The sequence below is a fragment of the Lepisma saccharinum genome, chromosome 1 (genome assembly GCF_977018435.1).
Source record: "Lepisma saccharinum chromosome 1, izLepSacc3.1, whole genome shotgun sequence".
In the NCBI taxonomy this organism is placed as follows: domain Eukaryota; kingdom Metazoa; phylum Arthropoda; class Insecta; order Zygentoma; family Lepismatidae; genus Lepisma; species Lepisma saccharinum.
This window is the reverse complement of record NC_139229.1, coordinates 170725201-170797289: the sequence shown is the minus strand read 5'-3', so window position 1 is coordinate 170797289 and position 72089 is coordinate 170725201. Positions and strand designations below refer to the sequence as shown.

Genomic DNA, 72089 nt, shown 5'->3' with positions numbered 1-72089 from the left:
ATCACTGTTGGAAATATTAAACAGCATTACTATGTAGGGAGGAGCTTTACTTCTGTTTTAATTTGGTTGTTAGTATCTCTTGCAGTTGTTTGTGTACAGGACAGTGGCATGCCCAAGGTGGGGTTGGTGGGTATAATAAACTCCCCCTTTGACCCAGCATTAGTTTAAAAAAAGTTAAGTGTGGGAAAATATGCCAAAATATAGGATTGACTTTAAAAAAGAGAGAGAAAAATGTACCCACACTTCTAGCCATATGAAAATCCTGGACATGCCACTGGTACAGGAGGTGCATTGATTCTGCTTCTCCCCTGTAGCTCCTATGTATGGAATTTTCAACTATTTTCAGAGGATATGAAGATGATATCATACAAAAAGGAGTGTAGATGTCCTGACAACGAAGAAAAGATCAAAATATGATTACTACTAGCACAAATGATTCTCCGCTTTTATTTGCTTATAATATCCATCTAATCATTTTGTAGAGAAGAGAATTTTTCTTAAGCACATGGAACATAGGTGAGGAAGTACATGAACCACATGAAGGGTAAGTAAATATTCTATATTACTTTTGTATTTTATTTTTATTATTTGGATACAAATTTATGCATCTGCATTTTGCAGACTAATGAGGCTCTAATATTTGAATTCTCGGCCAGTAAAATCCTATGTGGGGGCTTGTGTTGGGTGCTGTCCTTATGTATTTGTGATTGTCCTTTCATCCATTTCATCATATCACCATTCATCTTCATCTTTACAATTAGCTAAAAGTGGCATAGATCAAACTAGATCAAAGTAAACTAGATCAAATCAATCAATCAATATTAATTAATGACAACTCACCTCACTGCAATCTTCATGGCTTTACCTTGTTCAAGCAAATTTGGAAGGGTGGGACTTGGACGCCCACATGTTACAATGTTCTTTCTTTCACTGAAACAGAAGCTCCCGAAAGGTTTTTGAAAAATGTGTTCAATTACACAGTCACAAGTATCACTTGTACTAGCAATTTAACTTCTCAAGTAAAAACACTGGACACAATACACAAACTTCTACAAAAATTAGATTGACATCTCTGCAAGAGATGTATTCCAGAAATTTCCCTTTTCGATCTTAAAATTCCCTCTTTTGCAAACAATAATTACAAAAAAAACTATTAAGAGTTAATCCATAGACTTCATCTAAAGGGTGTAGGAACTTTTTAAGGGGTTTGGGAGCAAATTTAGCTTCAAATTAGGCCTCTGTGGATACTTTTATGGTCACGTGTCACAAAAAAATGATTAGGATGATAATTGGGGTAGATAAATCCTGTACTATGTATTTAATCTTTTCTATTTTATTAGAGGTTAAATTTCCAAAATTTGCTATATCTTAATATTAATTAAACTTACGTACAACTTGTAAGTTCTTACACTTCTTATCACAATTAATCAGCTGAGCTCAGATTGATTCATATTCAGCAGGCGCTTTACTGCACTAAATGAGACAAAAGAGAGTCTGAAACAAGCAATTGTTAAGTGCATTAATGCATGATGCCTGATTTCCCTGTTTCTTGCACTTTTTGGGTGTTAATCGTGAATATGATTGAGTTATATTTATGAAGTTGATGAAGGGACACTCATAAAGAACACCCGTGCTAACGCCGGGATTCGAACTAGGGACCTTTGTCGTCTTGGCACGCTGTGCAACACACACTGACACGGAGGTGGGTGGATGATCCAACTATCATACACTCTACTGACGTAACAGTGCCGATTAGTAATTCAGACCACTGTTTATTGCATCTTGGAATGGTGATAAACATTTTAAAATAATTTTGTCCACAGACCATTCGATGTTAAGAGTTTTCAAATGAATGCTAAATATTTCCATTGACACAATATTAAGCAGTTAGATAGTAACGAAAAAATAATAATAATAAAAAAATAATAGTTTTGCGGTTTAAGTGGTAGAGCAGCCACATGCTGAACTTCTACCACGAGGACTTCACCAACTTATTTGACAAAAACTATGTTGATCTTTTAGTTTTTAATACACATCGCTGTTCATGCGATAAATTATACAATGCAATGGTCATTAAGAAATGGTGTATTTGAGTTTGGTAAAGTTACATCAGTCAATATTGTGTATTGTTGCATCACATAGCACGAGTGGCACAAGCACGAAGAACTGGGTAGGAATTCTACGGTTGTCGTCTGCTTCAGAAGGCAGGAAGGGTCACATGAACCAATCACGTAGACCTCTGCTCCATACGCTGGCGTATAAGAGAGCATTTGCACGCGTGCTGTAGAGATCCAAGCTTTTCCTCCAGAAAGGCAGCAAGGAATATAGAGTTCTTTACGCCGGACCTACCCAGCGTCCAGGCAGGAAAGGCATTGAAAAAATGCTGGAACAAGTGTTGTTAGTGGAGCGTTGCAAGTGGATCGCAAAAAAATAGCTATTATAATGCCATGAAGGTCAAACATATATGAAATTAGTCAAGATTTACTTTATATTAACAGCATTTACGTATTTTTTAAATTTAGATCAGGGAACGCCGGGCGTATGGGCGCACTATAACGCTACGCCACTGATGTATACATTCATTTTATATCATTAAATTTAAGTTGTAATGATTAATAGTTAAATATGAAGCAAATTACTTTGCAGGCACTTTGTTATTTGTCTACTCGTTGGATTGATAATATCCTTCTTTCCGTGTGGCAGTGTACTCTGCTCCTGCAACTTCAAGGAGGTATTAGAGTTCTTCCTATCCTCTTGCACATTTCCCCTTATCTCATATCACAGGCCTGTTGTTGATTGCTGGTTGGTTCATGTTGATAAATGACTGACATTCAAGGGACCTATTGTGTACTGTTGCCTTGGATGTGGGGTTGTCTGCTGCGCATTTTGCACTGTGTTGTGAAGACATGAAGGAAAAAGGGAATAGGGCTCCATATATTCTCGACTTCTGTTATAGTAGTGGTGTGATCAACACCATGTTCTGCAGTGGCGTAGCAACATTTCACGGGGCCCTGAGCAAGATTAGAATATGAGCCCCCCCCCCCCTTCCATTCTTTAAATTTTAAATCTCCATGCGAATCAATACAAAATCTTCAGGGATACAACAGCAATTTATCATATTTTAATAATAAATTACTGTCTAAAATTATAATAATTTCAGATGCCCTAAAACTGTCTTTCTCTGTTTTCCGGGAGTTGAAATTTGAAGTTGTAGGATAGGCCCATACCCAGAGGATGGGCCATGGTGCACCCCCCCCCCCGAACTATGAAATATTATAATGTGAAGATATAAGAACCTATGAAAATAACATACGATTTATCAGATTTTGCAAGAATTTCGATTTCGTCCTTGCATATATGATTGATTGATTGAGTTGCTGTTTTAGGTTTACTTTATGTACAGAAAGGCTAATTGGGACTGAACCTACAGTTTAAAATGGGATCCGAACCACTGTGTGCATCCACAGGGTATCGAACCCTTGGACCCCTTGGTTACAAGACCACAATGTTACATCGGGGGAGATCTTTGCATTGTATGAATGGGTTATTTGGAGAGAGATGCAGGTTCCAGAAGTTTGCAGTCTGCAACATTGAATATTTTTTTTTTTTTTTTAGCCATTGATGCAAGTCTACAAGACATCCCCATTTAGTCTGGACAGTCCATTCTTTTTAATCCTTGTCCAAACTCTTTTCAAACTGCAGTTGTTCGGTGAACAATGCATATAATTAGTGTTTTTTATCTTGTTTTCCATTTTTGTGTATATGTGTGAGTTATTCATGTGAAGTGTGTGGGAGTAAGAAACTGCGGAACCTCCCGCATACTTGATTTCGGGAACTTACACACCCACAAGTAAATTCGGGAACGTCCCGAGAGGTGAGCCAGGCTCTTAGCTTGGGCGTTGCCACGAGAAAAGAACAGTCGTCATCAGAGAGTCATCGTGAGAAGAACCGTGTCACACGCGCGCGGTCACAAGTGCGCTGTAGAGACATCCTACAGCAAAACAGACAGTCCTTCGTGTATATTGTTTAGTTATTGTATAGTCCTTCGTATATGTGTATTATAGACATTAAATGTATGTATATATCGTCTTTGTGCGTCTGTTACTTAACCAGACACCGTGCGGGAACCGACGCATTTAGGATAATTCGGGCCAGGGTGGAGTTCAGCCAGTTAGCCAATGTAGTGCGGGGCTTTCTGGAAACTGACACTCAACAAATGGTCCTCCGGGCCGGATGCGTCGCAATTGTAGTATTCGTGCCGTATTCCGGTAGTTTGTCGTCGGGAAATCAACGAGCCAGAAGAAGAGTCAACGTGCCACACCCTCGGTCCGCCATATGCGTTTAGCGTCTCTTGTACGACGAGTCAACATGGAGCAGTTACAGGCGTCAAAGACAGTCCTCAAGCGGGAAGTTACTCGGATTGAAAACAAGTCAGCTTCACCAACGCTGGAAAGTGCGACAATTCAAGTCTACATAGACAAGGTCCTTCAACTAAGTGCAGATTGTAGTGCATTACTTGTGAATCTCGCTAAACAGTGCGAAGAAACATTGTTCTCTGAGTACTACGATGAACTGAGTGCGGTGCAAGACCGATTAGAGTTCTTGTTGGGCTCCCTGTACCAAAAACAGAAGGAAGCCGTTTCTCCCGTTGTCGCGGTCGCGGTGAACAGTGATGCGAAAAGTGACGTTCGGTTACCAAAACTAACATTACCAGAATTCAGTGGTGACATTCATCAATGGTTGTCATTTCGGGACTTATTTGTGGCATCGGTTCATGACAACAAACACCTCAGTGGCGCTCAGAAGTTGCAGTACTTGAATTCGGCATTAAAGGGTGAACCGTCATTATTAATCCAGTCCATCGCAATAACGGATGCAAACTACGAGGAGGCGTGGAATCTGCTAGTTTCGCGGTACCAAAACAAAAGAGAGATAGTGAACAGCACGATTAATCGCTTGGTTAATCAACCTTGTGTGCCATCACGCTCGGCTACAGGGTTACGCAAGCTCATTGACGTCACTTCTGAGTGTGTGCGTGTGCTGAAGGTTTTGGACATCCCTGTAGAGGCTTGGGATGCAATTTTAGTCTTTCACACCACCGACAAGTTGGATGCAGAATCTAGGCAACAGTGGGAACTTTCCCTGAAGAATGCAGAAGTGCCCAAGTTCGAGGACCTGACTACGTTCCTAGATGTGCGTGCCAGAGCTCTTGCAGCGTCTACGGTGACCTCCAGCCTCCCAATGTCTAGCAAACCCCCTCCCAGGGCCACTGATCGTCAAGTAAAGAAGAATGTGAATTCGTATCACACAGGTGCTGAAACTGTGTGTCCTAAATGCCGCGGACACCACAGGTTGCATACTTGTCAGAAGTATCAACAAATGTCGGTGAAAGAACGGTACTATTTTGTGAAAAGCAACAATCTGTGCTACAACTGTTTGCAATTGAATTGTAACGTCGGAAAATGTACTTCGCGCACGTGTATGGTGTGCTTTAGAAAGCACCACACATCCCTTCACTTCTCTCGTGAAAATCCCAGTTCTACGCGGCAAGTAACGTCCCACATCGCCAGCAAGAAGAAAGCCATTCCGTTGCAGGAAGTTCTCTTGTCTACAGCCACCGTGGGCGTGAGGGATAGACATAACAACGTTCGGCATTTTCGTGCACTCTTAGATACGGGCTCTGAGTGTACATTTGTCACGGAAGACTGTAGTCAGCAATTAGGCCTTCGAAAGAAACACATCAGTGTTGCCATATCCGGTATTTCGGCAACCGGTATCGGTACTTCTCGTTCCATGGTGGACCTACAGTTTAGGTCAAAAACGGGCAACGAAACGTACACCACCAAAGCCATCGTTGTGAAGAAGATTACAAATAATTTGCCCAAGCAGCAATTCACTTTTGATCAACAGTGGACACACCTACATAACCTCGATCTTGCCGACCCGTCCTTCAACAAACCAGGGAAAATAGACATTTTATTTGGTGCGGACATTGTTCCCTTGCTTCTAAGACCTGAGAAAGTCGCAGGTCCAGTAGGTACACCGACAGCCATAAGTACTTCACTTGGGTGGATTCTTATGGGCAGAATTAACGTTCCGCGCAATAAACGCGCAGTGTCATCACATCATGCGTCATGTAGTGATCTGGACGCTACCCTACAGCGCTTCTGGGAAATAGAGACTGTGCCATCGGTAAAACTGTACAACGAAGAAGAAAACTTTTGTGAACAACATTTTCGGAAAACACACGCACGTGACATCGACGGTCGTTATGTTGTGAGATTGCCCTTCCGAGAACAAAGCGGTGTTCTGGGTGCTTCACGTTCCCTAGCGGTGCAGCGTCTCAAACAAATGGAGAGACAACTCGTCAAGAATCCACAACGTCAACAAAAGTATGCTGAGTGTATGCAGGAATACATAGACTTGGGTCATATGAGCGTCATTTCGAATTCAGAATTACCTGTGTCCCAAGAAAGCAGTTGCTACCTCCCACACCATAGTGTCATCAAAATGGACAGTTCCACAACGGCTTTACGGATCGTGTACGACGCCAGTGCGAAGACGACGACAGGAGTTTCCCTCAACGATAAGTTGCTTGTAGGCCCCAAGATGCAAGACGACATAATGCCTTTGTTGCTACGTTTTCGTACGTATCAAATTGCCCTTACTTCGGACGTTGTCAAAATGTTTCGACAGGTGAAATTACACCCAGATGATGCAGAATATCATCGCATTGTGTGGAGGAAGTCACCGAAAGAAGAGATACGAGACTTCAGATTAGAGAGACTGACGTTTGGTACGGCTAGTGCTCCTTTCTTAGCCACCAGGTGTTTACAACAGCTGGCCCGCGACGAAGAGGCAGACTTTCCTGAAGCAGCGGCGATTACATTGAGAGACTTCTTTGTAGACAATCTAGTGACTGGCAGTGATACAGTAACGCAAGCTATCGCGTTACAAAAACAAATAAGTGAACTTCTACAAAGAGGTGGTTTCGAATTGCGGAAATGGTGCTCGAACAATACACGAGTACTGAATGAAATCCCGGTACATTTGCGAGAAACGAACTTTGCATTGGATGTGAGCATAAATGAACATATAAAAGCACTCGGGATCGAATGGCATCCAGCGAGTGACGAATTCGCGATATCAGTGACGCAACCCGCAATTCGTGAGCAGTTGACCAAGCGGATTTTGTTATCAGACATCGCGAAAATATTTGACCCCCTAGGGTGGATATCTCCAGTAACTGTCAAAGCAAAGATATTCATGCAAACACTTTGGCAAGTTAAACTTGACTGGGACGATGTACTTCCACCAGAACTAGAAATTGCATGGCGAAGTTTTCGGGCGGAGTTGCATACGTTGCAGGATGTTAAGGTGCCTAGGCGCATCGTGTCTTCAAAACCGCTAACGTGCGAACTGATAGGCTTTTGTGACAGTTCCGAGCGGGCCTATGCGGCCACTGCCTATTTACGTTCTACATACAGCGACGGCAGTATTGAAGTGCATCTTGTAGCAAGCAAAACAAGAGTCGCGCCTCTGAAGAAAGTGACTCTCCCGAGACTCGAACTCTGTGCTGCAGTGTTACTCATACGTTTGCTGCAGACAATAAAGGAAGCTCTTCATTTGAACATTACAGAGATGCGTGCATTTACTGACTCTACAATAGTGTTGTGTTGGATAAACTCTTCTCCTTCTAATTGGGGTACATTTATTGCCAACAGAGTTGCTAAAATACACGACGTTCTCCCTGCAGAGAATTGGTTCCACGTGTGCAGTGAAGAGAATCCAGCTGATTTGGCGACAAGAGGAATTTCTCCCTCAACCCTGTTCGAACGTGATATTTGGTTCTTCGGCCCACAGTGGTTACGTAATCAGTCCTTCAATCCTACACGCACGGTCAACGCAGCAGCAACAGCTGAGGTTGAGAGAGAGAGAAAAAAGGGTCTTCTCGTATTACAGTCTTCGGTCGAGGTGGAGGAGTTATTAGTAAACAAGTATTCAAACTTATCAAAGCTCCAACGAGTAGCGGCTTGGTGCTTCAGATTTATGCATAACACCAAGCGAAGTGCTAATGAACGTCAGTTTGGACCCCTATCAGCACGCGAACTTAATCACACGTTGCTTGTGTTAGTGAAACAAGCACAAATTACAGCATTCCCTACAGAAATAAAGCATTTGAAAAAAGGGAATCCTTTGCCTTCAAACAACCCATTACTCAATTTGACTCCTTTCCTGGACCAGGAGGGAATTCTGAGAGTAGGTGGACGTTTACACAATGCACAAATGACAATTGATAAGAAACATCCCATTCTGTTACCTCGTGAACATAAACTTACAGAGCTCATCGTGAAACATGAACATTTGAAACATTTGCATGCGGGACCACAATTACTTCTCGCTGTCCTACAGCAAGGTTTTTGGATTATACGAGGGAGGGACTTAATTCGAAAAATTGTGTTTAAGTGCAAAGAATGTTTTAAGGAAAATCTACGGACAGGAGATCTGGTGTTGTTGAAAGAAGCTACCCCTCCACAGCAATGGAAGCTAGGAAGAGTAGTGAAAGTTCATCCAGGACCAGACAAGTTAGTACGATCAGTGACAGTGCGAACAGCTGATGGGCAATACAGACGTCCAATTGTGAAACTTGCTCCTCTCCCCTATTCTAAGGAGACATAAGTGTACTACATTGAAATTATTGATTGTGGTTGAAATTAATATTTCAACGGGGGGGAGTGTGTTCGGTGAACAATGCATATAATTAGTGTTTTTTATCTTGTTTTCCATTTTTGTGTATATGTGTGAGTTATTCATGTGAAGTGTGTGGGAGTAAGAAACTGCGGAACCTCCCGCATACTTGATTTCGGGAACTTACACACCCACAAGTAAATTCGGGAACGTCCCGAGAGGTGAGCCAGGCTCTTAGCTTGGGCGTTGCCACGAGAAAAGAACAGTCGTCATCAGAGAGTCATCGTGAGAAGAACCGTGTCACACGCGCGCGGTCACAAGTGCGCTGTAGAGACATCCTACAGCAAAACAGACAGTCCTTCGTGTATATTGTTTAGTTATTGTATAGTCCTTCGTATATGTGTATTATAGACATTAAATGTATGTATATATCGTCTTTGTGCGTCTGTTACTTAACCAGACACCGTGCGGGAACCGACGCATTTAGGATAATTCGGGCCAGGGTGGAGTTCAGCCAGTTAGCCAATGTAGTGCGGGGCTTTCTGGAAACTGACACTCAACAGCAGTCGTGTTGCGAAAATGCTTTGGGGGGGGGGTTAACTCACATTTAGACATGTTCTTCATTTTATTAATCATTGCTAATACGTATCGTTTAATTTATAAATATATTATTTTCTAATCATAGGAATATGGCTGTTCAATGATACTGGTATAAGAAAATGAAAACAATGTTAATTTACAAAACACAGTACAATTCAAATACTTCAGAGAATTGCCCAAGCTGTACATCATGTGACAACCTTTGTCTGTAAGTGACTGTGTTGCTGATTGTCAGATCAGGGGGAGGGGGTCTATCGGTGGGTTGATTTTCTTCCGTTACTTTGGACCATAACATTGAAACTCTACAATTGTACAGCCAAGAGCAAAGAAAATAGTAGACAAATTGTAAATCACTATTTTAATTCTGTTTTTACCTACATCCAGGGACGTCGTTAGAGGGGGGCACGGGGGGCACTGGCCCCCTGAAACGTTCACGTGGCCCCAGCAAACTGTTCTACATTTGCTGAAAATTTTACTTTCATGACAAATATTGCAAAATAGTTTTTCAGTATATTTTTCTTTCAGTTAGAAACACTGTACTTAATTTGAGTGGCATGAACCCAAAACCACATTTCTTTCTAGTTTTCCTGGTTCTAGCTATAGTGGATGTCAGTGTAGGAACCTAGAACTTCGTTGTTTCTCGAAATTTTGAGGGAGCTGTCTTTCCTCCCCTAGCAGTCGCAGGTCAACAACAGGCAGGGGTGGGCGTTGAGAGTGTTGCCGTTGCGTCCAAACAAAGTTTTGAGCTTGAGTAGATTGAAGAACGACCGCTTGTGCAGCGGTAAACCACATATACAAACAGTTACAACTGGTCCCGAATCAGAGCGCAATACACGCTAAATAAGTATAATGGTGGCAGGATGCCGCATATCTCCGGGTAAGTAGTATTATTCGCACCAAATAACTATTCTACTATTGAAACAGTCTAAAACACGCAACGTGTTAAAAGTAATTATCTTCACAAACTGTACGATTTCTCGAGTCGCATATTTTTCTCGATATCGTGAAGACCGATTTTGAGAATCCTCCTTAACCTCCCGGATTCCGCAGTGATAGCGTTGTTGCCTTGTAATCGAGGTGTCCCAGGTTCGATACATGAGTGGAGATACACAGTGGTCCGGATCTTACTTTAAACTGTAGGTCCAGTCCCGATTAGCATTACTGTGCATAAAGTGGACTAAAAACACCAACTCAACTCAACTCCTTAACAAACTTTTCGAAGAATAGTAAATACATTTTTGTAATTTTGAAGTATATTATTGTTATTATTTTGGGTATTTTTGGTTCGTATGAATCTGTCTCACACAGAAGGCTTATTTTGTTGAGTCAAGTACAATAAAAACCCTTGCAATAAGTCACTGGAAAGACATGTGAGGTTGCACATATATTTAAGCATATATAAATATATAATTTCCCGTGGTTCGACAGCCCTGGTAGGGCCTTGGTCTATCTCCCGACTGCCAGTCCCTCCCACAATCCTACCTAAAATTTTAGAGGTGTGGAGATATTTAACCAGTAATGGGGTGACGTGGGGTCAGCACGTCGAACCCCCAACCGTTATAGGGGATATCCATAAAGAATAATTATATTCTTGTGGTAAGGAGTCGTTGTCATTTAACAAACTTTATTGATTTATTCCATCAGCATTATTTAAAATGTAGTGCCATACTGAACTTACCAACTTAACAAAGGCATATTGATTGCTAAATGAGGCATTTTCCTTGTGTTGCAGAGCAGGTTCAGTTTTTGGAGTATTGCAATGTTTTACACAGTCCGTTCGAAGAATTTTGAGAATATTGATGTTTTGTCAAAGGGACCCCCCACGAATAAATATCTGTGGATGTTTTACAGGTTTCATCGTATTTAAGAAGGTAATTTTTCCGGTGCAACTTTCCTCCGTACAACATGTATTTTGCCACTCAAGCTGAAGAGCCGATTAATAGGTGCAACGACCTTGGCAGAAAGAAACTCTGATTGGCACCATGTTGACAAAAGACTCAAGAAGTCCCGCAACTGACAGAACTCGAAGCGCTCGGATCCTACGGTGACATACACTTTGATTGAACACAAACGGATGCATTGCTAGGAAATACAGTGATTTTATGGGCCGTCCCTTTCTGGGAAGTCGGGGAACTTTTGAAAACACACTTTCCCTTCATGCACACCAGGGGGCCTAAGCCAGATGCCACACCCCTTCCCACAAAATCTTCTCTTCATCTGGCTCTGGTTATCGGCAGCGCCGAAACGCACTGCAGGTAGCTAGGACTTTCTGGGTTAATTACTTTATGGTTCAGCATGGACATATGCTTTTCAAATTGCAAGAGACAAAATTCTACTGTTTGTCCTTTTTCTGGCGGGAGATGAATGACAAAGATGTCGCGGTTCCTTCAGGTTTCCACACTCAACCCTTGTGCTCATAACCTGCAATGAAAGGAAAGGCCATAATAAGCCTTTGTAATGGACTTTATATCCTTCCTTGCTAACTTTCCACTCATTTTCAAGAAACGTCTGCTTCTTTTTGCCCTACTGTGTTGATTGGTCGACAATTGATGACTGCCAGCTAGTTCGAAGAACAGTTTGATCCAAGAAGTGGTTTCATAGTTAGCTTCTGTACTGTAAACGTGAGATTCCGGTAGGATCACGGAGTGCTTGAGATCTCATTTTCATGTTTTGCGAGTGAAATTTCGATTGATTTGGTTCATTTTACTTTGCTCTTCTGCCACATTTGGCTAATTGCGAAGATGGGGATGAGTGACGATATGATTAAATTGATCAATGGACACAACAAACACCCATGCTCAGTCCGGAATTCTAACCCGGCACACCTGGCATCGTAGCACGATGTGCTAACCACTCCGCCACGGGGGTAGGCGAAGTGAAATTTCGAGTGTGAAGCTGCCAGCTTGTTTTCGTCTCGAAAAAGTTGAAGTAGGATCGACTGATCAACCAAATGTCCAACACATTGACTTTCTAAATTGGTGTCCGACTACCACACAGGAGACCGGGCTTGACTCCCAGGGCGGTTGATCTCCCATGTGATGAAGAATAAGTCACATTTCAATTAAGGAAGGAAACGAGGTATGTAGTCAACTTTATAAAGTAGTGTGCATGCTCTAGAAATAATACGTTTCAAAATTCTGCTTATCTTGTGATTTTTCTTCATTTAGCTTCCACCATGGTTGTCAAAGGTCCATCTACCCATAAGTTCTATGGGTTTTATTGAGTTCCGTTTCAGGACCGGAACCTTTCTACTCGCACAATTTAAATTCGGTCCTAGTAGTGTATTGTTCCATTAAAAAAAGGTTACTGGATCGTATTTAAATTGATCCTGAAAATATTCCTGCACCGAATTTTAATTGATCCTGGAAAAAAAGATTGTTGGACAGTGTTTAAATTCAGCCGCAAAACAAGGTTCCTGAAGCGTATTTAAATTTTACCGAAAAAATAGTTCCTGCACCGTATTTAAATGCATACGGAAAAATGGTTCCTGGACCGAATTGAGGCCTAGAACTCATTTACACTTGCTGATTTTCTCTCCCGGATGTGAAGTGAATTTATTTACAATACCTGGACCATTAACAACCCTAGGATTGTTAAAGATTAGGGAACGCATACATTCTAATCCCATTATAGGACCGGAACCCTTTCTCTCGCACAATCTAAATTCGTACCAAATTGCGAATTGTTTCATTTTAATACGGAACTTTGACCCAATTTAAACTAATCCGGAAAAAAATTTTCGTTGACCGTATTTAAATTCTTCAGGAAATTAGGTTCCTGGACCGAAATTAAATTCATCTGGGAAGAATATTCCTGGGCCGAATTGAAAACTTTACAAATGAAAAGGTTCATTACGGTCCAGAAGCCATTTACGCTTGCTGATTTTCTCTCCTGGACCGGAATTGGATTTATTTAAAATTCCTGGACCTTTAACAACCCTGGCCTCCACCCGCAAATGCAGACGCTGTGGCTGCTGCTTAGGCGGAAAAGTTGACTAGACATACAAATAAAATTTATCCAAAGATATATAGCGAATAATAGTTGCTTACATAATAATATCATGAAATACGGAGAGCCAAATTACTTATCAAACATTTTCTGTTATTTGCCTATCCTAGTGGGAGCGAAAATCATTTGCCCTTGCTGGTGAACTCGGTTCCTGCAAATTCAAGACGGCATTTTCTAATTTACATTTCTATTTGGGCCGACAACTCCGTGTTGAATGTCCCGTGTTCGAATCCCGGCCTGAGAATGTGTCTTCTTTGTCATGGTCCTTTCATCAAGTTAATCTTAACTCATTCTCATCTCCACGATTAGCCAAAAAGTGTCAGAAAAGTGAAGTAAAATGAACCAAGTCAATCAATAATTTCTATTTCGTTATTTTACGCCGCTTTCTCCCTCTTGTGTTAAATGCGACGATGAGACTGAATGATGATCCGAAGGAATGGCGATGCGAGACATGATGCAACCACACCTGTCCAAGGTCCGAATCTTGGACCTCTGGTTTCGTAGTGCGTCATGCTTATGCTTCGGGAGTGGAATCCTTTGAATTAAAAACTATAAAAGTAGGGTGAAAGAAAACAACATTGTACTGTGCAAACAAGCCATGTTTAGGTCCTCTAAAGAAAAGTACAGTTATTCAGTACTATTAATTTTGAAGGACAAAGCCTCCGAAGTGTTTTTCCATTCGGTGACGCGTGGTCATCACATCGAGTCCCATCTAGCTTTGAGAGTGGAATTCGCTTACATATTGATTTCAAGTAGCTTCCCAATTGTCCTCACGATGTTTGGCCATCACAGAAATTTTGGAGTTCCTACCAGGGATCGAACCTTGAAAGACTAGAGCGCAATAATTTGAGCGCGCGGGAATTTTGTTGTTTCTATTGCCATCATATATTCAGTTTTGCACGCGCAAAGAAGATTACTTTTAAGAAACTAGATGCGTGCATAAAATTTCATATATATCGTCATCATTCTCCAATGTGAACAGTACGACGCCACAAAAGACTCGTGCATGTCCCATAGAATAAAGGCCGCCGGACTCGATTCTGGTATAAGCAATATAGATGGGATGCCTATCTTGAACTCATTACACAAACATTTCATTTTCGCACCGTTGTCATACTTGTACGTACATCTGATACCAGCACCCTTTTATATCTAAACCCACGGAAGATAGTTTTCTCTACTTCTCAATTTTCTTCGAGCAAATTTACAAATCTAAGGAGTAAGGACTAATGACATTGTTCTTGGTGTCTCAAAAATCTAACATAAGAGAAAATACATGGAATTTTAAAGACTGTCTAGATGCCATTAAGTTAATAAGTTCATTCTGCATTTAGATTCCCGAATAATGGCCGTGGATTTTGCGAGTCTATATCCGTAAATTTTTGGGGGCTACAGGAGAAAATAATGTTCTCTTCCAACAAGATTATATATATATATATATATATATATATATATATATATATATATATATATATATGTGTGTGTGTGTGTGGTCTGTTAGGAAAGTAATGAGACTGATTTTCTGTAAACGATGAATTTTATTATTTTTACAAATCAAGGTTATCCCCTTCAAAATAGTTCCTTTGGGCAGCTACACAGGTGTTGTTTCCACTGTTCGTAGCAGTGCTGGAAGGCTTCTGCTGGAATATCTTTTAGCTCGTCGGTTACGCTCTTCTGGATATTATCCAAAGTATCAAAATGGCGTCCTTTCAAGTGGTTTTTCAGCAAGGGGAATAAAAAAAGTCACAGGGACTGAGATCCGGCGAATAAGGGGGCTGAGGAACCACAGGAATGTTTTTTTTTTTTCCCAAAAAAACATTGATGGAGATTGTCGTGTGACATGCTGCATTGTCGTGGTGCAGCATCCAAGTGCGTGCAATGTCTGGTCACCCTTTCCTAGGTCTTGCAAGGACTTCATTCGGTACACACGTTCAAATTTAACTCACTACTGATCATTCTCACCGTCAATCGACGATCTGACCTCACATCCACCTCCACATCGTCATCCGTTTTTGAGGTTGAAGGTCTTCCCGCCCGAGGTTCGTCTTCCACTTGTTCTCGGCCTTCTAAAAAGGACTTCTGCCATCTGAACACTTGTGTCCTAGATAGTTCATGTTCTCCATAAGCCCTTTGTAACTTTTCATAAGTCACAGTAGCGAATTCGCCAAGCTTAACACAAAATTTGATGGCACAACGTTGTTCAAACTTTTGCCAGTCCATTTTCGTAACGCACCTCACAAACACAACTTCGCGTCAGACGCTCTCAACAATCGTGTAGCAACTGTAGCAAGTTGAAACTTGTACTGAGTCAACGGCAAATATTTACCTACCTGCCGTGTGGTGGGGCAGCAGCGTTGCCGGTTCGTGCACAGTGTTGCCAGTCTCATTACTTTCTTAACAAACCACGTGTGTGTGTGTGTGTGTGTGTGTGTGTGTATGTGTGTGTGTGTGTGTGTGTATACACACACATACTGTACATATACTTATGTAGGCCTATATGGTATATTAATAGTTTGTTAGTTTTTAATGGTTTGATAGAAAAAAAATCTTAAGTTTTTGGACCCCCCGAACTGATCAACCTAGCTACGTCCCTACATCTTGTGTTTTTCTGGATGGAATTCTGTTGATGCAAAGTTGATGTTACCATCTGCTTAGTGGAGTTTTTATTTCAACCCATTATCATCACCTTGTAGAAAAGAGACTGAATGAAAATAATAATGGACATATTACTTTTACCTTGGGTGTACACTTAGCACTAGCTGCAATACTACCACAACATTGGTGGTCACATCTATTTGGTCTAGGAATTAATTCGTGCGGTTGTTACGCACACATTGAAGGTTTAGTTCAAACACAAAATACATAAATACCTTAAGAAAAATATTGTCCATCGCGAGCCACTACTTTCGCCCATCTGTCAGGCAAGTTACGGATTCCGTGGAATCGTCCAGTCAGAGACCCATTTTTCGATATCTTCTGAAGAAGTGAACCACTGTCCAATCAAATCGTTATTCATGCAATCGAACAAGTAGTAGTCCGAAGGAGCAACGTCTGGTGAATACGGCAGGTGGGGTAAAACTTCCCATCCGACATTTTCTAAATAGGTTTTGACTGGTTTTGCAACATGTGGGCGAGCGTTATCATGTTGAAAAATAAGTTTATCATGTCTGTTCTCCCATTCTGGTCGTTTCCTGGCCAGAGCTTGCTTCAAACGCATTAATTGTCGTCGATAACGTTCTCCATTAATAGTTTCACCCGGTTGCAGCAGCTCATAGTACACCACACCTTTCATATCCCACCATATGCACAGCATAACCTTTGCACAGTGAATATCTCGTTTCGGTTGTGATGGACCTGGTTCACCTGGCTTCACCCAGGCCTTTTTTCATTTCGGGTTCTCGTAATGGATCCACTTCTCATGGCCAGTAACAATGCGATGCAAAAAACCCTTTCTTTTCTGTCTTTGAAGCAGCAATTCGCAAATGGTTTTTCATCTTTCAACGTCTCTGTCTTTCAATTCATGTGGAACCCAATGTGACATCTTTTGAATCATTCCCATGGCTTTGAGGCGTTTGGAAACTGTTGTTTGATCAACGCCTAATGCTTCTGCAAGTTCTTCCTGCGTTTGACACGAATCCTGATCGAGCAATGCTCTCAATTCTTCGTCTTCAAATTTTTTTGGCTGTCCAGGTCGCTCTTGGTCTTCCAGGCCGAAATCACCACTTCTAAACCGTGCAAACCAGTTCTGACACGTTCGCTCAGCTAGCGCATGGTCACCATACACTTCCACCAAAATACGATGACTTTCGGTAGCACTTTTCTGCATGTTAAAGTAATGAAGCAGAACACCCCGCAAAAACACTTTATCTGGCACGAACTGCGCCATGTTCAGTTGACTACAAAATGCTGTTGTTGACGCGTCAATCAACTGCCCTATACTACGAACGATGCACGCTGACAGGAGTTTTCAACGCATATGTGGATACACGGAACTGTGGGACGATACGCTCGTTACGCCATCTCTTGTCCACGCGCACGAATTAATTCCTAGACCAAATAATTCTCCTTCAACAGCTTTTCGCCAACCACCGTGACGAAGTGGTTAGCACAGCGCACTACGATGGCATAGGTACCAGGTTTTGAATCCCTTGCTGGGCATGCGTGTCCCTTGTGAGTGTTCCATTATCAATTTCATCATATCATCACTCATCCTCATCGTCGCGATTAGCCAAAAGTGTCAGAAAATTGATGTAAAATAATCTAAATCAATCCAGCAGCATTTCGGATCTTCCCTTTGTTCCACATTTTCGGATCTGCCCCCCCTTAAAAAAATCCTGGGTAAGGGCCTACTGTAGGAATGATGGAAAGAACGCAAGCCTTTAAATGCCTTACGTCATATTTTCTTCGTGGCAGTTGGAGATGCTTCATTGTTAACTTATTAAAATCGGGAGTGCAAGGTCAAGATAAAGAAGAAAATACCTCGTACAAAACAAAGTGCTTTTTATTTTTAAAAAAATGATAAAATGGGTAAAACTGTCCAAGCATTTTTTGCGTAAATGTTTCACATAAGATGTACGACAACATTTTTTACTTTTTTCGGGCACCCTTAGGCTTAGGGCCCGCCTGCCTGTATGTTACGCCCCCGATTTAATGTATTCATTCAAATTATAATGTTATAACGTTTAACTAGAATTTAAAAGAGATAAAAAGAGAATGATTTAATTATATTGCCCACTAAATTAGCCCTTTTCATCTCTTTTCTCACTTCTATTTATTACATTTTTCGTATCAACCCCATGGGACGCGAGGCCCTTCCAAGCGCAAGGCCCCGGGCAGTCGTCCACTCTGCCCACCCCTTGCTATGCCACTGATGTTCTGACACCTCTTGATCTGCCTTCGGTGTTGTCTCTTGGCACCTATCAATAAGAGGCTTTAATGCATGTGTTGATGGTGTAAGCATGTTTCTGTTAGAGTAGGTTAGGCCATTAAAATTGGGTTGCCTAATATTTCTGCCAAATTTCTGTTCTGCAAACCACATTTTTTAACACACAAAAATGTTTCAAACAAGTTACAAGTTATGGGCACAATTACCTTGATAAGTTACTCTTCAGGTTAGATTAAATTGCCTTCACAATTTATGGTTTCCATTATGAATTATGTTCTCAATTATGATGATTAGATGCTCAATTTAAAATTGTAAACACTTTCCTCCTCCTCCTGTACAACAAGTGACAATCACATACACACACACACACACAGAGAAGTCATTCTTCAAAATGTCTTACAAGAAAACAAACAAATGTAAAAATCAACAATTTATTTACATGATACATAAAAACGAGTGTAAAAAATTTGTATTAACTCACAAGAATGATAAAATTTGCGATGAGTGTTTCTTAGGCAGTGTAGTCACTTATCAAAATACAGAATTTTGTACTATCCAGTCAAGGTATTTATTTACACGTGTATAAACTCCAGGGTAACCTGGTTCAGCACACCTAATGCCCCATGACACAACACCAATCACCACCCATCTTTCATTGGGCAACTGGTACAACAATGGTCCACCGGAATCTCCCTGTAATAAGAAATACAGTGTAAATTTGTGTTTTGGTCCTTAAAAATCTGCTGTTGTGAAATTCTCTTCAAATAGGAGGTATTTTTCAGTTCAATGGTGGAACTTAAAGGCTGTAATCTGGCCAATGTTTTGAGACGACTAGTAACAAAAATAATTGTACTTAAGTGCACTTGACCTATTTTTGATTTTATGTAAAGTAAAGTAAAGTGCTCCCCTGTACTTTGCACCATGCCATGAAGGCGTATAGGGGGTATGGAGTTAGGGCCCCACACTTTCTTGATCACAGCCGAAGGTGGGAGTGATGTGATCAGCACCATGCTCCTGGCTGCCTTTACCCCCCAGAGTTTCCTCCAGGTACCCACTTTATATGACTCTAGGTGGGCGCCGGAGCTGGTTGAACAGGTGGAAAAAATCCTGGTTCTCTCCCATCAGGGATAAAACCTGAGTCTCTCGCATGGTAGTTGGATGCCCTAACGAATGAGTTCCCACAGCTCTTACTTTTGTTTTCATGTAACAATATAAATAATGAAGTCTTATTAATTGTTGACATGTGACTTCAAATACAGGCATACACATAAAATTTGCACAGACTGCAGATAGAAACATAAAAAGCTCTAAGAATTTATCAGATCCTTACCTGACAAGAGTCTTGGCCTCCAGCTTTGTTGCCAGCACATAAATTTGTATCCATAATAGGCTGTGTATAGGCCTTCACGCATTCTTCTTGTTTCCATACAGGAACCACTACTTCCATCAAAACTTGACTACTAGGGCCTCCATAATAAATAGTACCCCAACCTTAAAGAAAAAAAAATATATTGTTTGCTATTGCTGTTAATACATTTCATAGCACATTTCACATTTGTGCACAGAGTGATATTTGAAGTGGAATAAGGGAGAATAATTTCCTTTCTTTCCTTCCTCCCTCCCTCTCTCTCTCTACTAGAATTTACTCCTTCCATTACTACTATGTTCCATTACTACGTACCCCACAATTGCATAAAAATGATTGCCTTAGAAAATGTAATATTTTCAAATTCCATATGAACATTATTACAATAGTATTCACATGTATTTCACTGTAGGTTTTGTTTCAAAACATCTGTGCTCTCAATACACAAATACATTAGGCTCTACACAATCCCAAGGAAAAAGTTGCATCTAATGCAATCAAACTAATTATTTATAAAGCTGTATAAAAAGCTATGAATGGAAAAGGCAGTGACATATACAGTACATGCATATACAGGAAAATACAGGTTTGAAAGATTCAACATGCTTTTTATTCCAACTGCCAGTGTTAATTATGATGTAAGTGACATAAGAAGTTCAGGACAAAATAAACAGAGCAACTCTTCCTCTCAGCCCCCTCTCCCAACTCCAGCCACAGAGGCATTCCAAACAACCTGATGCAAATTTTAATCAAAATGTATTTTTCTCAGGACTATCACAAGTATTATCTGGGTAAGACAATCCTCAACCTCTCTTGTATGTATACTCACCTGTCACAATAGCAGTCTCATTTTCATAGTTCTCGCCTGCCGGTGGAAGGCACACAGGCCAGATGTAATTATTAAAAGATGTAGGCCTTTCCAATTTGAGAATTGCAATATCATTCTCATATGTATGTCGATTGTAATTTTCGTGTTTCCTAATCTCTGCCACCTTGAAGTCACGAGTGGCTGTCTCATCGAATGAACTGAAGTCATATTCTCCCAACCTCACATTAACAGCTGAAGGTTCAAATCTACAACCAGAAAGCAGTAAATGTCAACTGGAATCATGAGCATCACTGAAACAGTTACAACAATTAGCTGGTAAAGAGCTTCGTTGAGAATAACTAAAGTGATGTAATAAAATAAGTAAATTAGTCAATGTAAACAGACCATGAATTAAACTTTTTGATTTGTGGTGACTAAGAGTGAACAACAAGCAAGTGTGAGATTTACATGTAAAAGTTTTAATTGTAATTACCTAGGTGGCAAAACAGCCTATGTTGTCGAGGCTGTAGCTCAATCAAAGTTTTGTGAAGGAATAAAAATACTAGGAATAATGGAAAACTCAAATTTCCCCCACCCCAACTAGAATGTTTCAAATACCACATTATTCTACAACCAGATTTAAGTTTTTTTTATGAATCCTTGTTCTTTGCTTTAAAGAGAATGGATAGTTTAATGGTGAAACTAGACACAAATTCACAATTCTAAGTTGAAATAGTATGGGAAAAGCTGGAAATATAAGCATTTTTGCTCAATATTAAATATTCTAGAAATATTAACTTATCTTATTTTTCAATCTAAGTTTCAAGGTTAAAAATTGGATTTACAATTACAGTTATGCTTGCAACATGAACAGAAATACATCACCCAGTGTACCTTAGATACTTACTCAAGAACATATTTGTTTGTATGATGATAGTTTTTAAAAAAATTTACACCTTACATGCAAATGCATATTTTCCTCCCTTGCAAGAGAAATGTCATAAATTATGTAATACATAGAATATAGGAAAATGCAATATTTCGAGTTCAGGAAAGAGCTCTGATTTTTAACATTTGCTAAAAGTAAAGGTGTATATTGCATCTTGCCATAAAGGCACATAGAGGATATGAATGTTGGGCCCCACATACTCAATCTTTGCTATACTGGAGAGGATTTGATCATTACCATGCACCATTGCCCCACAAGGTTGCCCCCATATACCAATTGATTGGAGGCTGGGGCGGGGCATTTTATGCAGGGACTGGGTCAGAAAAATTTCCACCTGAGATGACCCATTCTGAAATCAAACCTAGTCTTCTGCAAGACACCAACCACTGTGGTTCATTTTTAAAAGTTCTTCTTTGGAGAAATACGTAATATTTTCCTACTTGTCAATGCAATGTGCTGCAGTAAGGATGTGTCTGTCAGTGAAAAGAACTCCACCACAATACTGCCTGTTTCCACTTCTCAGTAATGCAGCCATCCAGGGCCACTGCTTTGGATCTGCAGGCCTCCCTCCGACAATACGTGTGCCTGATTTTGAATTCACCCCACAACCTGAAAGTAATATACGAGTCATGTACTCAAAATGCCATTTCTGAAAAGAGTTTATTACTTATAAGAAGGAATGTAGTGGGTTTAGAGAAAAAAATATTTTGAGCTATTGAATGGCAAAAACGATCAAGCATGATATTCCAAGAAATAATGTATTACTGTAATAAAATAAATTACATTTTTTTTTCATTATGTATGACGCTACCTCTGTTAGTTGGGTCCGCTGTAATATCTGGTCTCGTAGTGCTTAAGAGAGCCCCAGGTTGTGATGTGTCTGGCTTTCCAGGTGATGGACCTGATGGTTGGCCTGTACCAAAAATACTTCCTCCACTTGCAAAATTGTCAGGACAGCAAACACCTACGTACCTACAGTTTAAAATAAATTTGGAAAAATTAATTTTCCTTTTTAATATTGAAATAATTTACTTGGAAAATAAATTTACATGAAACATACCATGCAAATATATGTTAAGTTGAACTTCATAAATATATACCCAGCTGCTAAATAATTCAAACTTCACCAAATATTATAAACCCCAATAATTAAAGCAATATGCCGGCCCCCGTGGCAGATTTGTTAGCACATCACACTACAATGCCAGGGGTCCCGGGTTTGAATCCCAGCCTGGGCATGGATGTTTCTGTGTCCATTCATCATATCATCACTCATCCCCAATTTGCAAATTAGCCAAAAGTGGCACAAAAAGGGAAGTAAAAGCAAATCAATCAATCAATGAAAGCAATATGTTGAAGTTGAATAAGTAACCAAATAATAATAATAATAATAAGTTGAAAGAGTAACCAAACTCATAGAAGTTAATAAATATTCTAATCATGTTTAGGGTTACCAGACATCCGGTTTTTCCTGGACATATCCTAAATTTTAGCCTTATATCCGGTGTCCGGGAGGAATTTGAAAAATATCATAAATGTTTTTTGTATGTACGCATTGCTTGCATGATAGAATTATTTTCCTGTAGTTTACGGTTATTACAAGCATAAGAAAACAGTTTTTTCTTTGTGACGTTTCAGGAGAACACACGCTCCTTTCATCAGACATTTATTTTCATTTTGACAGTCAAAATGAAAATAAATGTCTGATGAAAGGAGCGTGTGTTCTCCTGAAACGTCACAAAGAAAAAACTGTTTTCTTATGCTTGTAATAACCGTAAACTACAGGAAAATAATATCATAAATGTCCTACATTTTGAGCATCGCATAATATTAATTAGGAAAATATGTAATAAGAAAAAATCATGCAAGTTCCAAGTCAATTACTGTGCTTCCAAACTCAATAGTGACATTTATTTTGATTCAGTCATTCATCAGTTGCTGTATGTGCATCTTGGTGTAGCTTGAAAATGTTCTAGGAAACCAGGACAAAACATCGCAGATAAAATAAAATAAAAACCACTAAAAATAACTGTGTTAGATTGTTTTGCATCCACAAAAAGTGGTTATGTAAACCTTTAAGAAGAACATAGATATTCAGTCATTGCCCAAAAAGAAAATAAATGTTTGTCCCACTAGAAAACAAATGGGAAAAAAGGAAGCAATTAATGAACAAAGTTTTGGGACCACTTACTGCTGATGTCACTGTTCAATGCCTGAGTGGAATTTTTTGCCTTAGGGTTTATACTGATTCAATATTTTGATTGTAAAGCAGGGATATAGAGAACAAAGTAATTCAGGGTATTTGCAAGTCAAGAAAGTCATGGAAGTCAAGAAAAATCAAAGGAATCAAGAAGTAGTTCAAGAAGTCAATAAAGAGGCAATAAATTATTCTTCTGGTCAAGAATTTTTGCTATCACAATGACTGATTGGTTGATTTAGTTTATTTTACTTCACTTTTCTGCCCCTTTGGCTAAGCACGAAGATGAGGATAAATGGTGGTAAGATAAGATGGATGAAGGGACAGTCACAAACATATAGGGACAACTGACACAAAGCCCCACATAATATTATACTGGCTGCTAGTCTGCCAAATGCAGTCCTGGATGCATTAATAGATAAAGCAGGTTTAATTTTCTTCTTAAATACAGCTTCAGTTTTTATCTTAACTGGCTCTTTGGTGGTGATTTTTCATTAAATAAATATTTATTTTCTTTGGCAAAGTTGGAAATTTGCAATTAAGTTGGGGTCGATTAAATAAACATTAAGAAAAACGAAAGAAAAGATCAAGAAAAGTCCAGAAAAAGTCAAGAATTCTGGATTTGTTACTTTCGTAGAAACCCTGTAATTGAACTATAAACTACTCAAGATGAAACTCGGGAACCACTTCAAATTATGGTAATTGCTGAATATTTGTTTGCCATTACAGGTCATAATGCAAATGTTGAGAGAGTACTTTTGTTACCATCAAACAGACTCATGAGACAGATGATTTTTTTCATAAAGTCTGTAAAGTCATAAAGACTGCCCACTCTAACATAAATATAGTTTGACTAAACCTGAAATTTTTGAGAAAAATTGGCTCCTCTGAGAAGTGCCACTTAAATCATGTAGTAAGAGGTGCATTGATTAGTATGATTGCAAGTTTTGAAATTTTGCATTTAAAAATTCATTGAGATTTGTTCTTTTAAACTGAAAAGTGTCATTTTTAAATTACTTTCTAATGTGTTCTATAGAAATATGTATTATTTATTGAGAATGTTTTGTGTCTTACATTTTGACTTAATGTCCTACATTTTGGGACAGCATGTCCTACATTTCCCTTATAGCGATCTGGTAACCCTAATCATGTAAGTTAATAAAAGAATTACTAGAACTCCTCTGAAGTCAAATTTATACTCAAGTCAATAATTTGTTATTGAGCATCTCCAGTAAATTAAGTTTTGAATACAGAGTTGCTGAGAAGTCCGTTTACACCTGGTTATGCTTCTTATTTTTCATCTTATTGCTATTATTATTATGAATTAAGACCATCCTTTTGGTCTACTCCATGTTCGTAACATAGCCTTATGCACTTCTATGTTTCATTGTTCATCTGTAGCAACATTTGTGGGGTGACAGTTTGGAATGCTTCACTAAGAGCATTTTTTAGATCATCATCTGTTGAGTATGGCCATTTTCACATTTCTTCTTACACAAGACCCCATAGTCGGGGTTTCAAATGGACCAGATTGGACCGAAACTGCATTCTGGTTCATGAATATCTGGAACGTTCTTGTTCCATCTTGTGAGAAATGGCAACAGACCATTCCGGTTCATTTATTTTTTTTAGATATTTTATTACAATTTACTTTTCATTGTGAACTAAATTCTTAATACTCTTTTGGTACATATTATAGCATTCATATAAGCTTCTCTGCCATGTGGAGATGGTTTTTGCTGCGAGGTGACTTTTAGCAGAGTATGATTGTGCAACGTCCTCACCCTCTTCTTCACACAATTACCACACTCTAAGCACTTCAAATTAGGAGGATGGCAAAAATCTACCCATACGTGCTAACTTCTTATCAGTCGTAGAACATGAACTCAGAATTATCTCATGGCTTGCTGGGTGTAAAGAAAGGTTATACCAGTTTTATATATATCTATAATGTTTATTACAATTACAACACAAGGATGTCCATTAGCACACTTACACACGTGTCTTTACCTGTAACCCTTACGTGCATTTACCTGTACCATGCACCTGTATTTACGTGCACCACTTTTGGTCTCAAAGAGATAAAGGGGGGCAGGGAACATCCAATTTATTCCTCGCAGTGAGGCGTCAGGGGTAGTATGGGGACCTAATTTTATTTAGGGCCTTGGTCGCCACAGACATCACGGGTTCCCCTGTAAGAGAGAGTAGATTGCACGTAGTACCCTCAACCATAGCCGAGAATTGGCCAAAACCAATCGGTACCCCGAAATAGCGGGTGCTGGGTAAAAGGATCAAAGGATGCCGCGACACCCCCCTGCGTTAGCGGGGAATTGGCGAGCCAACCGGTGTCTCCTATGCAGGGGCGGCAGGTTAGGAAGGAAAGGTCCTGGTACTCCCAGACAAGCCGGGCAGGTAGAACCTGAGTACCTATCAGACGAAGCGATCAGACCAGGTAGGTAGGTTGCTGCTAGGCTCTTCTTCTTCTTCCTCCTTCCTTCTGGGATGGCTTCTAGTCTTCAGCCTGGGAGGCCGATTAACCCTGGATGTTTGCCCGTTGACATCAGGGAGCCAACTGAGCTCTGGACCTCGCTGCGCTGGCTTTATACATGCGGTGGCGCATGGGCGGTGAAAATTCTAACTACAAGTATGCGTTACCAACTCATTTTTTACATATTGCAAACTCCGTACTGAGAATTATCGTGATTTGACATTGAGAAAACACTAGTGGAAAAATCACTAGATGCACATGCTACCATAACTAAAACTGTGTGCATCCAGACAATACAATTAATAATGAGTCACACAGGACTCTGCAATACTAAACAAAGAGTTGAACAGTGTAAATGACAATAATTGATAACGTTTACAGAATACAGCGACCATGCAGGGTCTAATAATAAGTGAAGCTAATAAACTTAGAGGTGGATCCGTTAAAGTTTACAGAATACATTTAAACTAAAAGCGTACGCCTTGCAGGGACATTCCGCTTAACTCTTTCATCTGATATTAAAAAGAATATAATGACCATGCAGGGTCTAATAATAAGTGAATGGCGACCATGCAGGGTCATTACAATTGATGGCGCCTATGTTGTTTTCATCTTTTGTGCCTTGTGATTCTGTTATTACTTTTTATTTGTTAATTGTTATTATTTGGTGTGTATTGTGGATTTCATTGTTCTGACAGAGCAGGCCCATACCCAGGATTTTTTTAGGGAGGGGCAAGATCCGAAAATGTATGTGTGTGTATATAAACAGCGGTTCCTTTAGTAAATGTGTTCAGTTGCTACTGTCTGTCATGGAGAACAGCAAGAGGAAAAGTTGCACAACAAATACATTCATTTATGCAAGGACAAAATCAATTTTTTTTACAAATTTGAAAAGTTGTCGATGTTATTTTCATAATTTCTTATAGGATCAAATTTGAATATTTCATAGTTCTAGGGAAGTCCATGGCCCCCATGTCCTCTCCCTGGCTATGGGCCTGTGACAGAGATATCCTCTTGCACAAGAGTTTTACACAAATTCAGGTTCTCTTTTAATGGTTACTCATTGCTCTTAAGCTGAGCAGATATGTTGTTGACATTCTGAAGATTACATCCAATTCTTGATCATATGCAAAGTAACAATATGGAAAGAAAATATCTTTCATTTGCACAAATTGATTCTTTTAATAAGCATTATTAGAACAGAGAATTGAGGATATATATACACATTGAATTTTTAAAAACTCATAATTTGGCGAACAATTTCCATACACTGTTTAAATTTTTAAAAGGGAAGAGATTTCCAGCAGACTCATGTCCAATATATTTTATACTATTTGATGCAAATGTAAATATTTTAATAACTATTATTAATCACATCACTACACTAGCCATTAATCGCATTGCTGTTGTAGTAAGACACAAAGGAAAGAAAGAGAAACACCACCATATTAACAAAGGTAAAACATTTCGTTTCATGAAAATTTCAAGCCCTACCCTTGGGGGATTGAAGTGAAGGCAAAAGAGCCAGAGACTGTGTTGACCCACATCTGATTCAGCAATTCCAGAAAATTTCATCCAGACATGTGTGGACATGGGTGTGAAGTGTGCTGGTGCACAATTTTGCTGAAACCAAACAATGTCAGCGATTCCTCCTGCTATGAGCTCAGGAAGCAACCAATCATTGATCATGCTGAGATAATTATTCTGATTGACAGTACCTTCGAATAAATAAGATCCAAGCAGGTTTTCCACAGTCACGCCTGGCATATATCCATGACATGCTGCATATCCTCTAACAAATGAGGATTTTCTTCAGCCGAGATAAAGATGTAGTTCCAAGAGCTGCACTATATTACACATTCATCAGAAAACATGACTTGGGAACCATTGCAGCATTAACTGGTATACATGCACATGTCGATCCAGATCTGCATCCATCAAATCATTAACCATTATTTATTAAAAAATATTTCTATTAAGAATATAATAAAAATATCATATAAAAGTTATTTTACTTACGTATTTGAGAGTCTACTCCTTGAGTTAGCTACGTTTCGGGGAAGCGACTGTCCCCTTCTTCAGGCATTCTATAAGCATGCAATACTGCCATGCCGCGTCGTTATATCATACAAGGAAAGGTTGGATGGGTAGGATTGGGGAAAAAATTATCAGAAAAAACTATGTCCCTTTCACCCAGCATTTCCTTAAAACTCGTCATGTTCACTATAAATTCCCATAAAATTCATTAAAAGCAGTAAAAACAAGTTAAAAATCCAAAAAGTGTGCTCACTCCATGGAACATCAGCTGATTAACACGCAGATGGGAGTGAGCACAGTTAAAAAGTTAGTTTCACATTATGCAAGATTACCAAACATAACTCAATGAAAATGAAGAAAACTGAACTTACATTCCTTCAATGATGCACATATAATCCAAGAACTTTACAAAGTTCAATCTGAATTCACTCTGAATGCAGAAGTGTAAATGTCGGCAATGTCCAAAAGCTTCATTTGGAGTTAAACATTTCTGATATTGCTGATTGGGCTGAAAGCAAAAGGATATTATACAAATAAAACAGTGTTTGGAAATAACAAGACACCAGTAATTTGGCTACAAATAACAGTTACTTTTTGGTAACAGTAAGTAACAAGTAACATTTTGAAATTAGTAATCTTTAACTCAATTACTTTTCTCAACATAACAAATAATGGAATTAATAGTTAGTTTTCTGTACATTTCAACAATAATGAACAAAAATGCACAACTTCACGAATGAAAGAATTAAAATGGAAAGTGCATGTAATAGTTACAACAGGATTAAATCTGTGTGCACACAGTGAAAGCAGGCAAATTTCACAATTTTTGTATTGTATTTAAGGACATACTAAATCTGGCTCCCCTGCCACTCCATACATGTTTTCTGGTGCTGTCATTATGTACACACAGAGGCAATGCATATCTATATCAGAACTGATTTAAATATAGAGATTTTCTCCCACTTTCTGCAATAGTCAATAATAGCTTTGATATCATTCACTTAAATTTCCAGCTGGCTCAGTAGCAAAGCACCTTAGGTAGTCAGTATTCAATCTTGCCACCAAAGTTCCTTAGTTTAAGTCCTGACTTGGGCATGTGTGTTCTTTGCAAGTCTCCTTTCATCAATTTGATCTAATCATCACTACTTCTTCACGGCAATAACCCAGTGGCAAGAAGTGACACTAAATGACAAAAAGGAGGATACAAAAATTCTTAAATTTCCATCAAAGTTTTGATGGGAATTTGGATGCCTCAGACTAAGTTTTCATGTAAAAAAGGATGTGCTAACTATAAAAGTTTAACAGACAAATCCATGTAGACTCACTATAATCTATTGCAGTTCATCTCAACATAACTGCTGGATATAGTTTTAACACTTTTGTAAGGGAATTTTGGTTTCATTAAATAATGGTATACATTATGCACATTTTGGTAAAAGATATAAAACAATAGAACTGTCACTTACTTTATTTACTCCCACGAGAATAAATCTCTTGTCAATGTGTGGTGCCACCTGATTTGGCAAAAGTATTCCCGTCTCATTGATAATATTTCCCCAGGCTAGGGAAGACAGTTGTGATGCTGCCGGAAAAAATAAGGAATGTCAGAGGCAATGTTGCTTATTGCATGTAATAAAAAATTTAACTGTGGCAACTTCATGTATCACTTATTATATGTTAAAAATAAAAATGACTAATAAACGTTGAATCCACCTTCCTACTCATAACATGGTAGAGACTGTGTAAAAATATATCCTTTTAAGTTATTTAGTTTCTAGATTTATTGTAATAATGCTTGTGTGTCTGAAATAACTTCTTCAAATTAAGATTTTGTACAGCTGCGATTTCGATAAGTTTATTTTGTTAATTTTCAAATAGGTATAAATTAAATTAATGAATTGAGAATATCAAGAAAAGAAATAGGTTTTTGTCTCAAGGGTTGTAAGACTCAATTATCTCTATGGTAGTATTTGACCACCGTATCTGAAAGATAATATCTAGAATTGTATATGAAATTAACAAATTACCTGGCTGGATATACATATGCTTCCTGTGTTAGTTTTTTTATGAACTTAAAATTCGAGCTAGCTAGAAAGAAGTATGCTTTTGAGCACTGTCTTCATTACCTTTGAATTATGGAAGGGACATGTCATATAATATGTCAATATCTTACATATGCATGATATATTTATCCAGATTATTGTTGGGATGCATTCTCTCTGTCCCCCCTTACTAACTAAGTTTGTGCTTTTTAGCTTACAGTTAGGATAAACAGGATGGTATTTGCAATTGAGTGGAAATTCCGCACTGAACCCTTTCTGTTTCTGTATTTTTGCCCCTTGCAGAGGAGGTGCTATGTATATAATTTATACAATATCCCATACTTCAAAAGAATTGGTGGAAATTTCTTGGAACAAATATGGAGTAATCACTCACGGGCTCCAGTTTGTTGATCAGGAGGGCAAGGACGGTGTTTATGTGGTTTGCATGGCTTGTTCTGTTGACCTGGTGGAGCACGGGAATGTCCCGGTGGAACCCAAGTTTGTCCAGGTGGAACACGAGTGTGTCCAGGCGGAACCCGAGTTTGTCCAGGTGGTGGTCCTCCCCCACTCCTCCCACTAGGTGTTCCTCTGCCACCACCATCACTAGGCGGAAACAGAACTTCTGAACTTGTTGGGTCGGCATTTCTGCGCCAAGAAGGTCCCCAGCCTTCTCTAAATGGGCGACCACGACCTGCAATACAAATGTGTAGCAATTAATAATGCAAAGGAGAGTGCTAACATCATTAAAGACATTCTGAATGTTTGAGGCACTCCCAGTACGCACAGGCATTATTGAGATGCAGTGGCGCAGGAACGGGGGGTACAGGGGTACATTGTACCTCCCCAAATTTTTGAAGGGGGGTACTGTACCCCCCTAATCCCGTAAATCGAGTTGTACCCCCTGTACCCCCCTTTGGTAATTTGACAGCAGACGCAAGGTGCTACTGTTAAAAGAACCTATTTTAAATTCGCCCAATAAAAAAGTGAATATTTTTTATAACTTATAAGCATTATCTTTACCACAGAAATTCAAACTATTGTAAACTGATTCTACTACATTGTGTTTGCTACTAGTTAGTTCATTGACCTATGTTCTTGGATACCTCTTTAAGGAGATGAAAATTGTTTAAAATGTGTGTGGAACGATGGAATACATACGAAATCTCCTTTGCGTATAGGGGGGTACACTTTTCAAAAGAAGTGATCGCGTCGATTCGAAGATGAAATACAAATCTTCATCAGAAGAGTGAATGACTGACCCCATTTTCTTTTAAATATTTAAAATGGAATTTTCTAAACGAAATACTTACACGAACGAGACGAGGCACGACAGACCAACTTGGGGGGTACAATACACTCCTGTACCCACACATATTTTTCATAACTTTGTAAGAGGGTGTTCGGAAAACTATACTTAAACTTATATATTAAGAGATTTTTTGTAAAATAGAGTCCAGGCTAGCGTGAAGTGAATCTAGAATATGTTCTAACAACTTCAGAGTGGAATCCGAAACAAAAATAAGCACAAACAAGAACGAGAAGGACCTCACCACACAGGAGACGACATGAAGCTGTGACAATTTTCGACTCATCGAATTGCGATCTCATTCGTAGGTGAAATGAAATTTTTCCTAGACATTTAAACAGGGTGCAATCTGCGATTTTATCAGAGAGGGGACTTATTTTACCTATGTATTAGGTATACTTATAATTGGACATTATTTGCTTAAAATCTGATTTTGATATCGAATGCAACACAAATACAACGCCAATTTAAGTTAAACACTAAAGTCAAACTGTAAGAAAATTACATTAGTCATATGAATGCACGAGATAAATGAGACTCACTGCAGGTTCTATTGATAGATTTTGGATTGGATTCGCTAGGTCTTTAGAGTGAGAGAGATATTAATGTTTGATTGATTTATTTGGTGTATTTTACTTCGCATTTCTGCCATGAGTGATGATATGATGGAATTGATGGACACTCACAAAAAACACCCATGCCCAGGCCGGGTTTCGAACGTGGGACCTCTGGCGTCATAGCGCACTATGCTATAACCCTTCCGCCATGGAGGCCGGCGAGGCGGAAATGTGTTTTGGATTTTCTTTGTAGATTCAAAAATCTTTAACTATGACGCGCATGCTTTTGCTTACATTAAAGTTTACCTTTTCACATAAATAAGAAATTGACATGTCACCCTAAAACACTGCATTTAATACCACTCTATGCGAAAATAAACCTTGGCCGGCTCTTCATGTTGTCCACAAAAGATTGAAAACAAAACAAAAAAAAAACAAGTTTTGAGCGTATGGCTTTCCTTGCTTCCTCTGAGATCTGAAGCATTTAGGTTTTGTATATGTAATGATAGTACTTTCAGTGCTTGAAGAGTGTCATTAGGTACAGTTAAATATATAACAAATAAATGCCTTGTCAAATGATTCACAAATATTTCAAAGTTAGATTTCTTACGAGTTGATCGGGAACCATCTCAACTGTTATTTTTTTCTTTTATAATACAACGCCTATAGATTCTAAAAGGCATTGGATGTGGTACACATCTGCCATAAATTGTTTAAATATATTTTTATGCTTAGCTATGTGTCTTTAAAATAAGAATGAACTGATCTGAAGTAGAACTCTATGAGTATGATATAAGGATCCAGTGGGTGGAAAATGATTATTCTTGGTTGGGGTGGCTTAAGATCCTCCTCACCACCTATAATCTCAACCTGTATTAAAATGAATAGATTTATCTTCGTTCGCAATTTTCACATTTCAAACTCCTGATTTTCCGTTCCGTTAAATCCAAATAAGCCCAGAACGAGGCCCAGAGCTTTATATGTTTCACAATTATTATCAGGTTTTAAAAGCTGTTAAAAAAAAATCTAAGAAAAACAAAGAAAAACATATTTATGCAAATTTTGCATTAAATAACAGGACATTCGTGTGTGCTGTTCTAAAATAGAATGTTTCTCATGGCTTCACATTATACCTAGGTATCAAGGACGTATTTGGAGGGGGGTCCAAGGGGTCCGGACCCACCCCCCGAAAGACTTATGTAGTAAAAGTAAATAATCAAAATATAATTGTGTAGCATTAAATATATAATCGATGGCTAGTTTCGCTCAACTTATTGGAAGGCAATACATTTCGCTGATACGGCTTTGAAGGGTTCCAAATATTTATGCACAGTACTAATAATGATATCCATAAAATATTGATCAGCAACTTCACTTTTCGTTAATTGGATCTAACTCCTTTTTTGTTATTCAATAAATATTCAATTCTTTTTCTATTTGACATTAAACGCTTACCAAGGCAGTTGTTTTTATACAAATCTTGGCGATCTTAACTACACGAAAGCTAGATAATGAGTACGTGCTGTTATACATATATTCTTTTACTATCTTTGACCTATTCATGTAATAAAAATTAACATTAATTAATTTACATATTTAATAAATATTTTAATTTAATTATTATTATCTATTATTATTGCGACACTTGGTTGGACCCCCCAAAATGTATTTTTACATACGTGTAGGAGTGTGTGTGTGTGTATATATATATATATGGGAGACTGAATTTTGTACCCCCCTAAATGAAAAACGTTCCTGCGCCACTGTTGAGATGTCCTGGCTAAATTGGAACACATCTCTTCATGAACATAACGATTAAGGGAACTATATATCCATTTAGATATGATTTTTGAATGAAATGAATATTTTGAAAGACTCATTGTTGAAATTAATAATAATTTATTACCAAAAACTAGTGTTGATATGTCATTCCTGATGATCAAACTGAAAATTCCTAATTTTAAATTGCCTTAGATATCACACTACGTGATATGGCTGAACAAAATATCTCGCTTGAATTTATTTTCGGTTTCATTGATTTGTATCTTTAAGCATTAGAGTTACAATATATGTAAGGGGTGACCTTCCACGTAGTACACCCTGAACTGCTTTTTGCAGACTAACGAGGCTCTGGTGACTGGCTCTATGGCCAGTATAATTCTGTGTGTTGTCCTGTTTTTTGTCCTTATTTGTGCTGAGTGTCCCTTTACAGCCTTAGCTTTTAACCAAGGTAAGGATATTTTAGTTTTCAGACACGGTTTTATTTTTGTTATGATAAGGGTAGTGTTACCGGTGCAAATTAGCCCAAGTGCCGACGCACGGAAAATTTTTAAATCAAATTCAAATAGAGTTACAATATATTTAATTTCATTTTTTTAAGTGCCATTCACTTTGACGATGGAGGGTATCGGGAAAATGAGGGAGAGTGTGGATTATTTATGATTGACCCAGGATGATAAGGGAAATCGAGAAGCTACTTGAAACGCAGAAGTTGACTCCAAATTAGAAACCGAGATATTATAGACGGTGTTAAAGGCGGAGCTACTGCGGAGCATGCGCACTCGTCTGGTCCCCCTCGAACATCCGGTTACGCTTAAGGTGCTATGGACGTTAATATGATAGGGCAAAGTGGAGATTCTTTTACAAGGAAATAGGGTGTCAACTGTGTAGGATATGGTTTCACAGTTCGATCGGGAACACATTTATTGAGTCAAGTATCACTTCGTAGGTTTCAGAAGGACGTAGAGAGACGAAACCTGTTGATACAAGCACAACGAAGAAAGGATTGGTACCCGGAAAGTATCTGTACGACTTGCATTTTGTTAAGCATGTTGATCGTTTATCTGAGTATTGTGTTGTGGTGAAAAGTACGCCTCTTAGTGAGGTTTCAAACCGAAGCGACACGCGACAGCAGTGGTTCGTACCGAAGTGACAAGCGACACAGGCCCATTTAGTCTATAAATAAGCATTTACCGCTCACTGGAAATCAAGTCGCAGGCGGCACAATATACGTCATTGGGAATCTGAGCGACACGCGCAACTTGTTGTGTCGCATCGGATCGAAACATTTCATTGATCACTGAGGATTCACTTTTAAGTGGCACGGAGATTACACCCCGAAGCAACAAGCAACAGCCCCTTTACTCTAAAGGAATTCACCTTGCATACGAATACAACAGACCGAGGCGACACGATGCATGGTGCTGACAAAACAACAGTCCAGTCCAAGCGACACGTGCATTTTCTCGTGATGAATTGGTTCGAAAGGAAGCTTTCAGACTGCAGCGATACGTGTTTCTTGGAAACCAACATTCAAAAATAAAAAAAACACCTTCCGAATTAAAGCGACACGACAAATTGGAAGTGTCGCTTGTCGCTCGGACTGGGCCGTTTTATCAATACCGTGCATAGTGTTGCCCCGGCCTGTTATTAGCGCAAGCGTGACTGGTGAATGGTTTGCTTTAGATCGAATGCTTCTGTGCGATATCGCTTGTCGCTTCAGTCTGAAAACTCCCTTGTTGCTTGAAGTAAATTCATGCAAGTGAAAGTGGCATGCCATATCATAGGTTTTCCCTAAATTCCTCAGGCGGAAAGGCGACGTTGATAGCACTTATGTTTACTTTAGCATTTGTTATGTGTAGAGCCCGGAAGTTCAGGCATTTATTTTCGTTAAAATAGGCAGGCAAAAAGGCATTTATAATGTGGAAAATAAGCACTAAAAATGAAAAAAAGGCAAAATAAACCGAAAAAAGGCACATTTGGAAGACACTTACTTTTATCTATAATTTCTGGCAAAATGCTAAAATCTACATTGAGAAGAGCATTTCAATTTTCTCCCTCTTGATTGCACATAACTACAAGCTGTTTTTTTTAAGTTCTCAACATTCATTGATAGTCGTCTGTCAGAGAGAATGTTTTTCATAATAGAAGTTATTGGAGCATACATAAAACAATCTAATGTAGCTGGACTCATTTTTGTAACAGCATTTTCACCTTTTGGAATATCACAAATTGTTTTCAATTGTTTCAAGTCCTCATTTGCACTCACTACCCGTTAGCACTTTTCCGCAACAGCTGACCCATTTTCTCCTGGCACTTCCATCATCTGCTGCATAGATTCCTCGAAGATTTTCGTGGATGCTATAATTGTAATTGTCTCTGGCAATGCACCATAATGTGCAAAAATAAACTTGAATAGCACAGGAGTTTTTCCACTGAAGCCGCTTCATTTTCTGGAAGAGCATCTATCACCTCACTGATTTTTTCAAGGTCGTTAACAATATATAGCTGCTGATATCCAGGTTCCCCATCTGGTCAAGACTGGTTGCGGAGGTAAACTAAGCTCAGATGCAACTTCCTTAAATTTTCGGGTTCGAGAGGGAGATTTCAGAAATATCTTCTTTGTGTTCGAAATCAACCTCTCCACTTTAGCAGTCAATCATGCACAAGGAAATGTTAACCGAAAGGCAATATCCTAACTCAGCATGAAATACATTTTTCTCACACATTTCTCCTTCAGCAATGTTGAAACATGCGTGAGTTCAATATTACTTAAATAAGACGAAAATTACTCACATACTAAACGGAAGAAAAATAAATGCCAACAACGTTTTTTCGGAGAAAAATAATTTATATACACATTTTTTTTTAAAAAAATGTCAAATTTCATTGAAAAAGGCAAAAAAAGGCATTATAATTAAAAATAGGCAGTGGGGTCCCAAATAGGCAAAATAGGCAAAATGAAAAGGCTTCTAAAACATTCGAAACAACATAAGAAACGTATATCCGGAAAAAAATTATCAATATATGCAGTAGATAAAAAGAGGCATTTTGCCAAACTTCCGTTTTCTAGGTGTCATTACTTCTGGAGATTTGTTGGCAAAGATTCACTTAAGCTTTACTTTACTTTACTCTATAATATACTGCTGGACAATGAAAACCGGACACTTTAATATTTGACATCTGAATTGCAATAACAGCTCGCAGGTATATTACAGAATGTTCGGCAGATCATGTAGTACCATATGCACCATTCATAGGCTCGGACTTTGTTTATGCATTCGTACTTAATTCAGTTTCTGCAACATTTAGTTAGCCCTTGTACCAGAGCTTTTATCGACCCATTGCGTTATCACAAAAAATGCAAGTGTCCGGTTTTTTTTGTCCAGCAGTATATAATAATATCACTAGTTTTATACAATTATCTTTCCCTCACTTTTCCATTTACAAAATAATTGAATATATCTAAACTTTTGTACGTTTTGAGTTCGTCGAGCGTGTACATGAGATACTTGTATGTACGTAGTGTGCTATACAACTGGCGGACACAAAGACACGTCATATTTTAATAATCTGCTCTGCAGTTGATCATCCGACGGATTCTAGACGTCCACTCCTTCATAGTAGAACTTTAACAAATACCTTTCTTGACTATCGTCGCACAACTGATGAAAACAAGCGCCCATTTCTTACTTCGTATATCGGTGAATCTGCACTGGCAACAGCGGGGACTGGCCTAAACCGGAAGTTCCGGGGGGACCGGGCAAGACCTCACCAATGTTTATGTTTACATTTTTAACACTGTCTATTACCGACGAATGGTCGGAATTTATTCGGCCTACGTATAGGGCCGGTGGCAACCCACCATCGTGAGGAAATTGGGGAGCTCCGAGTGAGTGAGCGTAATCCGGTCACGGAGACCTACTATAACGGCTGGGGATACGTCGGGCCGACCCCCCGACTATTCCAATACCGGTTGAAGATCTCCACGCTTAGAGGTGACGAATGCAAGCGTGGGAGGGAGACCGGCAGTCGGTAGGTACGCCTAGGCCCTTCATGGGCTGTTGCGCGACGGATTATTATTATTATTATTACCGACGAAACTCGATGCACCCAGCACGAGTCACCTTGCTAGCTCCCAGATAGCATGTAAGTTAACTGCAAGTTAAATCGAATGTCGATTTAACTTGCAGTTAACTTACGGGCCTTTGACTAGTTTCAATACTCTTGCTTGTTGCTTTTGAAAATAAGCACGTTACTACATATAAAAGCCGGTTTAGTGGTCGACCTTCGATCTCGCCGCCACAGTTCCAAGGTTCGATTCCCAGCCTAGGTATGAGTGTTATTTGAGAATGTCCTTTCATCAATTTCATGTAATTATCACTCATTCTCTCCGTCGGATTAGCCAAAATATAGAAGAAAAGTGACGCGAAATGACAAAACGACATAACGGGATCGGTTAGAATGTTGGATATTTGCTTGTCTGTTTTTCGGTATCTCTACATCGATGAAACGGATTAAATAAGATACTGCGTTGCATTCACATATGCCCAAGAATCAACATATCAGGTTTGCAAATGCATTCGTTGTCACAACAATAGGCGACGAACCATCACTAATTTGCTTATTTAGCCGTGAAGTCCCTTTTATCACAAATAAACAGCGAGCAACGACCCGTGACCATCCAAACTGCTTGTTTTGAATCGAAAGTCCTTGCCCCATTTGGCCCCACCCTCCACACTGTTACATTTTTTTTATGGTATGGCGATGGTTAAAAGCGACCAGAACATCCCACCACATTACACATTTGTACGTAAGAGAAAATTTGATAGTTGATAATAATGCTGTGTATAGTAGATTATTAGTATAAAATCTTTGTAGTGACCCTGCAACCAAGAATGTCCGGATGGGGCGCAATGGGCCGTTACCCTCCTAGTAAATGAATGTCAGCCTAAAATTATATATTTTACACGCACATCATTTTATTTCAACCACAATAACACACCTTTTTAACCTACAGGTCCCTTTACAACCTTGCACGTTTAACCTTTCTTAAGGGCAGTGGCTGCTATTAGGGGGGACAGGGGGCAGGTTTCCCTTACTTTTTGCCACTTTTGCCCCCGCACTATTCTAACCCTTATCTACCCAGGGAAAGTAAACTGTCCCCCCACCCCCGCCCCAGTTTTGGAACTCAATCGCCGCTACTGTTAAGGGGATTTCCATTATGTGCAGACGCACCCAAAACATTTTAGCTCATTCATTCATTCGATAAAGAAGTCGTTATTTCGAAACACCATGTTACAGTAAACAAAAGGGATAGTTTCTTGTAGCATGAATTCATACGCATTTTACATATTTTTTCTGTGGCACCTGTACATTTATGGATGATAAAAACAACACGTACAGTCACCGGCAATAGAAATGGGACACTTAGATCCTGAAATACTCGCTTCCCTGCAAGGCGTTGTGTGTGTTGCCTAAATCTACGGCGTAAGTGGATTTTAATAACAAATGTCCACTTCTACCACCGCCGTAGAGTTAGGCAACACACACAACGCCTGGCAGGGAAGCGAGTATTTCAGGATCTAAGTGTCCCATTTTTATTGCTGGTGACTGTACCTGCAGATAAGTGACTGTGCACGATGGTCTGCAAACAAAGTCAACATAAACGCTTGACATTGCCAAATTACAACTCTCCAAAATGCTTAGTCATTGTAACTCGATACGTCGATTATTGTGTAAATCCCAACCATATTACGCACATTCAAGAAGCAGGTCCTTTGAAAGATCAAAGCGACTTTTGTATAGGTCCCATCTGGTTGACTTCACATTGACTGGTTTATTTCACGTGCAAGTAGTTTCAATTAAAACTATCTTTAGGATGAACACAGAAAATATGTTCCTACGTATCCTACAAAGTAGCGAGTTTGGCAGCGACATATCATTCGACCTTAAGCTCTTATGTTCAAATCGCAATATTTATTTTCTTGTTAGACAGGGGTGTATCCAACAAATTTCATTTGGGGGGGTTAGTTCGTGTTTAGGGGGTGTAGGGCTATATTTAAAGCCCAAATGACCATAAATTGGGCCTTTGTGAAAAATTTTAGGGGGTGTTGAGAAAATGTTGGGGGTGTTAGGGAAGTGTTGAATGTGTGTGGATAAATCACTGATCTTGTAGCTACAGTTTCTCAGCCGTCTGTACAACCAGACTGGCTTGAGATCTCTAGGAACGTTCTCCACCGATTGGTTGGGCAGCCACGGAAACGGAAGCAAAAGATTTCTAACTCCACTTCTCCACCCCTAAGATATTCCGAACCCTGTGACGCAACAACCTTTTTTGAATGCCAAGCCATTCATTGGCTCTCAAAGCATCGAGTTCCATTGACGCTGATTTCTAGCTATCCATATCAGAGTTCGCCAGTTTTTTTTTGTTTTTTTTCCCCAGGCTGCTACCCAATGGTTCTCGCGATGCTAGGTTAGGACCAAGATTTTGGAACTCCCAGACTGTGAATCCAGGACTGTTCGCACCAAAGACGCACCTCCGACAGCACCTCCAAGCATTCGGATAGCAGCAGCTCACTTCTCCGTCCCTTCGCTCCCTTCGGCTGTTCCCAGCTTCCAAAAGCCCTGGTATCAGGTTGCTCAGTCTAGCACCTTGCGGACCCATAGGAGAATTGATTTGCTGGATATTCTTTCATTTTTTTTTCAAGGAACAGAGGGGGAGAAATTTTGCAATAATTGCGACATTTACATCACAAAATTTTCACCATAACATTCTTGCATATAGTAACTCGAATTAACTGAAGTGTTCTGGGCCAATAAAATACTGGATAGGTTCTTTTCTCTTTTTCAAATACAGAATTGCAGAAATACTGGAATGAAATATTAGAATGAACTAACCTCCTGACATAGCCAATAACTTTTATTAGGGACATGATCATGTACATACACACACGCATTCGCTTTATTCTTGTGTGTGCGAGTGTGTGCATAAATATTTCGTATGAACGAAAGGAATATGTACCATAAATGTCTTCAAAGGCATTATCAAGTAATGGATATATTCTTTCCCCATCTATTACGCTTAACTTTGACGTATTATCGTTCCTGTCACCTGAAAATGCCGCTTATAAAAACATGAAAAATCGCGCATAGAATCACAAAAAAATAAGTTTAAAATCACGAACAATACTGGAAAATTTGTGTTATGTTGCATAAACTGCTTTGTGTTGCAAAAATTTAGTGTGTAAAAAAATCGCAAAAATTCGCTAACATATGTATTTTTTGCTTTCGCGCTCTGTCCGGGACATCAGCCAGCTTAGTCCCGGATAGGCTTCCGTCCCGAGAAAATTTATTCATCATTTGTCGTCAGAAAAACTCCCAAAATTAATTCGGATGTGTGTTAACATGTGTAATAGTCAAATGCACTATGAGAAGAACAATATTAACTTGCCGCGAAATTTACTCACGACATTTTTCAGGTCCCTAGAGATAGTAAACTGGCTTATGAAGAATACTGAAACTATTCTTCCCAGAAAAGAAGCACTGTGTGTGTGTTTTGTGCGTGCGTGCGTGTGTGTGTATTGGAATGTTGTTAGTTCCGGGCCTACAAATATACAAAATATACAAATCCTAGCCTAGCTGATGATAATAATAATAATAATAATCGTTTGCATATTATATAAACGAGTACCCTACAAATAAGAAAAGTCAGTACGTATGTTTGGTATAACATTTCCCTTTAGCAAACCAGTCCCCTCCTGGAAGATGCAAGGACTTAAGGCGTTAGCTACGAACGGAAGGCCGAGAGGGGAGAGAGATATGGCCACATCCGTTTCGCAACGTTAATCGTGCAGAGGAATATGCTATCTGACGTCCGCTATCTTGCTTTCTTCCCGTTCTGCTAACTTCGTTGTACGCTCTTTTCTGCTTCGTTCTCCGTGGTGGTCTAGTGGTTAGTGTAGCACGTGGGTCTATGCAGGGCCAGCCAAAATTTCGAAATTCATTATTTACTGAAATGAAAATATCGGAAATAAATAAACATGATTATAATTGTCAATAGCATTAATAATTTTGCTAAAGTCTATTTTATGCTCATGCAGACTAAAGGGACTGCCTCCACCGGGTTTCTGAAGAACGATGCATCCCTGTAATTTGTTGCATGTCTTTTATATGAAAGGTTGTTATTCCGCTCGATGCAAATTACTATGGCATACTCAATTTCAGATGGCTATCTGGCAAGGATTTATAAATGCCCCCTCTCGGAAACATACCGAGGGGGAGAGGGGGAGCAAGACAGTACTTTCAATCTTTTACACAGTGCTTTTGAAAGATACTGTTTTAAAGTGAGTAAGTAAGGTGTGGCATCTCTTCAAATTAAACTTTCGCACGTACAGTATAAGCGTAAGCTCCCAGCTCAAAAAGTAAGAAAGTTTGCAGAGCGTCCCTTTCACTGATGAACTAAAGAGAATTTCCCTTCTATGGGCTTGAATAGCTCAATGATATTATTCGCTTACCCTTAGTGGCGTGAACTGTACCAGAATAAACCTTCCGGTATACAGGGTGTTTCCGGGCTGATGATACAAACTTTCAGGGACGATGGAGAAGGGCACATGTATTAATTTGAGATAAGCAACCCTGGTCCGGAAACGACTTAGTCGGAAGTTATAAGCGAAAATCGGTGTATGAAGATGTAATACTTTTATTAACTTGCAAAGTTTCACAAGCTGCTACATTCACAACAGTTGTTCAAAGCGGCGTCCCCCAGCTTCGCTGCATGACATCGTCGCACAAAGTACTGGCGTACCCGTTGGAACAACCTCGGGGTTGTTCGAACAATGTCACATTCAGCGAAAATTCTTGCCAGGAGATCCTCTTCAGACAAAATTTTGTACTACGATGTCCTGCCTGCAGTGAAGCTGGGGGACGCCACTTTGAACAACTGTTGTGAATGTAGCAGCTTGTGAAACTTGTGCAGGTAATAAAAGTATTGAATCTTCATACACCGATTTTCGCTTATAATTTTCGACTAAGTCGTTTCCGGACCAGGGTTCCTTATCTCAAATTGATACATGTGCCCTTCTCCATCGTCCCTGAAAGTTTGTATCATCAGCCCGGAAACACCCTGTATAATTTAACATTTCTGATGTTGTGACAGTTCCCATCATTAACCCATCACGGAGTTCTTCACCGCAGCTTTAATCGACGAAGGATGGAGAATTTGAATATCTTGTAATGGTAACAGGAAGAGTTACATCAGTTGGTAGACATTTGGTTTAAAACTGTTCGTTGGGATTTTTCACCATTGTTGATTGCTTCCAAATATAAATTTCAGGCTAAGTCATACGAGTGTGAGTCCATGCATTGCTATGCCAAAGCTTACTCGCTGGTTCTCAATTGACCTCTGCGACTGACCGATATGGACGTTAATCGAAAAACTCGTCGAGTGTGGAAAGCTGAAGGTGTATCGCCCATGCTCTAGGAGTCAATGGCCCCCTCTCATCTCCACACGTTGTCCGTGACAGTTTTCGAATTAATTAATTCAAGGTTGGACTGCACGTGACTCTGAAAACATTTTACTCCGGCAGAACAACACATCTACAAGTCTGACTAGGCTCCAGAAGAGACTGGGGTGGTCCAACGGCAGATTTTACAGTCAGGAGAAAATGGCGGTTGTTAGGTATTTATTGAAACACACGCTGGAGTTCCTACAACTAACATCCTATGCTGAAAAACAACTTTGCATCGAGTGTTGTTTCTTGATTTTTACCATTACCAGGCTTGTCTCTCAAAAATAAATATAAATATAAATATTTTTTCAAAGGTTTGTTTTAAAGATTCCACAACTATACGGCATTTTTTTTCTGCTGGGATGCATAAATATTACTAACAATAACTAAATCCCACCAGCATTTTCATTGGTTTTTCTCTTGCATCCATAGTGCTTTCAAGGGTTTGAATTGTACTCATGCTGAGAGTTTGTCTATTGCTTCTTTGTAATTTTATTTCAGTTCTTGAATTCCGTCTTCCACGGTAAAGTTAACGCTGCCGACCTGTAATTAAAGGTACCCGGGTTCGACTCCCGGTGAGGGTGCATTGCACAGTGATTTCTTGAGGTTCGCATTGCATAAAACAAAGTGAGTGAACATGTCGATGGGCATTCCTCTGCAAGGGCCTTTTTCACATATATCAAGAAATTGACTGGGGCTGCTGGATACTCTTCTCTATAAAAATTATGTCGTATTTACTGAGAGCTGTCAGACTTCAGCCTTACCCCTCTGTAAATGTACTTAAATCGGTAACAATTAGGGTGCTATCTGTAGAATGAGACACCCAGCTCCGCGCCAAAAAGGAAAAAAAATCAGTAACCGGGACAGAGGAGGGGGAGGGAATATTTTCTATGGAGAATACAAAAATACACATTTGATCTAACCGGTCCAGTAGCAGGGCATCCGCCCTCTTGCACCCCTGGCATCGTCCCAGCTTCGGAAACTGCATTCCCCCTTCCGGCTTGCAAATTTTGCCTGCTCGATGACCTAGCGCACTAAGTGGTCGACTTTCGAACTCGCCTCCGAAGTTCCTAAGTTCTTTGTTAGTGTCACTTCATCACTTTTATTTTATCAATACTCATCTTATCGTTTGCCATCCAAAAGTGGCAAAAATAGAAATACAAACACTTGTATTTTTTTTAGCATATTTTGATACTTTGTAAGAGGTTACTGGAATCCTCCCTTGAAATGTTTTCATATTACATACACTTACATACTTGTTAAATTAAACCTTCATTTTGTATTATATTCGTTATACCATGAATATCCTGTGTATTCAATGCGATCGGGACCAGAGTTTCCTCCACCCATCGGAGTGAAATTGTAAATAGGCCTATCGCCAAAGATTGTCAGGAGAAGAGGGGTAACTAAACTGGGTAGCCATGAGTCCTGCGATCAAGTTTCGTAAATTGTGTTCATTTTTATTCTCTCGTCGATTTCATCGGTCCATTTTCTCGTCGTAACACTCAGAAGATGCATAACATAAAAGTCATGCTGCCAAATAATCTAAAACAACCTTGATGTATATTAACATGGTTGATGTTCAGATAACCTGTGTGAAAGGTATCTCTCCGTAATTGAATTAATACGTCATTTTGGCAGTAAATTATGTTTTTATAGCAGTATAGATGGATTGCAATGGGACATAAATTAGTTATCTAAAATAAAAAAAAAGCTTTTAGTCTAGGGGCATTCATGTGAAAGTGCCCACAAACCTCAATTTTTAAAATTAGGCTAAATGCAATGCTGTAACAACTTCTTGTAAGTGAACAATCTACAATTGAATTTTGGATAAAAATTCAAGTATTATACATTATTAAGTTAGAAAGTAGAAGATATTTAGCATATTGTTTATTTTAACTTTTCATTTACTTGTGTTTTGTATTGTGACACCAAAAAACAATTAATTTCTTGTTTAACTGTTACTATTTCCCCCTCAACTACACAAGAATATTAAAATGTCAATTACCTTCTCTGTTTGTCTTAAATAATTTATTTTTCATCGTTTGCCAATTCACAGAAATTAAAATAAATTTCTTATTTAGTGCAGAGGCAGTGTTTCGCCTGTCCCACCCGTGACACAAAATTCTTCACTTGTAACTGCAAATCTGGAAAAGTATTTTAAGAGTAGTTATGTTTAATCAACAGTGTTACTTTTCATATTTTATTACACAGAAACTGAAGGGAAAATGTTGTTTAACTATCAGTAGAATAGTTACATTAATATCAAAAGTTGAAAAATCCAGTGGTGTGCTCAAGGGAAAGGCCATGAAAAAAAAATGTCAAATGCTGACAAAATATAGGACCGTCTACTGGGGAAAAAATAGACATACTCGCAGCTCTGGGATTCACCCAGCCTCTAATAAATTGGTACGTGGGAGCAACCCTGGGTAGGGGTTAAAGACGATCGGGCCGTCACCGTAGTGCTGATCAGCTCCACCACAAAGTACCGAAATTGTGAAGTGTGTAGCTTCACACACCCCCATTTGCCACAATGGCATAGTACAATGTACAGGGAGCACTTTACCCCCCTCCCCCACCTTTTTTGGAAAATCTTGCGCACGCCACTGAAAAACGCCACAATCACATTCGACTGGAAGCAAAAATAAGCTGTGCGGCACTTATTATTGTTAAAATCTGTTAGACTTTTTCTGATATGATGATATGAACAGAATCATATATGTATAAGAGAAATTAAGCCATTCCTTTAAATAATGTAGGAGGTAAGAAGACGAAGGAAGAAAAGTGGCAAAGAAGAAAGAGCACGTATTCATAAAGGGTACCATCACAGCATTTGCCCGGATAAAAACTGACCCTCAGTCAGGATGGTCGGACGCATGATTCGTACCTGCCATTCGTACGTAAGAGAGATTTGTGCTCGTGCTTCATATGCGTTTAAGGAGGACGGAGCGATCCCCTCCCTCAGGCCGAGAAATATTTAAAAAATAGATGTCACCAATTAATGGATTATTAATTGGTGATATAGAGGATTTCGTCTATGGTGGAGGGGGGGAGGTTCAAGGGTGAACAAAATATTTTCAGTTGGGTTTTTGTTTCCTTTGCTGGTCGTGGTTGTGGCCGCGGTGGCTCAGTCGGTAACGCGTCTGACTACCGTGTCCCCGGCCGGTTCAAATCCGGGAACTTTTCTAACGATGGAAGCGGCCCCGGCGCCCACCCAGCGTCGAATAACATGGGTGCCTGGGGGAAACCCTGGGGGGTAAAGGCGGTCAGGGGCGTGATGCTGATCACATCAACCCCACTCACGACCGGATCAAGAAAGTGTGGGGCGTTACCCCCACACCCCCTATACGCCTTCATGGCGTGGTGCTATGCACAGGGGAGCACTTTACCTTTTTTTGCTGGTCGTGGTTAGTCTAATAAATCTTGACACGTTCTTTAGTCAAAAGAACATTATCTAACTAAAAGAGCAAATAATAAGTTCACAAGAAGACTCGAAAGCATTCGCGTGATGCCTATCAGGGTATGGGGTAATATCTCTCTGTTAGTTCGTCAATTAAAAATCAAAGTTAAGTTTGCACTAAGAAAAAGGAAGTCTATTTTACTTCTTTGCAAACTAAATACTTATATGCCTAACATATAATCCATGTCACTCAAAGAAATTAAACTTCTTACAATTCAACTTGATCACTCTATTCAAAAACCGAGCCCCAACTTTTAAGTCAAGACAAAACACACCCGTAATTGCCATGGTAACAGCCCTTACAAGATAAGTATATACAGGTTAGTAACTATCCTGACATTATCAGTGATAGGTAAATTACAGAAATTAAGATTAAAGAACATTAAACATTTGTACAAGAGAAAAGATATAACAATAATTATTAGTGCATTGGGAAAGGACGTGTCAATCTCTCTTCTCTCTTAGTTATCTCACTCTTCTTTTCTTCTTCTTTCTCTTTATTTGTTATACTGTTTCTCTCTCTCTCTCTCTCTCTCTCTCTCTCTATCTATCTATCTATCTCTATCTCTCTCTCTCTCCGTGTGATGTGGTTTCTGCTCTACTATAAATGATTGCGACCAAAACTTATCATGTATTTGTATTTTTGTTATTAAGCGTCGCTTTACTGTCACTTTGGTGACTAATCGCTACGATGAGGATGCGTAATGATTAGATGAAATTTTGAAATGGCGAACAGCCATGGTAAAGCCGGAATTTGAACCCGGGAACTTCTCGTGAGATCAAAAGTCGGCCACTTAACCTACTCGGCCACCGTACCGGCAATTTCTCATGTAGACTATTTGGGTGCGCTAAGATTATTTTACGGGGGGCTACAGCCCACCCTCGCCCAGCCAATGGCGACGTCTCTCCAGTTAATATGCGAGTAAATAGTGATTGATCTTCTCTTGATGTATAAAATTAGGTAGAAAAGTTAAGAAAATACCTCGAAACGTATAAAAGTAGGTGATCGCCAGTAGTGTATATTGGGCGTTTCAAAGTAGTACTTAGTAGGTATTCTCTTTTTTTATTAATTGAATATCATTTTTTGACATATTTTGACAATTTTTTGTCGATGTTTTAGCGTTTGACGATTTTTCAGTGCAATTTTCACCGCATCTCATTTTTTTCCCACTCGTACTTGGTAGGTATGCATTTGTAGCCTTTTTTTTATCAATTGAAAATCAGTTTTTGACATATTTTGACAAATTTTTGTCGATGTTTTAGCGTTTAGCGATGTTTTTGTAAAATTTCCTATTTTTTTTTTTCCCACTCGTACTTGGTACGAATGCCACGATCTTACGTGATATAACTTAACCTATTTATTTTTTTTCGTGCTAAACTACACGAGAGCCTCTACGTGCTTTGACCTACTTTAGAGTAGAACCATAAAGACAGAGCTGCAACCGAAAGTGAGGCTCGAAGTGAGGCTCGGTGAGGCTCGACTTAATAGTTTGCTCTTGTAAGACATAAGCCTTATTTTCTCGCAGTGTTGCCAACATTTTACTCGAAATAAAATTACCAAGGTTTTTTTCTTGGTCTAACCTATGTTATTGAACTGCGTCGTCACGTCCAAACCTGCATGACTTCCGAACACTATTGGTTTTATTCATATTTTACTCACGTATAGGCGTACGTGATGAATCCTCAAACAGATTTCTCCTAAGTCTTACCGTTTCCAAGATAACCCTACTTCCGGTTGCCATTTTGGATTTCTGAACATAGGTTCTATTCATACTTTTTCTCACGTATAGGTGTACCTGATGAATCTGCAAACAGATTTTTCCTAAGTCTTACAGTTTCCAAGATAACCCCACTTCCGGTTGCCATTTTGGATTTCCGAACATAGGTTCTATTCATATTTTACTTACATATAGGCGTACGTGACGAATCTGCAAACAGATTTTTTCTAAGTCTTACCGTTTCAAAGATAACCCTACTTCCGGTTGCCATTTTGGATTTCCGAGCATAGGTTCTATTCATATTTTACTTACATATAGGCGTACATGACGAATCCGCAAACAGATTTTTCCTAAGTCTCACCGTTTCCAAGATAACTAGTAGTGCAGTTTAGCCGGTTCTGCAACAGAAAATGGGGCTCGGTGGGGCTTGCTAAACCTCAAAAACTCACTTTCTCTCCACGTTCCGCGCCTCATTTATTGCGCTGACGATATTTCACAACGTAGAAAACAGCACCAAAACATCAAAAACTCACTTTGATTATTTGGAACTCACCAAAACCTCAAAAACTTATTTTTATTAATTGAGGTTCACCAAACCTCAAAAACTCTCATTTTCTCTCTATGTTCAGCGCCTCATTTATTGCGCTGACACAACGTGATGAGTAAATAATGCAGTCTCTTATTCTTGAAGGATGAATGTACCTTATCGTAATTTTCCAAGCCCCGGTCAAATGTTTGTATATCGTGACCTTTGTAAACCTCTCTTTCGGGAACGATGTGCCACACACACGCGCGTGCACGCCTATATTGTGACGCAAACAAACAAACAAATAATATTTTTTTTTAAGATTCCTGGCCCCTAACCCCACTTCCGGTCGCCATTTTGGATTTCCGAGCATAGGTTCTATTCATATTTTTTCTAGTGCTTCTTGTTTTTGTAAAAAAAATAGGTATTTAACTTTCTTTGAAGCTACATACCATCTATTATTTCAAGTTTAAAGGTGTTTCACGTGGTTTTTCATAGTAATTTCGACCAGATTGAATTTTGACGTGATCGTGCATTTTCTATTTCACCTCAAGAAATTCTATATAAATAACATACCTGAAAATTGTATCGCTATATACTAGACTTTTTGATTTCTGTGATTTTCGAAAAAGCAATGGCATCCACCACCAGTTTCATTCGTAAAAATGATAAAACTGAATGTGTTACTTGTGGGAAGCTAATCTCAAGGAACAATTTATCGGTACACAGGGCAAGATGTAGCGAAACAGGTTCGAGAATTAATCGTTCGTCACCTTCTAAGTCTTGTGCTCGATGCGGAAAGATGATCAGCATTACAAATTTAAGTAAACACCTCAAAATTTGCAAACCATCGACCGAACAAGGAACATTGAAAAGAAAAATCGATGATCCAGGAACCGAAGCTTCCACTTCCAAGCAAATTAAAATTATCCAATGAACGCAAACCAATTAGATCTGCATTCAACGACCAACTCCAGGATTTTTCAATTAAGTCAGAACCAGGCCGTGACGTCCTTAGTTTCTTGGATGAAACGAAAACATCTGTACTAAATATTTTGAAAGATAAACTTGAAAACAACTCTATAAAAGTATACGTTGTTCTGTTTTCCGAATACGAGAAAGTCGATGGCACAACGAGTATTTTTTATCATTGTACAAAAAACCAGACACTTTATTTTGCTGACGTCGAAAATTTGGACAACTTCTATTATAAAGTTTCCAACGAGCTGGTTAAGAAACACGACGATTTCGAGGCTAAAGGGTCGGGATGGTCTCTATGTGGAAGTCCTCATACGTTAACTGTTTACGTGAACCGATTCTCGCCTCTTCGCGCTTCCAGCTACGTCCCTCTTCTACCGAACATTCAACACAAGAGGGCTGTGTTAAATATACAGAACAGCGATAACAAGTGTTTTCTCTGGTGTGTGTTGGCTGCACTGCATCCTGTTTATTGGTCAAATAATCCAGAACAGGTTTCTCATTACAAGCAATACGAGTCCGAGTTTGAAAGTGTAATGTCTGGCATCGAATACCCGGTGACATTGTCGGATATAACAAAGTTCGAAAATCGTGCCGGAAAACGCATCGCTATTAATGTATATTCCTTCACGTCAGATAAATATCTCGTGCATCCCGTCAGGATAAGCGATATCGATGATGACGATGCTCGTGTGATTAATCTTCTTCTAATTTCAAACGAGGATGTTCATCACTACATGCTAATTCGTTCACTATCACGTTTGGTCAAAAGTCAAACAACCAAGCATGAACATTGCATCGAAGTTTGCCAGAGATGCCTAACCACGTTCGACGATCGAAAACAACTCGATTATCAAAATTACACCGGACGCCAAATTGCTATCGAGAAACTTGCCGAACATAAAATTTATTGCGGTGACAACAGACCGGCTAGAATGTTGATGCCCGAAACGAACGAAGTCGAAGAATTCAAAATGCACAAGGCATTGTTGGAACATCCCGCAATCATCGTCGCAGATTTTGAGGCGTTCCTCAAACCACTCTCCTACTGCGAACCGGATCCTGAAATTTCCTCCACAACGCCGTACCAGCTTCATCAACCTAATAGTTTTGGCTATGTTGTTGTGCGACGTGATAAAATAAATGAAGCATATATATACCGCGGGCCAAATGTAATCGAACACTTCCTGGAAAAAATGGTGGAGGAGGTTGAGGTAATTGGTAGCGTACTGCTTACATCAAAACCGATGGCACCTTTAACTGAAAATGAACTTCAAAATTACAATTCCACTGAGGTGTGTCCGGTATGTGATCAAAGTTTCACTGATGAGAACAAAAAAATATTCCACCACGATCATTTCAGCGGAAACTACATAGGTGGAATTTGCAACACGTGCAATCTTAAAATCCAGAAACCTAAATTCATCCCCATATTCTTTCACAACGGAAGCGGATATGATTTTCACCACCTGGTGAGACATCTTGGCTACGATCCGAAACGTATAGGTGTCTTGGCCGAGAATGAAGAACGCTACATTAGTCTCAGCAAGCAAGTGTCGATTCCGGGAACGAAAAATACAATCGAGATGCGCTTCCTGGATTCGTATAGATTTCTCTCTGCAAGTCTGGATGCTTTAGCGAACAAACTCACCGACGATCAATTCAAAATAACTAGAGCTAGTTTTCCCAACGTAGACATAGAACTTGTTAGACGTAAAGGGATTTATCCTTACGAATACGTTAGTGATGGTTCTAAATTTAACGACGACGCTCTTCCACTTCCAAGAGAATTTTACAGCAGACTCAGAGAGAAAGGAATCGCGGAAGAAGAATACCAACACGCGCAACTCATGTGGGAGAAATTAGAATGTACGACACTCGGAGACTACCACGATGCATACTTAAAACTGGACGTGACGATACTCGCGGATGTTTTTCAAGCGTTCAGGAAAACGGCAACGAATATTTATAAATTAGATCCAGCGTATTTCTACAGTCTACCGGGATTAGCGTGGTCGGCAATGTTATTCCAGACAAAGGTCAAGCTGGAACTGATATCGGACGTTGACATGTTGCTATTTATCGAAAGAGGGATACGAGGTGGAATGGTGCAATGCGTACAGAGACATGCAAAAGCTAATAACGTACACATGAAAGAAGATTACGATTCAAATCGAGCATCGAATTACATCTTCTATGCCGATGTTAATAATCTCTACGGACATGCCATGGTTCAGAAACTTCCTTACGGGGGATTCGAATGGTTAGATCCCACTTCGATAGATATTATTCATTTCGACGATAGCGAGTGTGGTTTCTTCGCAGAGGTAGATCTCCAATTCTCCAATCACCTGCACGACACGTTTTCGGATTTGCCTCCGACTCCCGAAATCAAATGTCCACCCGATTCGGTTCAAGACAAGCTTTTGTTAACATTGGACCCTAAACAGAGATACGTCGTCCACTACAAGAATCTCCGGTTTTTGATTGGGAAGGGTGTTCAGATAGTAAATGTTAGAAGAATACTAAAGTTTAAACATTCCACGTGGTTAAGATCTTACATAGAAACTAACACACAACATAGAACAGCTGCCACTTCCGATTTAGACAAGGACTTCTTTAAATTAATGAACAATGCGGTGTACGGAAAGACCATGGAGAATGTTAGAAAGCACGTAGACGTGAAATTAATTTCCGATAAGAATAAATGTCGGAAGTGGATAGCCGATCCTAGATTCAAGTCGAGAAAAATTTACAACGAGAATTTGGCACTTTTCAATCTAGATATAAAATTGATGAAATTCAGAAAACCAATTTACGTTGGCACAACGGTTCTCGACTTGTCGAAACTTTACATGTTCGAATTTCATTACGACGTGATGAAACCCTTCTACAATGATAAGATATCACTTTTGTACACGGACACCGACAGCTTCATTTACAGCATACAAACACCTAACCTATACGAAGACATAAAAAATCCTTCCATGCTTGAGTATTTCGATACTTCTGCGTATCCTCAACCCAACAGATTTGGGATTCCATCTCGTAACAAAAAAGTCCTAGGTAAACTGAAAGATGAATGTAACGGTGATATTATTGTAGAGTTCGCGGGTTTGCGTTCGAAGATGTATGCCATGAGAACAGAGAGTAGCGTCACGAAGAAAGCAAAAGGTGTGGGCAAGAATACGGTGGAGAACAAACTCACCTTCCACGATTACATCGATTGCCTTTACTCACAATCGACGATACTAAGTATAGAACAAAGAATCCAAAGTGTAGACCACGTGATTACAACAAACGAAGTTAGGAAAGTAGCATTAGATCCGCACGACGATAAAAGATGTATTTTGTCTTGTGGAATCCACACGTTGCCTTGGGGACACTATCGTTTAGAAAATAGTAAAAATTGTAGGCAATGCAATTGAAAAAAAAAATAAACTTAAATAACTATAACTAAAATAAAAAAAACTTTAACTGTCTCACATACACAATAAAGAACTAGCAAGGACAATGAATCTCTTTGGTTTCCGAAAGCAAACAATGGAGACTGTACACCGCAAGGCAGATCATGAATTTCTACCTTCCATGTTATCTAAACTCAACGGCCTGTTGATCAATCAATTTTCGGAACGCTGCTCTTCTTGCTGGAACAGGGACGATTTCGGATTCGCGACGATCGACGTGACGAGGAAACCCAACGACGGAAAATACAGAAACAAAATCAACGACTTTCAAAACGTTGCAACGTTGTGAGAAACGTTTCTCACAACGTTGCAACGTTTTGAAAGTCGTTGATTTTGTTTCTGTATTTTCCGTCGTTGGGTTTCCTCGTCACGTCGATCGTCGCGAATCCGAAATCGTCCCTGTTCCAGCAAGAAGAGCAGCGTTCCGAAAATTGATTGATCAACAGGCCGTTGAGTTTAGATAACATGGAAGGTAGAAATTCATGATCTGCCTTGCGGTGTACAGTCTCCATTGTTTGCTTTCGGAAACCAAAGAGATTCATTGTCCTTGCTAGTTCTTTATTGTGTATGTGAGACAGTTAAAGTTTTTTTTATTTTAGTTATAGTTATTTAAGTTTATTTTTTTTTTCAATTGCATTGCCTACAATTTTTACTATTTTCTAAACGATAGTGTCCCCAAGGCAACGTGTGGATTCCACAAGACAAAATACATCTTTTATCGTCGTGCGGATCTAATGCTACTTTCCTAACTTCGTTTGTTGTAATCACGTGGTCTACACTTTGGATTCTTTGTTCTATACTTAGTATCGTCGATTGTGAGTAAAGGCAATCGATGTAATCGTGGAAGGTGAGTTTGTTCTCCACCGTATTCTTGCCCACACCTTTTGCTTTCTTCGTGACGCTACTCTCTGTTCTCATGGCATACATCTTCGAACGCAAACCCGCGAACTCTACAATAATATCACCGTTACATTCATCTTTCAGTTTACCTAGGACTTTTTTGTTACGAGATGGAATCCCAAATCTGTTGGGTTGAGGATACGCAGAAGTATCGAAATACTCAAGCATGGAAGGATTTTTTATGTCTTCGTATAGGTTAGGTGTTTGTATGCTGTAAATGAAGCTGTCGGTGTCCGTGTACAAAAGTGATATCTTATCATTGTAGAAGGGTTTCATCACGTCGTATTGAAATTCGAACATGTAAAGTTTCGACAAGTCGAGAACCGTTGCACCAACGTAAATTGGTTTTCTGAATTTCATCAATTTTATATCTAGATTGAAAAGTGCCAAATTCTCGTTGTAAATTTTTCTCGACTTGAATCTAGGATCGGCTATCCACTTCCGACATTTATTCTTATCGGAAATTAATTTCACGTCTACGTGCTTTCTAACATTCTCCATGGTCTTTCCGTACACCGCATTGTTCATTAATTTAAAGAAGTCCTTGTCTAAATCGGAAGTGGCAGCTGTTCTATGTTGTGTGTTAGTTTCTATGTAAGATCTTAACCACGTGGAATGTTTAAACTTTAGTATTCTTCTAACATTTACTATCTGAACACCCTTCCCAATCAAAAACCGGAGATTCTTGTAGTGGACGACGTATCTCTGTTTAGGGTCCAATGTTAACAAAAGCTTGTCTTGAACCGAGTCGGGTGGACATTTGATTTCGGGAGTCGGAGGCAAATCCGAAAACGTGTCGTGCAGGTGATTGGAGAATTGGAGATCTACCTCTGCGAAGAAACCACACTCGCTATCGTCGAAATGAATAATATCTATCGAAGTGGGATCTAACCATTCGAATCCCCCGTAAGGAAGTTTCTGAACCATGGCATGTCCGTAGAGATTATTAACATCGGCATAGAAGATGTAATTCGATGCTCGATTTGAATCGTAATCTTCTTTCATGTGTACGTTATTAGCTTTTGCATGTCTCTGTACGCATTGCACCATTCCACCTCGTATCCCTCTTTCGATAAATAGCAACATGTCAACGTCCGATATCAGTTCCAGCTTGACCTTTGTCTGGAATAACATTGCCGACCACGCTAATCCCGGTAGACTGTAGAAATACGCTGGATCTAATTTATAAATATTCGTTGCCGTTTTCCTGAACGCTTGAAAAACATCCGCGAGTATCGTCACGTCCAGTTTTAAGTATGCGTCGTGGTAGTCTCCGAGTATCGTACATTCTAATTTCTCCCACATGAGTTGCGCGTGTTGGTATTCTTCTTCCGCGATTCCTTTCTCTCTGAGTCTGCTGTAAAATTCTCTTGGAAGTGGAAGAGCGTCGTCGTTAAATTTAGAACCATCACTAACGTATTCGTAAGGATAAATCCCTTTACGTCTAACAAGTTCTATGTCTACGTTGGGAAAACTAGCTCTAGTTATTTTGAATTGATCGTCGGTAAGTTTGTTCGCTAAAGCATCCAGACTTGCAGAGAGAAATCTATACGAATCCAGGAAGCGCATCTCGATTGTATTTTTCGTTCCCGGAATCGACACTTGCTTGCTGAGACTAATGTAGCGTTCTTCATTCTCGGCCAAGACACCTATACGTTTCGGATCGTAGCCAAGATGTCTCACCAGGTGGTGAAAATCATATCCGCTTCCGTTGTAAAAGAATATGGGGATGAATTTAGGTTTCTGGATTTTAAGATTGCACGTGTTGCAAATTCCACCTATGTAGTTTCCGCTGAAATGATCGTGGTGGAATATTTTTTTGTTCTCATCAGTGAAACTTTGATCACATACCGGACACACCTCAGTGGAATTGTAATTTTGAAGTTCATTTTCAGTTAAAGGTGCCATCGGTTTTGATGTAAGCAGTACGCTACCAATTACCTCAACCTCCTCCACCATTTTTTCCAGGAAGTGTTCGATTACATTTGGCCCGCGGTATATATATGCTTCATTTATTTTATCACGTCGCACAACAACATAGCCAAAACTATTAGGTTGATGAAGCTGGTACGGCGTTGTGGAGGAAATTTCAGGATCCGGTTCGCAGTAGGAGAGTGGTTTGAGGAACGCCTCAAAATCTGCGACGATGATTGCGGGATGTTCCAACAATGCCTTGTGCATTTTGAATTCTTCGACTTCGTTCGTTTCGGGCATCAACATTCTAGCCGGTCTGTTGTCACCGCAATAAATTTTATGTTCGGCAAGTTTCTCGATAGCAATTTGGCATCCGGTGTAATTTTGATAATCGAGTTGTTTTCGATCGACGAACGTGGTTAGGCATCTCTGGCAAACTTCGATGCAATGTTCATGCTTGGTTGTTTGACTTTTGACCAAACGTGATAGTAAACGAATTAGCATGTAGTGATGAACATCCTCGTTTGAAATTAGAAGAAGATTAATCACACGAGCATCGTCATCATCGATATCGCTTATCCTGACGGGATGCACGAGATATTTATCTGACGTGAAGGAATATACATTAATAGCGATGCGTTTTCCGGCACGATTTTCGAACTTTGTTATATCCGACAATGTCACCGGGTATTCGATGCCAGACATTACACTTTCAAACTCGGACTCGTATTGCTTGTAATGAGAAACCTGTTCTGGATTATTTGACCAATAAACAGGATGCAGTGCAGCCAACACACACCAGAGAAAACACTTGTTATCGCTGTTCTGTATATTTAACACAGCCCTCTTGTGTTGAATGTTCGGTAGAAGAGGGACGTAGCTGGAAGCGCGAAGAGGCGAGAATCGGTTCACGTAAACAGTTAACGTATGAGGACTTCCACATAGAGACCATCCCGACCCTTTAGCCTCGAAATCGTCGTGTTTCTTAACCAGCTCGTTGGAAACTTTATAATAGAAGTTGTCCAAATTTTCGACGTCAGCAAAATAAAGTGTCTGGTTTTTTGTACAATGATAAAAAATACTCGTTGTGCCATCGACTTTCTCGTATTCGGAAAACAGAACAACGTATACTTTTATAGAGTTGTTTTCAAGTTTATCTTTCAAAATATTTAGTACAGATGTTTTCGTTTCATCCAAGAAACTAAGGACGTCACGGCCTGGTTCTGACTTAATTGAAAAATCCTGGAGTTGGTCGTTGAATGCAGATCTAATTGGTTTGCGTTCATTGGATAATTTAATTTGCTTGGAAGTGGAAGCTTCGGTTCCTGGATCATCGATTTTTCTTTTCAATGTTCCTTGTTCGGTCGATGGTTTGCAAATTTTGAGGTGTTTACTTAAATTTGTAATGCTGATCATCTTTCCGCATCGAGCACATGACTTAGAAGGTGACGAACGATTAATTCTCGAACCTGTTTCGCTACATCTTGCCCTGTGTACCGATAAATTGTTCCTTGAGATTAGCTTCCCACAAGTAACACATTCAGTTTTATCATTTTTACGAATGAAACTGGTGGTGGATGCCATTGCTTTTTCGAAAATCACAGAAATCAAAAAGTCTAGTATATAGCAATACAATTTTCAGGTATGTTATTTATATAGAATTTCTTGAGGTGAAATAGAAAATGCACGATCACGTCAAAATTCAATCTGGTCGAAATTACTATGAAAAACCACGTGAAACACCTTTAAACTTGAAATAATAGATGGTATGTAGCTTCAAAGAAAGTTAAATACCTATTTTTTTTACAAAAACAAGAAGCACTAGAAAAAATATGAATAGAACCTATGCTCGGAAATCCAAAATGGCGACCGGAAGTGGGGTTAGGGGCCAGGAATCTTAAAAAAAAATATTATTTGTTTGTTTGTTTGCGTCACAATATAGGCATGCACGCGCGTGTGTATGGCACATCGTTCCCGAAAGAGAGGTTTACAAAGGTCACGATATACAAACATTTGACCGGGGCTTGGAAAATTACGATAAGGTGCATTCATCCTTCAAGAATAAGAGACTGCATTATTTACTCATCACGTTGTGTCAGCGCAATAAATGAGGCGCTGAACATAGAGAGAAAATGAGAGTTTTTGAGGTTTGGTAAACCTCAATTAATAAAAATAAGTTTTTGAGGTTTTGGTGAGTTCCAAATAATCAAAGTGAGTTTTTGATGTTTTGGTGCTGTTTTCTACGTTGTGAAATATCGTCAGCGCAATAAATGAGGCACGGAACGTGGAGAGAAAGTAAGTTTTTGAGGTTTGGCGAGCCCCACCGAGCCCCATTTTCTGTTGCAGAACCGGCTAAACTGCACTACTAGTTATCTTGGAAACGGTGAGACTTAGGAAAAATCTGTTTGCGGATTCGTCATGTACGCCTATATGTAAGTAAAATATGAATAGAACCTATGCTCGGAAATCCAAAATGGCGACCGGAAGTAGGGTTATCTTTGAAACGGTAAGACTTAGAAAAAATCTGTTTGCAGATTCGTCACGTACGCCTATATGTAAGTAAAATATGAATAGAACCTATGTTCGGAAATCCAAAATGGCGACCGGAAGTATGGTTATCTTGGAAACTGTAAGACTTAGGAAAAATCTGTTTGCAGATTCATCAGGTACACCTATACGTGAGAAAAAGTATGAATAGAACCTATGTTCAGAAATCCAAAATAGCAACCGGAAGTAGGGTTATCTTGGAAACGGTAAGACTTAGGAGAAATCTGTTTGAGGATTCATCACGTACGCCTATACGTGAGTAAAATATGAATAAAACCAATAGTGTTCGGAAGTCATGCAGGTTTGGACGTGACGACGCAGTTCAATAACATAGGTTAGACCAAGAAAAAACCTTGGTGATTTTATTTCGAGTAAAATGTTGGCAACACTGCGAGAAAATAAGGCTTATGTCTTACAAGAGCAAACTATTAAGTCGAGCCTCACCGAGCCTCACTTCGAGCCTCACTTTCGGTTGCAGCTCTGTCTTTATGGTTCTACTCTAAAGTAGGTCAAAGCACGTAGAGGCTCTCGTGTAGTTTAGCACGAAAAAAAATAAATAGGTTAAGTTATATCACGTAAGATCGTGGCATTCGTACCAAGTACGAGTGGGAAAAAAAAAAATAGGAAATTTTACAAAAACATCGCTAAACGCTAAAACATCGACAAAAATTTGTCAAAATATGTCAAAAACTGATTTTCAATTGATAAAAAAAAGGCTACAAATGCATACCTACCAAGTACGAGTGGGAAAAAAATGAGATGCGGTGAAAATTGCACTGAAAAATCGTCAAACGCTAAAACATCGACAAAAAATTGTCAAAATATGTCAAAAAATGATATTCAATTAATAAAAAAAGAGAATACCTACTAAGTACTACTTTGAAACGCCCAATATACACTACTATCGCCCTACCCTTTAGGTAAAAAAAAAATAGCGATCATCCCACGAAACGTCTAAAATAGATCCTTTAGATCCGAAAATTAAGCTATCCACTCTTGAAACATTTAAAATTACACTCTATCCCGGGAATCTCTGGAGCAAGACCTCGCATAACGATATAAATGGAGAGAAAGTGAGTGGGCGAAGCAAAGCAGTACACACTGTTGCAAAGTCTGGGATCTGCAGTCGCTCCCCCCCCCCACGCAATCCCGTTCCTACTTGCGCAGAGACTTGCTTTCATTCGCTCGCTCCAGAGATTCCGGGGACAGATTATAGGCGATCGTCCTACTCTTTAGTCGAAAAATTAAGCTATCGTCCCTCGGAACGACTAAAAGTAGGCGATCGCCCCTGTAGACAATAACTCAATAACTCCTCAGTGAATCTAAAGCAACAACTTAAAAAGGTCATTAGCTCCTCCCCTAGAGAGAACTTCGTTAGTCCGCCACTGAGGTATTGAGATTTTTTTATGTGTTAAATTGAATTTAGATGGCAATGCGAAAGCACATCAATGACTTTTCCTGCGATTTACGTAATTAGCATCATTCTAATTAGTTTTTACTTTGGGAAAACCCTGAAGGGAAGAAAAAAAAACTCACCTTGTCTTCTCACCCGAAAATGATCATTGCTCGACACCAACTCGACGAGGGAAGCGCAGAGCACCGCAACCAGCACCACGCGAACCATGGATGAGGAAGAAAACCACGCGCCCGTTCTTATTACGCACACGCAATGACACTCGCACGCAATGAGCAGGTTTGCATTCGGTAGCTGTACTGTACGGCGCTCGCGATGAATCTTGTGGAAGACCAGTCCAGCGCGCGGCTTTTCCCTCGTCCTTGGCCAGAGGGCAGCACCGTCTTCTTCGCCCGAAGCCTTGAAAAACATCGTTTATTGCGATTTCCATGCACATACAATGAATCCTCGTTTTCGAAATTGGCGTCCGACTAGCTTCTTCCTCTCTGCGCACCCCGGAAGTTGAGCTGGGGACGGAAAGGAGCGGTATTACTGCAATATTGTACTTCACGCAAGTACTGCATAACTTGATCTGCATGGGCCTTCAGGATAGACACATCGCCAATCTGTAATCGAATGTCAATTTAGGGACATGCAACGTGCAGGAAGTATTACAACAATGGAAAATGATATGTAATTATCAGGAAACCGTGCACGTGCCGAGGTATATGAAGTAATATCGTGAAGGAATAGTTTATTTAATATTTCTGGGATGATGAAAAATGCTCTAGAGCAATCAAGTGTCAATGTCGGTTCGTGGTAATTGCAGCAACATGCAGGCTAACGGGGGCTGGTAAATATAACCACGCCCAGGATAATGCTATGGTGTCGCATCCTTTCTACAGGTAGTTTCCCCTTCCCTAGACATCATAAGCAAATGTTTACTTCATTACGTGGCCCGACTGCTCCTATACAACATCAGTTTCTATCACAAGTTTTGACGGTGGGGAGGGATTCGATTTAAAGTATACTCTATCCCAGGAAACTCTGGAGCAAAGCCGCGCGTTACGGCAGAGAAGGAGAGAAAGCGAATGGGCGGTTCGAAGCAGTACACGTTGTGGCAAACTGCCCCTCCACGTAATCCCGTTCCCTCTAACGTGTTCATTGGTCGAGCCGTCTCGAGTCACTACTTGCAGAGACAAGTTTTCTTTCGCTTGCTCCAAAGGTTCCGGGACAGGGTATAGTGGAAACCATGAGGTCCCCCTTTTTTATGCCTCCTCTCTACAAGTCCTTCGTATTTTTGTTTCTTTTCAAACCTGAGAAGGAAGGATTTGATTGATTGATTTGGTTTATTTTACTTCGCTTCTCTGCCACTTTTGGTTAATCTCGAGAATGAGGATGAGTGATGATGTGATGAAATTGATGAAGGGACACTCACAAAGAACATCCATGCCCAGGCCGGGATTCGAACACCGGTTATGATTAGATGTTCCTTTCGGGTGGAACGCACCAGAACGGTGTTCCTGTGTAACTTCTTAGGTGTAAAGCATGTTATTTTCTCCCATAGAGTCGAGAATTTTAAGTTGAACCAGTGAGAGCAAGAAGGGAAAAAATCCATTTTTTGAACAAAATGGGCTGAATACATATCAGAGCTAAAATAAAGGTTTTAAAAACAAACCACTTATGGAATATTGTTACTATGGTTATGATGCATAACTTTGTATTTGTAAGATTCTTCATCCGACTTTTAGTTTTGGTTGCTATGAGTTTTTTTTGTTTTTTTTTTCCGAAAGTAAGGTCGAGTGGAATCTTTCCCTTTGTTATTTCGATATTAGTTTGTCTGAAAATCACGCCGATAGACATTACCCATTTCTGACATTGTTCCTTCAAAGTACGTAATGTCATGGTTGCTGGGACATCATTCATTCAGTCGCGGATACTCAAAGTAAATCACGAAAAAGGGAAGATGAGACAGTGGATATGTCAAAAGCAATGTTCGAAGTGAGGGGAGGACGTGTGGGGGTGGGGGTCAGGCACGTATCTAGAAATATGTTTCGGGGGTGGGGGTCCAAACCAAGTGTCTCAAAATAATAATAATGTTTGAATTAAAATAATTATAATTATGTTAAATTAATTAAAATAGTAAATATTCCTATTAATTAATATTACATTTTTATTACATGAATAACTGAAAGGGCGGTATAATAATAGTGATATAACAGCACGAATTCAATATCTCGTTTACGTGTAGTTCAGATCGGCAAAATTTGTAAAATAAAGCTCTGGCAAAGAAATTAATGTCAAATAGATAAACAATTGAATATTTGTTGAATATAAAAAAGATGTTACATTCAGTTGAAAAATGTAACGTTCTTGGTGATATTTTATGAATGTTACGTTATAAATAGTAATAACTATTGCATACATCTCCTGTGGTACCGTCATTCAAAGTCGTATGATCACAATATAATCCTTGCCTTCCGATAAGTTTGGTGAAAATAAATAACCCTCTATTAAACAAGTATATTTCCATTATTTAGTTTTAGTTAAATTTTTATTTCATTATTTAATATTTGTACTTAGTAAGTCGTTCGGGTGGTCCGGAACCCCCCTCCCCCTAAATACGTCCTTGATGGGGGTTGTATATCACCAGCTAGCCAATTTTTCGCAAAACAGCATCCCAGCTGTCTCATTGCCAGCATGTTAAACAATAGGAACACCCCCGCCCCCAGCTAACCCCGAGGCTTGGCCAATCACCCCCCCCCCTCCTATGCAGTGGGCACATGGTTTGTAGCACACGTAGATTTAAGCCAGAACTTGGGGGGGGGGGCACATTTTGTTGCACACTAATTATTACCAAATATAATGTTGTTTGCTTGCTCCACGAGTCTACGTTGGACTATTGACAAAAGAAGGTAGAGAATTATATGCAATTACTTTTTTCTGAGTGTTCTACCTATGAATTGGTTGTTACAAACTTTAGTAATATATTTTCGTGACAGCAGAAAGGTGAACGCATAACAATAAATCTAAAAAAAATATCTATTTAAGACAGCAACTATGCGATAGAGAAGAGTTAGCGAAGCCGCTTCCTCTTGCGACCATGAATACTACCGTCATAAATATATTGTTATCGCTTGCCCTTGCACGTTTTTATTTTGTTTCTTTTCAAGTATGATATCGAATTCTAAAAACGTCTCAAACTATATTATTTATGTTTTCAATTGGTTAATTGAGTATTTCAGATTTCTTCATGTAACAAGTTAATTGAATGCGATCAAATGTGCTTTGCTTCAACATTAACCATTTTCTTCCTTTTCTGTTCCGAGGTTCAAGATAGTGACAAATTTGACTATGTTAGTATTAAAATTCTCTATTTTACTTCACTCTTCTACCATTTTTGGCTGATCGCGAAGGCATGTCGATGAGATTGGGGCAATATTGTATATTTTTTTTGGTAAGCGCTATATTTTTCATATTTCAACATATAAAACATTTCTGATTCTAAAATGTTGCTACGCTACGCCAACAGCTTTAAAATTAGATATTTTGATCTGTAATTATCGTAGCAGCTAGGTACTTGGTATTGAATGAAATCAGTCTGAGCTTTACATGTCTTTTCAAATCAATGGCCCCTCTTAGATGTTTCAGATTTGAGGGAAGAACATAAGACCAACCCCTAGAAGTCTAAAATATCGATCATGCCTCGACCTTGCCACCTAAAACTAACCTCCCAACGAAAAAATATATCACCCATGAACATAAAAACGAACGGTGTTACCTCTCTCTGAGGTCTAAAACTAAGCCATTAGCTCTGAACATGACGTTTAAAATAAAACAGTAAACTTTTAATAAATCTAAATGGCCAAGAAATAAAAGTTACTCCCTTCCCACGAGAGGAGGCGGTTCATACACTCCAAAGTTTGCAGCGTTAAAGCCCGAAAGGGCAGAGACCTAATGGTGTATCGGAACGATACTTGTTTGTCTCTAGTTTCGTCTTTTATGTCCTTTCACACAGAAAATATAAATTAGTAAAGAAAACGTAAGGAGAGAAGTAAAACTTACCAATCTCTTGATTCTATATCAGACGACTAATTGCAGTGTAGTGACACGATCTTGCAGTCGGTCTACTTTCTGCAAATGATTTACATGTATATAAATTGTATGTGCACAATTATATCGCTTGGTGTGGAAGGAAATCCAAATCCATCACTACAATTTGCAGAGTAAATGCCGAAACACGCCTTCTGCAGTTGTTCTACTCTGAACAATGACTGGGTCCTCTGACCAAGTCTAAATTTGGAAACGGAAGGGGAGATTAGCCTAGGCTTGAATTTCAAAGGACTACAACGTGCACCTTTTCTCATGGCCGATGATCTTTTTGACAGCAAGGGGTCCTTAAAGAAAGCTCGTGTTCGGAAAGTGCACCGGAAGATTTAAAGTTAAGCTGTCTTCTGTGCATATTGTTATATGCGAGCGCACTTGTAGGTACAAAACCTGGCAGGCTTCAAAGCAAAACTGGAAAAAGATTCCTACGGGAATACTTGATTTGCAGAGACCTGACTGCGATTCCACGTGCTTCTTGTTGTTAACGTAAACTTGAGTGCACGTTCACAAATCTGGTGCAAAAATATTTTTCCAAACTAAGATAAGTTGAAATATATGTAGTCTCATTTTTTAGGGCGTGACTGGTGGGAGGGAGAGCAAGAAGATAATCTTACTTCTCCTCTGTGGCTTCTTAACAGCAGGCAATACTGAAAGCACTTGTGGGTAAAGCGGAACAACCAAAGGAGGAACTTTCATTTCTTGGCCATTTAGATTTATTAAAAGTTTACTGTTTGTTTTAAACGTCATGTTCAGGACTGATGGCTTAGTTTTAGTTGTCGGAGAAAGGTAACACCATTAAGTCTTATGTTCACAAGTGATTTTGCTTTTTAACCCGTGCTAATAGCACCATGCCGTGTAGGCACATTTATGGGATTTGGGGGTAGGGTCCACACATTTTTTATCTCGCACATTTTAGGATGTGATCAGTACAATGCTCCGGCCGCATTTAACCCCCAGGGTTGCCCCCAGGTACCCATTCATTTTAGGCTGGGTGAGCCCGGGATCCGCCTTTTGCGGGGATAAGGCCGGAAAAATTCCGACCTTAGATCACCCACCACGGGAATCGAACCCGAATCTCCGCGTGGCAATCAGACGCCCTACCAACTAGAGCACCGCGTCGTCTCGCTTTCGTCTCGATTTCTTTCCCAACTTCAACTTTTAACCTAGAAGGCTCAAGCTCCTCTGACCCCCTCTGGTTCGGAGCCCTTGCATCCGTGGAATGTAGTTGCAGATAGAAAATAAGAGATTTAAAATTAGGTTTCTTTCTGTCCCCTTCCCATCGGGGTACGCGGGGTTTATTGTCTGTCCGTAAGTCGAAGCGGCGAATTTCTAAGGGGATAATTCCACCTTACACTTGATTTGCGGAGACGTGGCTGCGATTCTTATCTGCACATGGATCTTTCTGTCACGTACTTCTTGCTGGTATCGAAACTTGAGTCCACGTTCATTTCACTAGTGCAAAAATATTTTTCCAATTTTTCTCAAAACGAAACACAAGTTGGAAAAAATTAAGTCTCATTTTTAGCACGCAACCCTCGATGATGAGTGTGGGGGCAGGGCAAGTCCCCCCCCCCTTCGGTTCCGACGTCCCTGATGGGTTCTGAAAATTTGCAAGTGGATCAGCACAAGAAGGCAGGGGTATTAAAGTGGCGAGTTCCTTTTCATTGTTGGTTGCCTGTGAAAAATTTAACAAATGAGAAATTACACAGCCATGGCTTGATGTATCTAGTATGTTACACATTACACCCCGTGGCAGAGTGGTTAGCACATTGTGCTACGACGCCAAGGGTCCCGGGTTGGAATCCCAGCCTGGGTATGGGTGTTTGAGAGTGTCCATTCATCCATTTCATCATATGATCACTCACCCCCCTCTTTGCAATTAGCTAAAAGTGGCAGAAAAGGGTGGTAGTAAAATAAACTAAAACACATTGGCGAGTTGGAATGTGGTATCCTTTGTTGGAAATATTGTTAGGTTTCAGCATCCGTTGTCAAGTTGGTAGTTTTGTAATATTGCAGCAAGCTATACACATTTGTAAAATATCATGACTAAAAGTACAGAAGACTCTATATTGAATTAATTCTCTTCATCAGTTCCGTAACAACAATTGATTATGAAATTACGTACACAATGATGGGCGTTAGATATATAATAGTGGTAATCGCTATTGTCTTGTACTCACCTCAGACTAATTAGCCGTCACTTGGCGGGGGCACTCGCTTACATAACAAATTTTCAGAATTAACAAGCTAATGGAACTTGTGTTAATCTCCTGGGACCTGAGAAACAAGTTAATGAGTAATTTTTATGATTTCGCAAATGTAACCCTAATTTAGCAAAGTAGTCTTGGGCCCTATTTTTATGGGGTAAAAACTTTTTGATTCTACACCCCCCCCCCCTAAAGTTATGTCCAAGTTCGATTCAGATCGCCAAAAGTTAGGTCCAGACTATAGATTTCTGGGGATGGGTATCAAAATCTCACTTTAAAAATTGTAGACCCAGTCCCGATTAGCTGTTTTGATCATACATTGGAATTGGCTTTTTCTTTCTGTCAAGATACACATTTAAATCGGCAATTTTGAGCAATTATTTAAAATATGTTTTGTTCAAAGCTCTTTAAAAAAAAAAAAAAGTTGAGTGGCATAAAACGAAGTGTGGAATGACTCCATTTACCATTTAAAATTGTCGAGATACCCCCCCGCCGGCAACACCTCTCCTATAGCGGCCACAAACCTAGAGTCTAGACAGTCAGTAGAATCCCCCCTGGAATTTTCTTAAATACCACACTGTAGATCATCGGCATACAGGTGGTAACGGCAGTATTTTAAGATATTTGGCAGGTCATTGATATATAAGGAAAATACGCCACAAGCGATCTCTGATAGCGCCGAGTACTTGCCATCATAAACCACCCTTTGTTTACGTCCAGTTAAGTGTGATTTGACCCAGTCGGTTACAGAGGAAATGAAATTAAAAAACTATTTTAGTTTGAAAATGAGAATATCATGGTTGAGTGACTGGAAAGCTTTTGTGTAGTCTAACAAAACTAAAACTGTCGCCTGTCTGCAGTCAATCGCTTGTCTGACGTCGTCGGTTATGTGAGTCATGGCGGTGCTAGTGCTGTGATTAGGCCTAAATCCCGACTGAAACGGAGCCAGAACTTCATTTGTATGGCGGCTGATTTGGTCGTGAGCAATGTATTCTAATGCTTTCGATAGCGCGGGAAGAATACTGATAGGTCGGAAATTTAATAGGTCCGCATCTTTTACTGGACCAGTATACAGTGTGTTTCTGAGAAACATCCTCCCCAAGTTATTGGAACATTTCCCACTTCTCGTTCGTCAACGCATGTGGTTGCAGCATGATGGGGCTCCAGTCCACTTCGTAGCTGGTGCTCCTGATATTCTGGCGCAGACCTTTCCACAGCGGTGGATAGGATAGGCCTGTTGCTTGGCCTGCCCGTTCACCTGATCTTTTCCCACTTGATTTGATTTATGTTATAACACCATTAAGTCTTGTTTCCATGATATGAAAAACTCAATTGCTGACCAAGGCAGAAATTTATTTTATTATAAAACATAAGCTAAACGTTTATGTGCGATTTATGTATGTGTGTGGGGGGGGGGGGGTAATGTCAAAAGTGTTGTTTACGAGACACCTGTGAGTAATGTAGAGGAACTCTTGACAAGAACCCTTGCAGCCTTTGATCTGGTCCGAACGATTCCTGGGATATTAAAGTGGATGCGACAGAGCTTATTGCGACGCTGTCATGCCTGTATCGAGACAGGGGGCGTCACTTTGAACTGCTGTAAAAATGGCTGCAGTTACTACTCATTATAGACACTACAGTGATTATTCTGTGTTTGATTTCCACTTCCCCAGACATCTTTTATGGTTCCCCTCCGCGTTGTGCGTGATTGCCTGCCCTTCGAGGGTTTTGACTTGTAACTTTTGACTAGGGCATTTCTGGACCAGGGTTCCCTATCTCATTTTGTTGCGTTTGTTCCCTTCCATCATCCCTGCAAGTCTGTAACACGGTCACAGAAACACCCTGTGTGTGTGGGGGGGGGGGGTGCGTGTGTGTGTTAAATGCAGCAACGTAGAGGCAGCATAACTGACGAATATATCATGTGGGAGCGTCCAATTACATAATAATGTGCCTAAATAATACCTCTTCTCCCGTAGTTGCTTTGAACTTTTATCGACTTGAAGATACCTAATTTTCTTTCATCGGCGATAAGATTCCTCTACACTAAATTTCTAGTGAAAGTATAATAATATAGGGCATGGACGGCTGGAAGGGGGAGGAGAGGAGGAGCAAGGATGGCCACACTTCCTCCTTAGAAAACGAATGTCAACCTAAAAGTAAATATTTAACACGTATAATTTGATTTCAGTCATAGCAATTTACATTAATTACTATAACGGGATGCAGGAAAGCGATAATTTCAAATTCAAGGGCTGTCTTTTGAGGGGGAAACACTATTATGGGAGTAATACTTGCCCCTCCGCGGAAAAAAATCTGCGGACATCCATGATTAGGGGAGGGCAATTGCCCTCCCCCCCGTGCGCATGCCTATGCTTTCATTGATTAAATCTATTTTTCATTCATCCTCATCGTAGTAAATAGCCTAAAGATACACAAAAACTACGTAAGTTACAAAAAGAGCATAGCATAGCTGTTTGAAGTTTTTGTGTGTTAAAAAAAGTTAATAAAGTGCATAAGTACAACACAACCAAACCGAACGATTCTACACGGATAGCATAGAACAGGCCTTAGGTATATCTAAATGGAAAGGAGGACCTTCACATGAATAAAGAGAGCAAACTTTTTCGTATCGTATTAAATAAAGTTCTTTCATTATTAAAGTGCTTGCGAGGAGAAAGGGGCTGTGTGGTGTAGGGTGCGCATAGAATTAATTGTTCTTTCATTCATCCGGTTCTTTTTAGTGTTTTTTTGTAACATGTAGACAAGGCTTAACAATATGAGCAGCACGTGCTCAAAAATTTCGTAATTGGGATGTGCTATTTTTAGCAGTCAGTCCTTATCTTATCCCCATTTTACGTTGTTTTGTTTGTTTATTAAGTGTGGACCAAAGGTGGGTAGGTTTTGCCCTAACAATCCTCTACAGAAACACAATTGTACAAAAGCCCTGATTATGTAAAAAAAAAAGGGGGGAGTTATTTCATACACCTGTTTTTGTTTTTATCTTCCTAGTCTTGCCTTGTGGCTGTGTTTTGTGAATATCCTCCATCACTTCGGAATGGACTTGATATTATTATTATTATTGCAAATTTCAACTTACAATTCCGCTTCTTGGCGATCTATCTAGGTATGTGTACTTCATATTTGTTGAGTCCGCCTCATTTGGCCTCTCACAATGCGTTAACGCAACACAATGCGTTTCAAGAGTGTGCCATTGTACGTAAGACATTTTTGCAGGACACTTCTTGCAATTCCGGTCACGTGGCTTCTGAAAGAAAGGATGACTTGATCGCAACCTTCAATCAGCAACATCCATGTTTGCCTACGCAATTTCCGTCCCCACAGCCTGAATTTCAATTAGCTCTGGAAAGAAATTTCCACCGAGCACCTTGCAGCAATCTTTGACACGTCACAGTGACGTCAGCGGCAGAAGGTTGCTTCACAATTCGCAAATAAAAACTCGTAAAACCCGTCAGAGAGAGGAAAACAATTGTATCTTGGGTAGAATTGGTATTCCTTGATGAGTATGTTCGGTTCTTCACACGTGACGTCACCACCTACAGTTCTGGATTCTGTTAGACACTCTGGATGCTCCGCATGGACTCGACATGTTAAAAAGATTATAAGCTTTTGTTGCTGTTAATAACTTTTGTATATGAAAGATAGTCGACGAGCAGGGCCGAGTGCCCGAGTTGCTCTTCCCTAGGGCCGGCCCTGTCGACGGGTGTCAAGAATTTAAGGATTCCAGCTTGGTTCCTTATTTGACTTGATTGTTTTTATTTAGCGTCGCTTTTCTGCCACTTTTGGTAAATCGCGACGAGAAGGATGTGTGATGATGATATTGTGAAATTGATGAAGGACACTCACAAACAACACCCACTTCCAGGCCGGGATTCGAACACGTGACCCTTGGCGTCCTAGCGCGCTGTAATAACCATTCCGCGACAGAGTTCGGCATTTCGATACGTAGAATCTAGTCTGACTGCCACACGGGAAACCCGTGGTGGGTATCTAAGATCGGAATTTTTCCGGCTTTGTCCCCGCATAAAGCGGCTCTAGGGCCCACCCACCTTAAATCAAATGGTACCCGGGGAGATAAACGCGGCCGCAGCGTGGTGCTGATCACATCACCTCCAAGATGACCGGCATCGAAAATATGTGGGGCCCTACCAGCACATACCCGAAATGTGCCTATATGGCACGGTGCTATATGCACAGGGAACTTTAACTTTACCTTTACCTGTACATATTGTATTCGTTTCTGTGCCCCTGAGTAACCGAGTTTATTTTTTACATATGCATATACGAACCCTCTACTATGTCATTGGCTGAGGGCTCCCTAAATGCTTACTTGTCTCCGGGCCCCCCGCACTGCGGGGTTTTGCGGCTTGTAGATCCGGCACTGGCCTGTAGCAATAGGCAGGGAGCCTTCGGGAGCTCGTTTTTCCTCCCTGTGAAAAATGTATAACGTTTCCCTCCTTACTGTATCGTCGTAGTAATTTTTATACTAAACTTACTTTTCCATTATTCCAAAGAATGTGTTCCCTTATATGAGCCTTCTATGAATCTACTATTTATGTCCTACACTCATAGATATCTCTGGATGAAGATCCATAATAATACACGGCTTAAACTAACTGGCATGTACGGTAAAAAATGTGAAGCATTTATTCAATGCAACGAACCATTTTTCCAAAAGTCTACGGACTGTTGAATGCCTTAACGATGACGGCTGTGCGAGGGAGACTTAATGAAAACATTGAACACTTCTGCTCAGGCCTGTATCCAGAATTTTATTTCTGGAGGGGATAATCCCTTATCAGCAGCCGCCATCTATAGGCGAAAAGTGGTAAGTTTATAAATCAACGAAACATTTGTAGTATTTCGGGAGGGCTTTAGCCTCTAGAGGTCCTCCTCCGGTTTCTGGTGTGATCTATAATTTTGAACGACCAAAATTTGCAATTAAAAGTGGGGAATACAGTAGTCCCAATTAATACAGTTGCGTACATTGCAAGTTATTTCAGTATTATTTTTCCTAAGATATTCCAAAGTCGCTTTTTTTCCGCAGGTTGAACATCCGTGCCAGTTCAACCAATGCCTCTAGGTTATAGTTTTGGTTTTTAATGAAATTTGGCATGATTTTTCAATTATGTCTGGAAGGCTCCTATACAAAATATTAAGTTCTCCCAAGAAATAATTCTAGAGTTAGAGTCTGTTGAAGAATATGGCGCAACAGAAAATGTGATCAAAATTTGAGAAAAGAGCCTCTGAACTAACCTCAGGACCGAAAAACTTTGTAACTATTGATCACAGCCCAGTAATGTTTACACACTAAACCACCTCCACCCAAGGAACACACTCATTGCATCAACAAATTTTAAAAAATCCAAAATATGCCTTAAAAAGCTTTACATGTCAAAATGTGCATATTTTGTTTGCATATTTTGACATGTTTGTAAAGGTGGCAAATGCGATAGGTACGTTATGACGAATGGAGGTTTGTGTGCAGGTTAGAATTGACTGTGGAAAGAACAACACGAGATAATTCGATACTTGCATCAATAAACCCACCACTCTGCGATCATATTTCTCCAAAAATTTAGACTTTGAAGGTGTATGTTGTGAGAGGAGGACTATAGGAGAATAACAGAAGCGA

The 72089-nt window shown here is 39.7% G+C and overlaps 2 protein-coding genes across 3 annotated transcripts; one reads left to right on the top strand and one right to left on the bottom strand.

Annotated features, from left to right (window-relative positions):
• Nucleotides 1–4368: 4368 nt before the first annotated feature.
• Nucleotides 4369–8679, top strand: LOC145987152 (uncharacterized). The gene has a single exon (XM_083121657.1). It carries the CDS (start codon nucleotides 4369–4371, stop codon nucleotides 8677–8679), a length of 4311 nt encoding a protein of 1436 aa, XP_082977783.1.
• A 9919-nt stretch (nucleotides 8680–18598) lies between these two features.
• LOC145990051 (proclotting enzyme-like) lies at nucleotides 18599–60483 on the bottom strand. Of its 2 annotated transcripts, XM_083125706.1 has the most exons (10): nucleotides 60266–60483; nucleotides 30619–30759; nucleotides 30463–30576; nucleotides 29493–29608; nucleotides 28398–28534; nucleotides 22116–22276; nucleotides 21745–21913; nucleotides 20377–20621; nucleotides 19512–19672; nucleotides 18599–18874 (listed from the first exon to the last, which is right to left on the bottom strand). In XM_083125706.1, exons 1-10 carry the CDS (start codon nucleotides 60351–60353, stop codon nucleotides 18713–18715), a joined length of 1494 nt encoding a protein of 497 aa, XP_082981832.1. In that variant the 5' UTR covers nucleotides 60354–60483; the 3' UTR covers nucleotides 18599–18712. The 2 variants fall into 2 exon arrangements, with proteins under 2 accessions (XP_082981832.1, XP_082981823.1); XM_083125697.1 differs by having other exon boundaries at nucleotides 30463–30759.
• Nucleotides 60484–72089: the final 11606 nt, after the last annotated feature.

Coding starts and splice junctions, on each gene's coding strand:
- LOC145990051 (XM_083125697.1), bottom strand. CDS start 60,353: ATGGTTCGCGTGGTGCTGGTTGCGGTGCTCTGCGCTTCCCTCGTCGAG. Junction 22,277..28,397: donor ATGTGCATCATTGAAGGAAT/GTAAGTTCAGTT, acceptor TTTAAACTGTAG/GTACGTAGGTGTTTGCTGTC. Junction 21,914..22,115: donor AGCGGACCCAACTAACAGAG/GTAGCGTCATAC, acceptor TATTACTTTCAG/GTTGTGGGGTGAATTCAAAA.
- LOC145987152 (XM_083121657.1), top strand. CDS start 4,369: ATGGAGCAGTTACAGGCGTCAAAGACAGTCCTCAAGCGGGAAGTTACT.